The sequence below is a fragment of the Fringilla coelebs genome (genome assembly GCF_963513975.1).
Source record: "Fringilla coelebs genome assembly, chromosome: 16".
Lineage (NCBI taxonomy): Eukaryota > Metazoa > Chordata > Aves > Passeriformes > Fringillidae > Fringilla > Fringilla coelebs.
The window spans coordinates 2,920,358-2,990,518 of record NC_140042.1 but is presented as its reverse complement, the minus strand read 5'-3'; the positions used below and the strand labels follow the sequence as shown (position 1 = coordinate 2,990,518).

Below are 70,161 nucleotides of genomic sequence, written 5' to 3'. Positions count from 1 at the left end.
CCGTCAGAGCTGAGGAATGTGGTGTTTTGCAATATAAGTATCTCATATGCTGAAGGCCCCATAAAAGCACCCCAGCAGTGCCGTGTTCTCATTCCTGCAGCATCCCAACAGCTGGGACCTGGAGATCTTCTGAGTGTTCTTGTGGCCGTGGCCTTTCAAGGGGCATTTGGTAGATGAAACCACATGAAAATTCCTGTAATACCTTTTTGTTATTTGCGGGTTTAATGCAAATACTGGTGTCCTGACACAAGGGTGAAGTGAGTCTCACAATGCTAAATCTGTCCTGAATTTCAGCAGTGCCTGAGCAAAGTTCATCTCAGGTGTGTTGTGATCTCTTCCCTACAGCTGCTTCTGCCTCTGATCAGCGTGTGTCTGCAGGTCAAAGATTTAGATTAATTTTGCAGCCCAGGGAAGCTGTGGCTGCCCCATGCTTGGAAGTGTTCAAGGCCAGGTTGGATGGGGCTTGGAGCAACCTGGGATAGTGGAAGGTGTCCCTGCCCATGGCAGGGGGTGGAATGAGGTGAGCAGAAGATCCCTCCCAGCCCAAAGCCATTCCACAGTTCTGTGGAACAGTGACATCAGCAGAGAACACAGACTGGAACCACGGCTTGCAGGAGTGTGTACACTGGTAGATCTTTTCTTGGCAGGGTGTTGCTTTCTGGATTCAGCAGAATCAGCAGGTTTAGTCTTTGCACAGGGTCACAGCAGTACTGAAAAAGCCCTGCCTGTCTTTTCTCCAGCACCTTTTGCTCAGGGACTCCTCTCGGAAGACACTGGGGGTGTGTGTGTGGTCTGAAGGTCACTCTTTCTCGGGAAGAGGCTCTTCTTTCCTGCCTGAATGAGAAGGGGAGGCTGTTGGCAGTTCAGCCTTGTAAGCAGTTTCCCTTCTCTTTTGTGCAGGCAATACTGATGAACTTGGTCTCTAAGTGAAGATCATTTATCTTGTTGTTAACCCTCTGCAGGAGAGGAACTCAGTTGTGTTTGTCCTGTAAAACCAGACACTTCTCCCGCCCTTCTTTTTATAAAATATTCATCCTATCCTCCCATCTACAGGAAAAGTCATTATCTCTGGACAGTTTCTTGAAACCCAATTGCCTTTATATTCTGGTCATAAGCAGAGCATTGTTCAAAGCGTGAGTGAATCGTGGCTGCTTTTATCACAACGAGAGCCCATTACTGGCACTTTTCCCTTTTTACTGCTTCACTAGAGAAAGGCAGGCAAAAATGGGACAGAAATCTAGGAAATGAAGGGTAATTTACAGTTCACAAAGGAGCAGTAAAAATTAATTAGCTGTCTGAGGATCCGTTCTGACCTGGGCTGTGGAGTTTGTGCCAGCTCTTTGTGTTGCATAAACTGGCTGTGCTGTGCTAGGCTGCTGAGATCAGGCTTGTGCTGTGAAATTAAGGCTGTTGCTGAGGTAGAAGTCCTTCAGGGCATGCAGAATGTGTATGCACACCTAATTTGGTGTGCCAAAGAGACATGATGGTGCATATGACTCAGGTCATTACATGCTCAACTGGCTACTTAAGTTGTTCACTATTAGTTGTCACAGTAACTGCTCATGTAAATTACTGATGCAGTTATTCACATAATTTAGCACTGAGCTCCTTTGGAAATCCAGGCCTAATTCCTCCTCTTTTTCCAAGATAGTGTCTCCATGAATGAAACACACTTCACACACCATATCCATATGATCCAAGTCCAAAAAGGGACAGAGCCCCAGAGGGATCAGAGAAGTGACAAGACACTATCCCAGCTGGGCTCTGGGCCAGTTTGGTCCTGCTGTGGGATGCAGGAACTGAGCAATTCCAGCATCTTGCCAATCATGTTGCCAGCCCTCCAGTCAAGCCTGAGATCCCCACCTGGAGAAAGAACTTCACAAATCAGAAATGTCCTAATTTGGATCCTTTTTTGGTACATAATTTTCAAAACTGTAATTTCCATTTGAGAACTATTTGTCCTGATCCTGAGCGTCAGCTGAACTCTTTTTTTTTTTTTTTTCCCTGTAGTTTAATTTAGGCAGCAGATGCCATCAGAATGTTAATGCCTTCTTAATTCTCACCTACATGCTTTTATTCTTATTAATTTGTTATCTGGGGCTTTAATATTCTATTTTTTTCCTGATTTGATCAGTTGAAATAATTTGATGGCAGCATTTCAACAGGGCTTGCACTGGGGAAGTGTGTAATGGTGCATCACCAATGTGTGTTGCTGTGTATCCTGCAGCGTGCTCAGCTGTTGTACTGCCAGAGCAGGAATCATGTGATGGTTTTAGGTGATTATAGATGAGGCCTTGCTTATCCCTGCTGTGAACAACTAGAGAGGGAACAAGCTTTAAGGGCAGTTTCCCTGCTTTAGGATTTTGCCCACTGCAATCAAGGGTTGGCGATCCAGGAGCGTGATCCCTGTGGAAGCACAAGGGAGCTCGGATCCAGCGTGCTTGGATGGCTGCCCAGCCACAGCGGATGCTTTCAGTCAGCACCCTTAAACCACTGCTCTGGGGAGGCCACGGAGCTGTCCCCACAGCATTCCCTGCTCCCAGCTCAGGGGCTCAGGGATGGCACTTCCTGACTGAGAGCCATGGGGAGTGAGGCAGGGATCATTCCCAGCTGGAGGATGGCACCTCCCAGAACCAGAGGGCAGAGAAATGGAGGTGGGTGGGTTCTTTGGTGCTCCCCAGGCGATGCCACATCCAACTGCAGGGGAGTGTCTCTGTCACTTGGGTGCAGGGAGGCAGCAGGTTTGGCTTCTGAGACAGATTTAGTGAACGTTACCTAGGAAAGGGTGTTCCGAGCTGTCTAGAAGTAACAAAAATAAAGTTAAGGAGTGATAGAGAGAATGAATGGTTTTACTAGTTTAATCAAAACACTTCTGAAAGAAAAAGGAAGGGAAGTGCCCAAGTCCCAGACAGTTTCTCAGTCAGTGTGGTTCCCTCCCTCCTGGCAGCAGAGAGAGGGGAGGCCTCAAAAACCTTTACTGCTACTTTAATACAACCTCAATAGCCAAAGAAGCCCTTGTGCCCATTAGAGGTTGGGAATGACCCAAATTTGCCTACCATGGGGTAAATGAGTAGAGAGGAAGTATTTGACCCTTTACCTTATGACAAAACCGCTCTTAAAGCACTCAGACATGGGTTTGGGCTGGGCATCAGGAAGGTTCTTTAATCACAACTGAAAGATCCAGTGAGGTTTTTCTAGAGAGACTGTTCCCATCAAGAGAGAAAAGACAGAAGAGGAGGAAAGGGGTGAGGATGATTCAACATTTAACTATGTGGCTTCTCAAGCCCTGTTTGTACAGCATCTTCCCATATGTGCATACTTAGTGCTCCCAGTTGGCATTTTTACCCTTTTAACTCTTCAGTGAATCCTAGCAAATCTAATTCTGGGGGTTTGCAAATGCACCTTCTCCTAATGCCTCTGCCTCAGTTTTGGGAGACAGTAATAAGGATGTGTCTTTGTGTTCTTGTTATTGGTTGTTATTTGGGGAATGAAATACAGAATGATAGAATCATGGAACGGTGTGGACTGGAAGGTGCCTTTAAGCTCATCTTGTTCCAATCCCTGCCTTGGACACCTTCCACTGTCCCAGGCTTCTCCAAGCCCTGTCCAACCTGATCTTGAGCACTTCCAGGGATGGAGCAGCCACAGCTTCTCTGGGCAGCCTGTGCCAGGGCCTCACTTATGTCTTAGGTTTTCCCTTTTCTGGGAAAAAGATGGGACCAGGTTCCATGTTATCCCTTCAATATTTGCAGATACCAGGGGGTCAGAGCAAACATGTCTTATCACTGAGTATTACCTAGAGCATGGGGGGGTGCATAAAGTTGCCAAAATCGCATGGTTGGCTTTTAAAAGGGTTTTAAGGAAGCTTTTAAAGGTGATGTTTGTGTTCAAGCAAGCAGTGGCTGCTTTTGCACTCCCAGATATGTGTGAGTTGAGTCCCACTCCAGATGTGCCTTGTATAGACTGCTATGACTAACTGGCTGCTCTGTGTGGAGTTTTACACTGGATCTGTGCTCCAAGCCAGGCAGATTCCAGCCAGTGCTGTGTGCTGGGTGGTGCTGATGGAGTTTTTTGGAGCACAGAGCTCGCTCATGTCCAGGCAGCCTGATGGGAAACTGAAATGGTAACAATCTTCTGAAGGAAAACCTCTGCATGCAGACCGAGGGCTGCATAAGGCAGGGGTCTGGGTAACAGCTGCATCCAGCAGTTTGGTGGGAAAATCTGAGCAGGGTGAAACTGTAGCTTTCATTTGGGCAGATGGAGTCCATCTGTTGGTGGGATCAGGGATGGGACAGCATCCCCTGGAAAGCTGGGATTAAGATGCACAAGCGTTGCATGCAAATTAGGCATCAGATTATGCACATGAGAAGCACAACGATCTTCTGGTATTTTGGTTGGCTTCCAGGTTCGGATTTGGAGCCCTTTATTTCTGGTGCATGAAGGCAGCAGCTGATGTGCTGAGCCTCAAAAGATGCCTCTGCCAGCAATGTCCGGATTCCAGCAGGACCCGATGGAATGGCACCACACACCCTGCTCAGGCTGTTCCCCAACTCTGTACTCCTTCCATGGGACAGTGGATCCTTCTGCAAACCATTCTGAGCTTGGATAGAGGTGCCAAAGCACCTTGTGTGGGCTTTGCCCTGCCCATCACACAGGCAAGGCAGGCCCATTAAGAGGTGACAGCTTTCTGGCTGCTGTGAGGTGCTGCATGACACATCGGGTATTGTGTGCAGGACTTGAAGAGGTCGGTGAGAGCTATCTGAGTCATTTATTACCCACCAAAGTAGGTGAGTGACCACTGTTGTCCTTATCCTTTTAGAGAAGGATGCTCAAGCACAAACAGGTCAGGATATTTGGTGAAAGTGTGGAAGAAGGAAGTGTCACATCTTAGAAACAGTGCTTGGTCCCATGCTCAGACAATTATTCTTCACTTGCTTCTCTCTGAAATCATGCACCAAGCATTAGTGTTATTAAGGCTGGTCAGCTTATGCTGCATAAACGCCATAATGTGAATTTAGTGTTTTCCGCTGTTTTTCGGTTGTCCATGAATCAATCCCAGTTCACCAAACACCTCCCACTGTGTCTGCATGATGAGCTTCCTCTCTTGGTGTTCTGTATGCTTGGTTCATCCAATTCACATGGGGGTTTTTTTCTGATTCTTGTTCAGAGGAACAAGCCTTGTTTTAAAAAAAAAGAAACCCAAAATATTTGCTGCTAGCATTCCCTGGGGCTGCATGGAAGGATTTGTTCTTTAGGCTTCCTGAATGGTTTCTTTGGTTTGCAGGAGCTCTCACACTGGTCCTGAACAATGTTGTTATTTGTATCATTATTGCATCCAGACACTGGCTTGGGCACCAGTGGTGCAGGTGCTGGACAAACACTGAGCAGCTGGGTGGTCTTTGTCCCAAGGAACTCAGGAAATCAAGGTTTGCAGTGTGCTGCAAGTTGGATCTGTCTTCATCCTTCCGGCTCCAGTGCCTTGTGAGAGGTGAATATTAGAAAGAACAGAGTGAGAAGGTCTTAGATGTGTATTTGAGGTAATCCCAAGACAATGGGGAATAGAGGTATTCATATACATACACTGGTACTGTGTATAAATGAAAGATTTGAAGATACCTTCTGTCTGTTTGGGAGCAACTAGAATTCCTGCTGAATAAGACTCAGCAATTCGTGTGACAACTAGGGTGGTCTTGATTTTGAACTGATGAAAGAACCAGCCTCTTGATCCTCAGCTTTTCTGCAGTATGTTTCTTTTTCTCCTTTCTTTTCCCAGCCAAATCCTCCAACATACCCAGAAAAGCCTGTTCTTTTCCCAGCTGGCTGCATCTCAGCGGGCAGAATCTGTGGCCCTCTCCCATTTCAGGCCCGTTTGACCTTGCCTTGTAACCAGATGTTTCACTGGAGAACGTGCACTTGGGAGAGCCTGGGTTGCACTCAGCTGCTGGTGACCTCTCTGCCTCGGTCAAGCAGCTGTAAACAAAACCAGCCCAAGAAAAACAAAACCTTTTCTAAACTGAGTTGGCCAAGGACAGAGCTGAATCCAAAGATGCAGATGGCCATTAGTATGTTGATGATGTTGCAGAGAAAAGCTCATCTGCCATCCTTGTTCCTCCACCATGGGTTTCACTCAGCTAAGGAATTCTTTTTTTTGGAGATTACAAGTATTGTTCTCCTGATTGCCAGGAGTTTGGAGATACCTGACACACAGACCCTTTCCAATGCTGCCCAAAGCATGTCATACTGTCTGCAGCTGTCCATTCATTTGAGTGAATTTTTGACCAAGAATATTTAGAAGGTGGTGGCTTGGTGGCCTGAAAGTCTCAGAAGGACTCACAAGAACATCGTAGCAAAATGATGCATTGGGGACATCCTTTCTTTTAGAGGTGTGTTGGGATTATTCCCCTGCATTTTTAGACAGGTTCTCTGCAAAAATGGTTCTGTCTTCTTCACTTGATCAGGAGAAGACTTGAGGAATGTCTTTTGGGGTTAGAGCAGGAGTTTAGATTGTCAGAATGTTGTTCTTCAAAACTGGGAACCGGCCAACATTTGGAGCTCCCATTTTGCTCAAGATAGAGTGGGATGCTCATTAGCTGAGATGTGGGGAGAGCCTCACTTGCAAGGGGCCTCTAGAACAGCATGGGGTCCCCTCATCCTGTAGTGAGAAGTTACAGGAGTTGGGGGCAGCTTGACTTGGACCTGGGGTTCAGATCTGAGAAAGCTTTTTCCATTTGAGTTGTGCTCGGCCAGGTTAGAGGATGGAGGCAAGATTTGCCTCATATCTCTGAACAGAATTGTTCCTGAGCCAGAGCCATTCTCCAGGAAAAGGGTGCATTATCCTGAGCTGAGATCTCTGGGAGAGGGATTGCTTGGCACACAGATCCCTGCTGTACCAGGGGGATGGATGCCTGGGACTGAGCACTGTACACACAGAATTCTGTTGATATCCACATCAGTGATTTCTCCTCCACAAGGGTCAGGCTTGCCTGTCCCTGAACATCTGCTACCACTCAGCAGACATCCACCACTGTGTTATTTATCCAATATTCAGTCTTTTTTCAGAGGAAAATTTGCCATCTCCTGCTCCTATTTGTATACTACTCCGCTTTCAACAGCCAAGTACCAGCTTGCTGTAGGAAATGTCAAGGTTATGTGGCTACAGCCCATGGACAGTTTCTCCTCTGATCCATGTCTGGCACCACAAATCATTTTTAATAACCAGAGTGCTCTTAATCTACTCTAAAGTGGGCTAGATCTGTTTAACCTAATCTGAGTATTAAAACTGGTCACAGTGATATCTGAGCACCTGTGACTTCCTCAGACCAGCTAGAATTCAGGACTGAGAAGCCAGTGGCTTTTCCTGTCCATGCTGTACTGACACATCCCTTCTGGGGTGATTGATACCTTCCAGAGATGGCATTAGGGTCAGTTACACCAAGGTAAGAAGTGATGGATGGGGCCACAGGGCGGATATTCCTTTCAGATTCCCAAACAAAAGGGTTTTCAGACTCTCCAGACCTCGGCTTCAGCGTCTCAGGGAGCCATTCTTCTTTTATAAGAGGCTCTGGGAGTTGCATTGCTCAGCCAGCTGGGCACAAGGAGAGAGCTGGGAAGAGGAAGGGATCTGCTAACACTATTTTGCCCTCTGTGCTTAGATCGACACTTCGCTATGTTTTAAACATCCGCTTCATCATTCCTGCCGTCCAATATCCCACTATGGCCCCAGCAAGAGCTATTTTAATCCCCCATCATTCATCAGGAGGCCCCTTCCTGTTCCCTTTCTATCTGCTCCTGCATGCATGCGTGTGCATCTCTCCACCAAGAAATCCCCCGGGGTGGCTGTTGTCGGAAAGGTCACTCTGGGATATTCACAAACAGCAGGTGTAAAATTAACAACTGGTGCAATTCCAATCATCTGGCAGGAAGGAAAACATTGGACAATAGGTAGAGCCAGGGTAGAGTTTCCAGCTGAGGGGTCATTGCCTGATATAGGATGGCAGATTGGTGGGCTGGGAACTCTCCTAGGAATGTGAAACCGATAGGGTATTAGCAGCCCCCCTGCCCCTCCAACACAATTGTTTTCAGCTTGCTCAAAAATATTTGGAAATGTTACTGAGCGGGACGTGTGGGCGAGAAGGCATCCTCCAGCCAATCAGCCGGGGAGATTCCAGCCCTCCCCTTGAATTTCAAGCTTTTGTTTTCCCTGATGGAAGGGAAGGTGAATCCTCCATGATTAATTTAGGGATCTTAAAGCATTTTGGATGAGTTCCTGCAGCGCACTAACAAGTGGTGCTCTCAAGGATTGCGGAAATTGCAGAGAGATGGCAAGAGAGATGGGTGGATATGTGATCGATACGGATTCTGACACCTTAATAATTTTTGTTAGTGGAACTGATTTTAGCTGTATGAAACAATGGGAGTTTCGCTCAGTAAGGGCATCTGGATGGCACAAATCTTCTGGAGGCGTGAATGGAATAGTAGATCCTGTTAGACCTTGACTAATTTCAGCAACCAGAACGGTGGCTTGAGTCGAGGAGCAGAGGAGGAAGATTTACTGTGCTGTGGATGTGTCCAAGGAAAGCTGGCAGCCCTGAACACAGGGAAGACAATGGGGAATGGCAAAAGCTGTTGAGAAGTTTGATTTAAACCATGGTGAGCCGAGCTGCTCTGCAAGTCTTGAAGCGAGTGCTGTAGCCATTCCCTGCATGGAGAAAGTTTGGATAGAGGTTTCACCGAACACACGGCCTTTCCTCTGCTGGAGTTCTCCATGGAGCTCTGGCCAATATGGAGTAAAAGTGAATGTATGAGTCGCTGCACTTCACAAGCTCATCAGTGCCTACAGCTCTGTGGCTTCTTCATTCTCCTCTGCCCCTCTCCTTCCCCACCCTAAACGCTCTCAGCATGATGTGACACCAGGAATCCTTTGGCAAAATACTACCACACCACAACCAGAACTTTTAGGCTCCTGTCCAGCTCACACAGTGTCCATCCTCTGTGTAAACCGTTTGGTACAAGCTCTGTCCACCACAACACAATCAGTGCTGGAAAAGGTCTCTGGCGGGTCTCTGAGCCTACGTGGGGATCCCATTGCTCACGCTTGGCTGGGATGGCGCACGTGGGCTGTGCTGACGAAGGGTGCTGGGCTGAGAGGGGCCTGATAAGGCAGTGTGACCCTGACATACGTTGTCAGCAGCGCTGCCATGGCCAGCGGGAGCAGGGGGAGGACTGAAATTCTCCCGTTCAATTGGGCGAATTTGATACCTTCTCGTTCTTGTGTCCTCGTGGCTCGGCCACTTGACATTTCTAAACATTCTCAAGCAAGTTCACTGGAAAACTATCCCATGTCAGGAGCTGGTGATGTCAAGGCTAATAACAGTCCTGGGGTCAAATCCTTCTGATCCTTCAGGCAAGGACCTCAAGATTTGGCTCCAAGTCAACAACAAGGTCTGTCACGTCAATGATGGCTTATTATGAATCCCAGCGCAAGCCTTTCCCAAACAAAGTGCTTTCCTTTGGTTTCCCATGCAGGAAAAGGTTAGCAGTTTCCAAAGGCAGGTTCTCACTTCCTTGTGTGGAGTGGAGAGCAAAGCCAGTGAGCTTGGAACGGGCAACAGCACTTTGCCTTAGAGCAGGAGACAGGTAAATCTTTATCTGGGAAATTCTCTTCCCATTTGAAATGGTACAGGATTATTGTTTTCATTTCTAGAGGTACTGGGAGTTTTTTCTCTGTCTCCATCCATCAATTGGATGTAACAATATCACTGGGCTGCCTTTGTTAATGTTACAATGGACCTCAGAAAGCTGAACGAGCAGTACTGGGAAATGCACGGCTGGATGTCGGGGAAGGAGATAGCAGGGATCGGACTGGCTCACACTCTGCTGCACTGAAAAAAGGAATTGTAAACTGACATTCCCTCAGCTATTACTTTATAATCCCAGCACTGTGTTGAGAATGATGCCCCTGGAATGGTGTCCAAAATGGTAATTATAACCACTTCCTATTTTAAATTTCCTCTTTATAAGGGACACGGTGGTCATCATCTGAACAATAACGATTCTGCTCTGCCCTTCCAGATGTCAGAACATTATAAAGCACGGATTAACAAACACTGATGTCTCTCTACAGACCTTCCTTGTGAACTGAAAACTCTGGTGCTCCCCAGCTGACACACACACCCCACCAGGTACAAACCTGAGCGCTCTGGGAAGTGCTGGACCTGCTTTGCTGTTGGCCTCATTTTGCAAGGGGGTATTTGAATCATGGAAAAATAAAGTGATTTGCTCCATGTCCCTTGGTGAGTCAGTGACACAGAACAGATCCAGCTGTTTACCTCTCCCCATTTTTCTCTGTCAAATGGCCTTTTTTCTCCCTGTATTTTAGGATGCATTTGACATGATGTTCCTAAATATGTAAGCTGGTGTTCAGAATTGCTGAGTCCTCACTATTTGCCCTCCAGGCAGTACCCAAACAAGATATCCATGGGGAAAGCTGTCTTGTCTTGAATATCAGCAACTACTAATAGTTATTTCTCTTTATAGACTCATCTGTGTTTTTCAGGTGGACTCCAGCTCTGCACACTCATCCAAGGCGATGCACACAGGATAAGCACAAGGCAATGAGCACAGCAGATAGACCAAATTTCCTAAAGGTGACTCTTTCCCAGCTATTTCCCTCCTAAAAACCTATCTGGTGGTAAGAAGTGCTTTGGCTGGGAGGGTTGTGAAAATTCTTAGCTGAGGGAAAACTGGTCCATGTGGTTGGCTGAGTGACCCTGTGCTTCCAAAAAACTCCTGTCTCCAAAAAAGTGGATTGCTCATTTTGCAAAGCACTTATCAAGTGCTGGCTGGCTTCTAGGAAGTTTAAGTAGGATCTTTCTCCACTGAAGGTCAGATTTCACATATCTCCGGAGATCTTAGAACCAGGGTGCTTCTGAAGGAGAAGCAGAAAGGAGAAGACTATCTGGGGTTAGGAACATCTGAGCAAAACTGCATTTTATGGCTCAGTGAGCAATTCCAATTATCCAGCACTTAGGCATTGGGAAGATTGAGATAAGAGGTCTCAGATTTAGCTCCTTTCTTCTCTTTGCAAGTTAATGTGCCACTTTTCTTCTTTTTAAACAGACAATCAAATCTATGATAGCAAATTTCAAGTTAAAAGGAAAAAATTGTCTCTGCAGAGAATGGAAAGAACCATTTTGGTTCTAGGGTGAGTTTTGTGATTCACCTGAAGTACGGGTAGCTGTCATTGCACACACATGAAACAGAAGCTGGTGAGCTTCTTGCAGGAGTAGCTGGATAGAATTCTGTGGGATTTTTTATGAAATTATTTGAGTGCATGATACATACCAAACTGAGCTGCTGTTATGCTTCCATCAGGCTATTTATACACTGTGACAGTGCAGGAGCCACGTTTTTGACTTCTGCCTTAAATTTGAAGAGAGTCAGTCGAAAACCATGTAGTTCCTTCAATCCTATGAAAACCTTCACAAAAGCTCTGCTCCAGAGCCCCATCCATCTCTTCTCCATTGCCAGGGGCCAGATTTCCAAAGAAAGAGGTGCCATCACCAAGCTGATAGGAGCTGTCTCCCTTCCTTCCCTGGAGTATTTGTACAGGTCAGTCCCTCTCATCTCCTGACACATTCCTCAAAGGAGAACTTCCCAATTTTCCACCTCTCCTCACTGTACAGCCGCCCACAAACAGCTTCTCAGTTGTCTGAGTGCTCGTAGATCAGTAGCATATAGCAAAGATTTATGGAGCATGTGCAACCTATACACTAATCCAACAGCACTGTGTGGAGGCTTGTATTTATTTTCTGGGATGGATAATCATCATCTTTTGAAGAGCTTCCTCCTGAACACCTTGCTCCTAAAAGGCCATCAGTCCAATCCTGAGTCTACCAAGAACTATGGCTCAGAAGCCTGTTATCCTTCTGTGTGCTGTTTGTGTCTTTCTCAGCCCTTCTGGCTACTTCTGGTCACCTGGATATGTCAGCAGAATCAGCAAAGCTGCAGAGACAGCTGGTGTGAGGGTTAGACAGCAGAAAAGCTCTGCTTCTCAGAGCCTTTTCTATCTACCCCAGAGCTGATTGAATCTCTCCCCCTGCTTGCCCTTTGTGTTACACTATGGAGTGGAAAGGAGCAATCCTCTGGATCCAGCACTCTCCCTTACCCTTCTTTTCCTGCACAAGTTAACTCCCAGCCCTTGCTGCTTCTGCTCCAGCCCCCTTCTGAGCGTGCTCTCATTAAGACCCCAGAGGGAGGAGGTGATGCTCTGAAATTGTCTTAATTGCTCTTGTTTATGCTGGTTACGATGGCAATAAGTTGCCATGCAGAGGAGGCTTTATTCAGATGTGCAGGTTCTCCATTGTTCCATACTTTGAAGGATTGTCTGTAGGCAGCTCCAAGTCATTTACAACAATAGATTAATATGAAGATCAGTAATCCTGGGTGACTCACAGTCACACACATGCGAGACCCGCCAATCGCTGTGACCTGCCACTGGATTTCAGGGGAGGTTGAATGTTGCTGGCATGTTCTTGCAGGATGCTGAGGAGATAATGCTCTGCACTTGCACAGCTTCTGCTCTCCAGGAGCCTCCCAAACATGAATGGAGAATGCTCTCTTTCTAGAGCAGACAATGACTCTTACACTTGCTGGGAAGCAGGGAACTGGGGCAGAGTGTGTCTTTTGTCCAGTGTAAGTTAACATGTGCTAAAGTTTAATCATGGGTCAGGAATCCTGACTTTTAGTCCCTGAGCTATCTTCCAGGCACTCTGTCACCCAGGCCCTGAGGAGCTTCTTTCATGCACGTTGTGTACTGCTTGTTCTGTGTCCCATTTATCACCCTTGGACACCTCTGTCTCACAGGTTCCTCTCCAGACCTCTGCAGTTCAATGTTGGGATCTTCATTTGGCAGAAACCCCCTGGAGACAATGTTGGGACACCTCAGCTGTGGGTTTGTCCCTTCTGTCACACTGTTCACACTAAGATCCTGTGCTGGGACCAACTGCATTGCACTAGGAGCACTTTGCTTTTCATTCTTACTTTTCTGGATAATCCCAGCCTGCATCCCACTCTACCTCACTGATCCACCCTTGACTCAAGAGATGTGTGTGCCGATTTCCCCCTAAATCCTTGTCTCAGGGGTATATGTCCCCTGTGTTCTGTCCTTCACCCTGGAGCCACCATTCTCCAGGCACCTCTCCTGTCTCCCTCATCCATCACTCTCCCTGCTGTCAGGGGCACATCACTCCCCCATCTTTCCTTTCCCCCATGCCGGGTGAAACAGGAGATGCCAGCTCCTATTTTTCCCCTGTTTGGGAGATAGATTATTTAACAGCAGGGAGCACAGGCAGAGCTGTGAGGGAGGGTTGTGCTAGAAGGGATTAACAACTGTCATCAACCTGCTCTTGACTCTAAAGTCCATTACAGAGCCGGGTCAAGCTGTTGAAACTCCTCACCAGATTCCTATTTCCTGCCTATTTTCAGTCCTTGGATGCTGACAACAGCCCCATAATTTCCAGTGTCAGGTTTGGTTCTCTGTTACCATATTGCACGATCTCCAGCAGACAGACAAGTGCAGAAATTCTTTCCAGCTGAGTGTGAAAAATTGCCTCGCTCAGTCCATCAGTAATGTGCCTTGTTGAGTTGAGCTAATTTTCCTCCCTGTACAAAACAGTGAGGTTTCTGCATAATTTTGTGCATTACAAAAACACCAGATCTCAAGGGCTCCATGGTGGGCCAGGCCCCAAGTGTGTTACTGAGCAATTACTGAGTCTTCACCTGCCTCAAGCTGAATAAAACCTTGAGGGAACAGCTGAGGACCTGACCCCTGCTTTTCCATATTCATACAAACAGGAGTGAGTTATACTGGGTCAGCAAAGGGCTGATTCAGGATCATGTCCTATGATCCCAAAAGAAGGTACCTCGAATAGACTAGGAAGCCTTTTCTTCCATAAATATGTATTTAATGTAGAAATATAACTTATATAAATGGCTAGAAGTTCTGTGTAATTAGTAACCCTCACTGGATTTCTCTTCCACAAACTTTTCCAGGTTCTTAAGTTCATATATATTTTTAGCCTTTACAGCATCCTGTGGCAAGAAGTTCCTCAGCTTAACCACATCTCCTTCCTTTTGAACCTGAGATCCCCCCTTTTCCTGGGAGGTTTTGAACCACCCACCTTTCACAGTGGTACACATTCACAAAGATCCTGAATTAGTCATATATTTAGTGTTAATTTGTTTTCTAATATCTCCTTCCCTTTGAAGCCACCATCTGCTGTAAACCTGCCCTGCAGTGTAGGGAAGGAGGGAGGTTTCTCCTACCACTCTGGAAGGAAAAACACAAGGAACTTGAAGCTCTTGGGGTGAAATAGTGCAAGGCACCTGCACGAGGTCCCAGTGGTCACCTGTGAAACAGCTCCCCTGGAGTCACCACGTGTCACCATCACTGGACGGTGACATCTCCCATCTTTGGAGCAGGCTTGGCTGTGGATCCAGAAGAGGGCAATGGTGACACATCCTCACCGAGGCTCTGAGCACCAAACCCACTGAGGGCAGCCACTGCAGGAACGGAGCCAACAGCCAGACCACCTTGGCTAGTGGATCTGCCTGTTCCTGGCTGTTTCGTGGCAAGCAGATTGAAGTGGGAGGCAGCTTTCAGCTACTGTCTCAGGTCAGATGGGACTGTCAGTCAATTGTTAATTATGACTCTTCTTCTTACTAATTTCTCTAACTTCTATCACCATGGCAGCTAACTGCCATGGAAAGACTCAGACAGAAAAAGGAGAAGACAACCAAACTTTTCATAGCAAGGGAACAGGAATGAGCTACAGAGGAAAGGGGGTGGAGGAAGAGATCTGTAAATTGTTTTCCAGGAGAGTCTAACACAATGTTCTGAATCCTAAAATGGCTTTTGTTGAAGGAACCTTAAAGATCATCCTGTTCCAGCCTCCCTTTCACAGGCAGGTACACCTCCCACTAGACCAGGTGGCTCCAAGCCCTGTCCAAACTGGCTGTGGGCACTTCCAGGGATGGGGCAGCCACAGCTTCTCTGGGCAAACTGTGCCAAGGCCTCACCACCCTCACAGGGAATAATTTCTTCGCAATATCCCATCTAACCCTGCCCTCTGACAGTTTGAAGTCATTCACTTTTTTTCCTATTATCACATCTGCTCTGCCCTGACCTGGTCAGTCAATCAGTTTTAATCTTTGGTGATGGCTGTGTGTCCAGAAAGGGCAAGGGTAGGAAAAATTTGACAGCACTTTGAGCTGTGATTAATTTTTAAACTTCCTCCCTTTCTGCTTATTTTGTAGCTTTTGTCCTGGTGCTGAATGTGTTCTTTTCCCCACGTGTCACTTCCAGAGGAATACTGTGGAGATGAAATGCCACTTGGTCATCACAGGGCATTTCACCTGTGGGGGCTGGGTGGAAACTCACAGGCGGGGGCCATACAGGGCCCAGGGACAAGTGGTGACTTCTGTCACTGCAGCAGCTCTCAGGAGCACGGTGACACAGTGCCTGAGGCATCAGTACCATGGGCAGAGCAGGTTGTGTGGGATCAATAAAACAATGGCCATTTTGTTGTTGTTTTGCAGCAGCACCACGTAATACTTGCTGAAATCACTGGCTGGTCCATTCAGCAACTTTCATTTCTGATTAAGCTCTCCAGCCTGTAGGTATCTTCTCTCACACCTGTCTTACCATTTCCATTTACAAGGGCTTAATTTAGAAACCCATTGTACTTGGGCCTGCACAGACCAAGCTAATTTATTTTACATAATGCCTCAGCACTTTAGGAATCAGTCTTGAGTCCATCCTGAAGGGAAGGGTGGACTTCTGCTTCAGGTTTTGGATTGAGTTTTAAGAGAAACAGACCCTGTTCTGACAGGGTTCACAGATTTACCAAGACCTTTCCCAAATCATTTGCCCTGCTTTGAACCTAACCTTTGAGTCTGGAAAATAATCAATATAACACTTCCCTTAGCCCTGGTTTTAGAATAAACAGAATATCTAGATGGCATCAAAGTCCTTGTGTTCTGTGCTTTAGAAGCAGAATAAAAAGCTGATTTCTGTGCTGAGGGACGTTGGTGCATAAGTGCAAGACGAGGACAGCAGGCAGGTGCAAGTCTGCTGAGAAGGAACGAAACAAGGCAGAGCTGACAGGCAAACAGACCCTGGCGTTGCTGCTGTCAGGTTTTCCATCACGGCTCGTCGGGGACGCGCAGGGAGAGCGCGAATCGCTCCGTGGGCGTTGGCAGGAAGCGGCCCCCGAGCGCGAGGGAGGCACGGGACCAGGGCGGCTTGAGCATCCTCGTGGGTGATCTTCCCCGCAAACCTGGGCCACAGGAGACACCCTGCAGGAGGCACAAACAGCCCCCTCCTCCTTGGCAGAGGAGTCAGCTGGCGAGATCTGATCTTTCTGTTCACTTGAGGCTTTTGTTTGTTCACTAAATGCCCCCAGACTTTGCTTTTCACGTCTCTTCCTTCTCTGTCGTCGTCACTGCCACAGCAACAGGTGAGTTTGAGAAGTTACACGTGGGGAAGATGAGTTGCACTGAGGAAATTACTCAAATCCTTTGCAGGGCCCACTGGAGCCAGTAGATCTGAAGACAGATGCCCTCCATCCCAGAGCTGTGAGCATGGATGAACCATCCAGTGGCTCCGTGCCCTCCCGAGCTCTCATCACCACCAGTCGAGCTCTTCCCCACAGAACAGCAGTGGAGGAAGCTCCAGAAGTGTCGCTTCTTTATTTCAGTGCTGCCACACTCACTGACGTCCTCGCTGAGCCTCTTGCAGCAGCAGGCTGCTAATCAGAAACTCTGCTGCTGCTGCTGCTCATCAAAACCTCTCTGCTCGCCACTTTGGCATCACTCTGGGAAGCCAGCAGAGCGCAGAGATGCTCAATTCCTCCCCCTCCACACACCTTCCATTGTCTTCAGGACTGACAGCTCTGATGTGGAGCAGTGATAGAAGCCAGCTGATGCTGTCAGGGCCTGGTACAATTGCACTGCAGGGAAAAAGGCGACTGGCTCTGAGTCATCGTAGCCGCCCGGAGCTCAGGATGCCTCGCACACGTGCTGTCTCCTGGCACGGCTCATCACACAGCACTGCACCTCTGGATGCTCTCCTCTGAGCAGGGGCTGACCAGAGGGCTTGAAAAGGGCCAGGGCTGGTGGCCAAATGCATGGCCAGCCATCCTTTGAGGTGCTAGGGAAATTTACAGGGGTTAAAAAAAGAGTTTTTGTAGAATCGTAGAATATGCTGAGTTGGAAGGGACTCACAAGGATCATCAGTCCAGCTCCTGGCCCTGCACAGACACTCCAACAATCCCACCCTGTCCTTGAGAGCATTGTCCAAACATTCCTGGAGCTCTGGCAGCCTTGGGGCTGGACCCCTTCCCTGGGGAGCCTGGGCAGTGCCCCAGCACCCTCTGGGGAAGAACCTTTTCCTCATCTCCAGCCTGAACTTTGGGAGGAGCTGTACCTCCTGATGAGGTCTGACCTCTGCTGAAGCCTTTGGTGTGTAAGGAGCAATAAAGAAGGTTGGTTGGCTGTTCCTGTGCTTGACCTGTGTTCCGGGGTGTTTAGCAAAGCATTTATGCAACTCCTGAGTTGCAGTCTAGGAAGTAACACCTCTCCTTCAGCTCCTCACATTCCCATCCACATGGAATGGGCTGAATTGCAGTTGAATTTCTGAAAGACTCCAAAATGAGAGGGATCCAGACTTGAAAATGGAGTGCCAGGCCAAGCCAGGAAGGACATTCAAATAGGGGAAATTGGACTGTGATCTGAACTTCTCAGTGACCTTGAGTAAACTGGCTCAGTGCTGCCCAACCTGCCCAGGTCAGCAGCTGAAATTTCCATTACTGAAAGTAGAAGCTCAGGGGTCATTTCTGTTTCATTTCTCACTTTTTCCCAAACATGACATTGAATGAGAGGCATTAGGAGTTCCTCCTATAAATAGGATCACCCCTGTCAAAGCTGGTTAAGTCATACCCAGTGTCAGGCCCATAAACAAGGTGCCTCTCATGCACTGTCTGGAGGGAGCAGAGGGGGTAAAGGGAAGTTTGACAGCTCCCTGTTTGACCACTTTGCACAGGGACATTGCTGTTTGCAAGGCAACAAACGTAATCATCCCCAGCTCCCATCTGCAGGACTTTTGGAAGTGGTGCAGAGGCAGAGGAGTTGAGGACCACTGCTCTGCCAACCTCACAGGCACTCCATGGTTGCTGTCATGGCAGGGGTCAAACACCCTGATTTCATCTCTTCCTTCAAGATCTTTCCTCAGTTCTGCCCTAGAAGTCTGGAATGACCTGGAAACCTTTCACTTGTCTCTGTTTCCCGTGGAGGGAGCTGCAGTTTCCTCCTCATTTGGAGCTTCCCAGTTCCACTTTAGCTCCACGAGAAGCAGCAGTTCCAGTGACATCTGTGACAAAGCGGCTTTGCCACTTTGCGGGCAGTCAGCTGGGGCATGGCAGTGCAAGCCAGAGACACAAAGCAAAGAAGCATCTTTGAAACAAGGGGGTTGTGAGTGTCCCCCCGTGCCAGCTGCAGGGACATCTGCATGGAGCTGCCTTGGCAGAGCTGCAGGGTCACCAGGGTTGTGCATGGCTGTGGTGGATCTAGAGCAGAGCACCTCAGGATAGCAGGAGCTGATGGAGGCACCTGAGGTTCCTTTGCTTTCCTCCTCCCCCTCCCCTCCCCAGGAGCTTCTTTCCACCTCTTCACCGAACTTTGTGTTGCTCTGAGATTGGGGCTGCTCTGCTGAAGTGATGCAAGTGAATATGTCTTAAAAAAAAAACAATTTAAAAAAATAATTTCTGTGGTCTCATTTCCCCATAGATCCACAAGCAGTTGCATCAGTACAGCTGAGGGGGTGGAAAACTGAAGTGGGGGCAGAAAAAGAGAACAAAAACTTTCCAAGTCAGCTTTGAAAATGTTCAGTGACTGTATGGAGACCTAGAGCCTCTCGTCCCCTCCAGACGTGAAGAGCTGTCTGGTGCTCGTGTGTGGAGACACAGCCAGGGAGCAGAGATGATTTGTTTGAAGCTGAACTGAGAGCAGCTTAGCAGGGGAGGAATCACTACTTGTTCTGAGATAGGCTAATTATATTCTGTGTCCTTGGAAGCCAACCCTTTCCTACTCTGCTTGCATAATAGGGATCCTATAGCTTTGTACAGAAGCACCAGGGTTCCCTCCCATCTCTGCTGCACACAGCAGCCTGTCCCACTGCCAGTCTCCACCCCAGAAGGATCTGGATGTCAGTCCTGCATTCCCTGGAGGGCTGCTGAAGCACTTTGGATTCCTGGGAGATGGAAACCCTTCTAAAAACGCAGGGTAGAGTTACTCTAATTCCTTGCTGTTGGGGATCAAGCTGAAGCCTGCTGCTTAATGGGGGATAAGTGGATGTAATGCAGTCAGTCAATAACTTTATGCACACATGCAGAGCCCTTTGGATTACTGATTTCCAAAAGGCAGAGTCTCCCTCACAAACCCTGCACCACACTGAGTCAGCCCTGAGCCTTTTGACTTTGTATTTCCTTCTTCACCTGCACTTTTATTCTTCCTCCCCTTATTCATTTTTTTCCCCACTTATTCATTTTCCCCCCTCAGAGAAGTTTTCAGCTTGTCAAACGACTCTCCCTCTCCCTGTCTCTTTTCTCTTTGCCTTTTGCAGTGGGAGGAAAGATAATAATAAAAGGAGCAGTTTTCAAATAAGAAGCCCCACGTGTTACCTGGGAACTGTCTCTCAGCATCCCAATACCTGCTGGGGCAGAGAGCAATGAGTCCCTGCTGCTGTTTTGTACCCACCAGACACTGTTTGTGTTTTGTCACAGGTTCCTGTCAGGTCTGTCACTTGGTACAAGCAGGACTGACTGGGCCCTTGTAAAGTAGGATTTCCCTTTACACCTCCCTGCTAAGCACTCCTTCCCTTCCTCATGGGGATAATTGCTGCCCCAGCTGCTGCTGTGGTACTTCCCAGGCTGGAGGAATGGGTTTGGGAGTGTTTTGTGCTCTCTAAAATCCTCCTCAACTATGTCTCTGTGGGGATGCAAGGCTGAGATGAAGGAGTCACTGAACTTCTCTGTCTTGTGTCCCTGCTCAGCTTCAGGCTGAGCCCTTCACAAGTCCAGCACTTTTTATGGAACTGCTCCTAAAAGGAAAAATTTGCAAGGGAAGGAGCTCCAGACCAAGGAATTCCTGTAAGACCAAAGGACCTGAAGTGGCTCCCTTGGGCCCCCCAGATGGGGAGGTACAGGAGGGAATGGCTCACTCTGCTGCACTTATCCCAGGCCTCTCTGTTCCTCCCCAGGCTCCTGCCTAAAAGGCTCATCTGACTTTTATGGGGCTGGAGAGACCAAGCAAACAAAGCCTCAGGGTTTAGTCAGCGCCGGCGGGTACAGCACATGCCCTTCCCTTCTCTCCCCCCCTTCTTTCCTGCTGACAGCTTTCCTGAACACATGTGGAGCCTCTCCTCAGGAATCAGCCTCAGGACTGGGGCAGGAGGGCATTTCTCACCATCCTGAGTGGAGGCTGCTTTCTCTTTTACCTCCAGGACTTCTCAATACCTTCTGGACCCCGAGGAAGCTGAGAAAGGAAGGGGAGGGGTGCTGGAAGTGTCTTGGAGCATGAAGATGCTCTGTTGGATGGAGAAGTGACTCAAGCATGAGCCCAAAGGGTTACAGGCAGAAGGACCTGAGACTTCCCTCCCTGCTCTTTCCCAGAGCTCTGACTTACAGCCACAGCCTGTTCCTTCCACACCACCTGCACTGGGGGTCAGAGGAATTCACATACCTCCACTCGTGGTCCCCACACCCTCAGGGTCCCCTGAGCTGAGGGTCTGCTGAGGAGCTGCAGCAGAAAATCTCCTTTCCCTGCCCACTGCTGGGTTTTGTTGACTCTAGCAAACCTCTCCCTTTGCTGCTGGGACTGTGCTCTGGGGCTGGGAATGAAGCATTGCTCATCCTGCTCATTCCCTCCTTGCAGGAGTTTTGGGAATCTTTGTAAATAAGCCAAGAACACGAGAAAGAGGAATTCCTCCCGTTCCAAGCCCTGCCTGACACTGCACAGATCCTTTGTTCTTGGCTCCTTTCTCCCTCCCAAGGCCTCAGAGAAGTTCTCCCAACAGCACAGCCCCCCTGCTCAGCCTCTTCAGTTAGCAGCTGACCAGGAATAATTCCATCAATTTGCCCATTCCTTGAGGATATCTTTCCCCAGGTGCTGGCAATGCCACTGAAGCACCAACAGGAAAGGAGCATTCAAGAGCTATAAATATACAGAGATGTTTGCATAGGACCTCTTTGTTCTTCATAACTTTGTGGTACTCCTGGTTTCAGCTGGTCCACAGAGAGCTCAGGATCAGCCCTTATTCAGCTTATTCCTTGGAGCCCTGCATTCTGGGCTGTGCTCCCAGAGTGGAATCAGACCTTTCTGGCATCAGTTTTCTCACTTTTTTTTTTTTTTTTGAGGGATGCCCGGAAGGTTTTGAGGCCACCCATGGCACCCTGTGATCAGGCAAGGCACGATGCATCCAGGATGGTAAGAAATAGGCTGCATGTGTTGCAAAGGAGAGACTGTTCAGTAAAATAAACATCCTCAAAGGAGAAGGAAAGTAGCAGGAACAAGCAGAAGAAAGGATGTTTTCAACCCTTGAAGGGGAATCTGGAGAAAGAGAGATTTTTTTTTTAAGGTGTAAAATGGTGTCAGTAGGAACACAGTAGTGTTACTCCTTTGAAGAGAGCAGTTAGCTGAAAATGGGAGGATGTGCAGGTTTTCCCAGTGGTGCAGAGGGAGGTTCCTTTGAAGTTTTCTGATCCTACAAAGGAAGAACACACTCCTGCCCACCTGAGCCCAGCAGGAATCAAGCATAGAATCCTAGAATGGCTTGGGCTGGAAATGACCTTAAAGCTCATCTGGTTCCAACCCCTGCCATGAGCAGGGCCACCTTCCATTGGAACAGGTCACAGGGAATGTCACCATGCTCTGCCCCATCTCTTATCTGGGTCCTGTTCTCAGAGACCTGCCCAGCTGAGCTTTGCTGCAGGGAAAATGGGGGAAAATTGAATATTAGGGATACCCAGGTGGAGGACAGTGAAGGGAAAAGGATGTGATATTCTACTGACATTGACATTTTATGTTGTGGTACCAGGGACAGAAAGCTGGAGGGTTCAGGCTGTGCAGCACCAGGTGGTCTAAGGGGAGCTGCTTCCATCAGCCAGGAAAGGGGTGATGCAGATTTGACACAGAGCCCAGGGACCTTTTGAAAGCTTCTCTGCCCTTTCCCTCTTCACATGGCCAGTTATTTCCTCATTCCCTAAGGGAAATGCTGAAGAGAGACCCCAGATCTGGTGAGGGAGCTGCTGGCTCAGTGATGCTGTGCTGGGTTCTGCTCAGGTAGCACAGTAGCTGCAAATTAATTACTGTTAACGATGCCACCTTCCTGCAGAGAACAGCAATTTCTGCAGCGGGCACAAGGCTTGGTTTTGTCGAGTGTCCAGCCTGCAAGGAGGCCTTCTGGCATCCCTGCACTGCCCATGAGCCCATCTGTTCCCAGTGGGAGCCACGGGGCCATCAGGCAGTGCCGGATGGAAGCTTGTTTTGAGTCATGGGTCAGAGAAGTCTATCGTTCCCAGTCGCTTCTTTAATTGACACAGTGAAAGAAGCCACATCTTCCTGCCTGATTCTGACCAGGTCTGTAATTGAATTCAGCTCAACATCTCCGCTTCAGCCCCCCAGGGACCTGTCAATTAATGATGGATTTTTTTCTCGCCTTGGGAATGTCTCCTTGCTCCCATTCTTTTTAGTTAATAGGATCTAGTGCTAAACCCAGCGACAGTAAATCTCCCACCCCCCGTTTCCTACCTTTCCCAAAGGTGCCTCAAGAAGAAAAGGACTTGGGCATGAAAAGAGAGATGAGTGAACTTCAGGGACTGAAAACACGTGCAGCTTTCCTGTCTTTTGTTCATTCATCCTTCCTCTCGCTCCTCTCAGGTCTTTTGTTTCTCCTTGCCAAAACTGCTTGCGCACACTTCACTCAGGATCTCATGAGACTGTTTTAGAAACTGCAAAGCTGAATTGGATCCTTCTTTTTCCCCCCTTGGAGCACAATGTCTGTTTAACCTTTCTCCCTTGGCATCTGTCTCTCCCAGCAACCTATTTCCAACCCATGGTTGCAGAGGAATCCCAGTGCTGACTGGGTTTGAAGTGGGGGCTGCTGGGGTGTGGGCAGGAGTGTGTGATACTGTAGAGTACAATTTCAGGCTGGCTGCAGGAGGCACTTATTCCATGGATCTGCCTTAGCCTTGTCTCTCCGAGCCTTGCCAAGACGTAGCGCTTTTTCATTGCTCTTAGAAAGGCAAATTTGATTTGCGCGTCCAACAGCGAGAAAGGACCGGGGTCCTCACTCCTCCAGCTTATTTATCCTCTCCTCATCCCCCTGCCTCTCCCACACCCCCTCCAGCCTTCCTCTGGCATCCCCAAGGCGTGACTGCTGCCTTTACACACCCAGTCACCACGGCACAGATCCCGGGGCTCCTGGAGCTGCTGGATCCCGCGGAAGATCCTGGTTAAGCCGGGCCCTTGCTGCAGCGTGCGGGAGCTGCCCACGCGGAGCAGAGTTCGGTCCCCAGCCCACCGGCTCTCCCCCACAGGCGCTGACGTACCAGGCTCGCAGCAGGCGTTGAGGGAGGCAGGCAGGCAGCGGGGAGAACGTGTCTTGGAGCTCTGACTGCTTGCTGAGTGTGCACACACACACACACATACACACGAGTGGGCTTGGCGGGACACCAGGGAGAGCACAGCGTGTCCCCGCTCTCAGGGGAAGCCCACTGACCCTGCTGCTCAGGGGATGGGTGGGAGGAAGGAGTGGAGGGGGAAATCCCTCCCTGACCCTCCCCTTGGGTGGACTTCTTGTGCTGCTGTTCCTGCGTGGGAAGGGATGGAGTTGCCCGGGATTTAGAGGAGATCTGGGTCTGTTGGGCTTGAGGCCTGCCTGAAGAACAAGAGGGCAAAGAGCTTTTTCCTCTCCTTCTCATCACTCTGTGATTCTTTCCCAGTTTCCAAAAGCTTTTCTGGTTTGTTGTTGGGCTTGTTCCTTTTCGTTCTTTGATGTTTTTGCTTCACGTGTGGGTCAGACCACACTTCTCTGTGGGGATCCACATTCACTGCCTGGATCTTCTGGAGTGGGAGGACGAGGAAGATGCTGATACACAGCTGGGAAGAGTGTATGAACCTTGGGATGTTGCTTCCAGCTAGCTGCTCCTGAGACCATCAGGATGGTACGTTGGCCTGATGCTGATGCTGGTTACACCAAGAACTCAGGACAATTCAGCTCTGCAGAGATACCAGTGCCTGCCATGGCTGGCCAGAGGAACAGAAGCACAAAGCGGTTTGGGTTGGAAGGGACCTTAAAGCTCATCTCATTCCAACCCCCTGCCATGGGCAGGGACACCTTCCACCATCTGATACCCTCCTCTCTGTGTGCTGAAAACAACAGTCCTGCACGCAGGGACAGTCATCCCACCATGTGCTTGTGTCCTGCCACCACCAGCTGTGAGGAGGAGGAGGAGGAGGAGGAGATCCTCGTTGTTGGGGTGTGCTGGGACATCACTGGGATCACTGGCTTAGGGACATTTAAGCCTTTGTTTTCTATTCACAGTGTCTCACTTTGCCAGGCCTGGCAGAGAGCAGGGAAGAGTCATCTGCAGCCCGAGCTGAGATCAGTGGGAGCAGGGCTGTCATGCTGCTCGTGTGCAGGGCTGTTCTCACGCCCCATTTCCTTTGTGGACACAAAGAGGAGTTATCAGGAGCCTGCACCTGCTTCCAGCTGAGGAGAGGAAACACTTCTGGAGGGAGCAGAGGATGGTGGTGGTATCTCAGGAATCCAGGAGGGATCAGGGCTCTGTTGGGCTCAGCACAGCGGAGGTTGATGCTGTGAGCTTGTGTTTGATACTGGAAAAATCATTGCTGTGTGCAGGAGAGGACTCAGAATTAAAGTCATCACCCTGATGTTTGTAAAACCGAGCTGCTGGTGGCAGTGAGAGCTGCCCCAGGCCACAGAGGACACGTGCCCCAGCCCATGGGTCAGTGGGGGCTCTGCCTTCCTTTCTTGCCCTCCCTGTGCCTGGCTGCTCACAGGTGAGGAGCACCTCGGATGGTGCTCAGCTGCCCCATCACCCTCCTGACTGCCTTTGGGCTCTCTGCTCCATCCCACAGCAGTGCTTTAGTCCTGGGGACATCCAGTTCTGTCCTGGCTGTGTCCCAAAGGCCCTGGGGAGCCAAAGATGTCCAGGCAGCTAAACTGCATGGCCTGAGGGAAGGGAGGGCAAATGCATCCCAGTTAAGGAGTGATCATGTTAATGTGGTGCATTAATGAGGAAATTGGAATAAAGGACTTCATCAGAGATGTAAAGTGAACTGGTGGCAGGCTGGAAGTCTCCTAATGAGTGCTCTCCCCTGAGTTTTCTACCCTTTTGTGAAGCCAGAACAAGCTGTTTTGAAACAGTGCATTAACTCGAGGCACTAAGAGGCTTCCAAGAGACGGGAGGGGAGGAAGGAGCCAGGAGATGGGAAGGAAGGAGCCAGGAGATGGAGGGAAGCCCTAGAGACAGCAATGCTGAGAGCTGCAGCTCAGAGCTCATCTGGTTTCTGAGCTCCCCTGTGACTTTGGGCAGGACCAGGAGCCTGGGCATCCCAGCACAACGAGATGTTGACTCAATTCTAGACACCACCCCAGCCCTTCCCTAGCACCAACATGTCCTTGGAGACACCTTTCCCCACGAGGAGCTGGGGAACAACACCACCAGCTGCCCTCTGGCCCAGGGCACCCAGCAGCTCCACTTACCTTTGTGTAATGAGGTTAAATCCCTGCCTCATTAGAGCCCTCAAATGAAGTCCCCACCTTGGTGGGTCGATGGCATTTTCCATGATGCACTTGTGACACCAAGCCTGGCAGATGGATTGATGCTGGGAGCCTGGAGCGCTGCACAGTCAGACCCAGCGTGGGCAGGGCTGGTTGTCAGGGGGAAAAAGGGCAAATTTCCATGGAGAGCAGCAGCTGAGGGCAGGAACAGGAGCTGTGGGGGAGTGGGGGCACGGGGACAGTGTCTGCTGTGGGGCTTGGTGCTGGTTCCCAGTTCAGAGTTCAGGGCTGTTACAGGAGAGGGGTCCCTGTGTGTGAGCAGCCTGTGGCAGAAAGGGTCTCCTCCAGGTGTGTCTGCCCTGGGATGAGGGTCTGAAATGGGCTGTTCTTCCTACTGCCCCATTCTCCTTCCCTCTGAGCATGGTCTGGGAGAGGAAAGGCTGAAGGAGCAACCTCCATGGGGTGATGGCAGCGACATGAGGGTGCCTGGGTCTGCCCTGTGCCATGCTGGCCCCTCTGCACAGGGGCACAGCCTTCCCACCCCAGCAGCCCCATCACACCGCTGTCCCCAGGAGCTGCCACCATGCCCTGGCTGGGATGGCACCAAAAGGACCCTCCAGCTGCCTTGAGCCTTCTGGAAAGGTCTTCACAGGCGTGTCCCAGGGGCTCATCTGGGGGCTGGATCCAAGAGAGGAGTGCCCAGGGCTGTGTGAGGTGAGTTGGGGGCCCCTGGTGCCAGATCTCTTCTCTCTGAGCTGCAACCAGGCCAGGAACATCCGTGGCCAAAGTGAATCCTGGCAATCCCAAATCCCAGCTCTGGGATGCTTGTACCTCTGCCAGCTCCCCACGCATGGAGGCTTAGAAGAGACGTCTCTGATGAGGACCAGAGACCACCCACCTCATCCCAGCCACCTGCCCCGCTCCAGGTGCCAGGGCTGAGGTCACCTCTTCATCTTTGCTCCCCATCTCCCTCACCCAGTGCCTTTCCCACCTCCCTCACCCCCCCTTGCCCCTCAGGACCACGAAGCCCAGGATCCCCCAGTGCTGGGTGCTTGTTCAGCTGGCTGGAGGAGCAGGCAGGGCAGCTGGTGGGTGGTCAGAGCAGGGGCTACAACCCCTTCTTCCTGCTCTGCAGCTGGACCCCACAGGGCTGGGCGATGGGGAGGGGAATGGGACCAATCTGCTGCATGAGCTGGGTGAATTTAACACTTCCAGGTCAAGCCTGGCTCTCTTGAACAGCTCTATGCAAAATCAGAGCCTTCTGTAGAGCCAGCCTTTCCCAGCCCCCTCCCTGGGAGCAGGGAGAGGAGCAGTCATAGCCCTAAAACCATTCCTCACCCTCCAAACCCAAACACCTCCTGCCTTCAGAGTGCCCAACCAGAACTCCTGGGTGCTGGCTGTATTTCCTTCCTAAATCTGTAACAGCACAATTTATTCGTTATACTTGGCATTTTAAAACATGGGATTTCTCCTGTTAATCCCTCTGCAGAGGTGACCTGGGGGCTGTCACAGCAGGGAGAGGTGGAGGAGTGGGCTCCAGGCAGAGGCTGCTGCCCACCCCAAGGCGTGTGGGGGGAGTGGGTGCCTTGGAATAAAGCACAAAAGCAGCAGGAGGAGGGCAAAGCTGATAAAGATGCCCAGAGCAGCCGTGGCAGTGTGGGCAAGGCAGTGACACCACAATTGGCTGTCACTTATTTTGAGGCTTAGCATCCCTGGCTTGTTGAAGAAACCTTGTTTTTCTGTCCCAAGAGCCCTCTGAGGAGCTGAAGCATTTGTGCTGACCTGCTGCCAGCAGGGATGCAGGAGGAAGCCCAGGGAGCAGGAGAGACCCTTTGAGAGGAGTGGGGGCTGCTGGGCCCACCTTTGGGCTGAAAAAGGTCTGATTTAAAGGGAGAGTGAGGAAGAGAGTGTCCTGTGCCTCTGGCTCCTGCAGGGAGCAGTTCATGGGTTGATCCCCACTCTTGGGGGCTCATCCCTGGCCTGGAGAGCAGGGAGAGGAGAGGGCACTCTGGTGTGGGTGCTGCCAGGGCAGTGGGGCTGTCTCTGTGCAGGCAGAGAGCTGAGCTCTCTGTTCATCCCTGCTTCGAAGCAGGAGAAAAACACTCCTGCCAAGTGCATCCAGAAATAACCCAGGCCTCCAGCAGCCAAAAAGCTTCCAAGGGGGAATTTTAAAGTGCTGGGAATTTGGCCTCTCAGCCTGTGCTTGGGGCTCCTCTGCTGTTACAATGTCCCAGGCAGGGAAAGGCAGACCCTGAACACGGCCCTGCTCCTGAGGTCCAGGAACCCTCATCTCAACAGGGAACAGGGAACAGGGAACAGGGAACAGGGAACTGGGAACAGGGAACAGGGAACAGTTCACTCCTGGGTCACCCCAAGGCCCTCTCAAGGTTCTCTTTTCACTCCAGCATTTTCCAGCACCGCCACCACAGCTCCTGCCTGGAAAGGACACTGGTGATGGGCGCTTTCCATGTGGGATGTGCTTCAGGGTCATGGTGCCCCAAAATACCTCAAGGGTGCCCCAAAATACCTCAAGGGTGCCCCAAAATACCTCACTTGGCTGTACCCCTGAAATGAGGGCTCCTTGCAGGGCCAGCCCTGTTGCTGGTGTGGCCAGGATTTGGGAATCTGGAAGGGGAAGGCAATAAGGATGAGAGGTTCCATTGCCTGCAGAAGGGAGGAAGTGGGGTCATTTAAAAACAGGCTTTCTCTGTCTCTGGGAAGGACAGCAGATTCCTGCACTGTCCATATGGGATTTGAGTCACACCGTGAAGAGAACGATCCTTCCCCTGACACGTGTCAGAGGCTGCAGGGAAGATAATGTTGCTCCATTGCTCTGGCCCCAGGGTTTGTTCACCCACAGGGATCTCCTGGCCAGCTTTCCCGTGTGTCAGCATCTCCTCAGCCCCCCAGAGCAAGGGCATCGTGTGGCAGATGTTCCACGGAGGGACAGACACCTTGTCAGGGAGCAGCAGCTCTGCTCCAGCTCCATCCCTTTGCCTGGGGCTCTAACCCAGCACATCCCTCAGCCTGCAGCACCCACAGGCAGGCTGCACTTCGGGAACCTCCTGTGCCCTGATCTGATCCTGCGTGCCCCAAAGTGCCCCTCTGGGGCAGGACACCCGCAGGGATGACCCGAGCGCTCCGGGCACACGCGGGAGCTCGCTGGAGATGCTTGGCAGGGCAGATCCCCCGGTGGATACGGGATCATCTGTTTATTTTAGGTTTTACAGGGGGCATTTTCCCTTGCCAGGAGTTGGAGAATAGAGGGCCCGGGTACCATCTGCCCAGGGGACTGGTGAATCATCCTATTTTCCAGTTAACAGCACTTGTTTGCTTTGGGAGATCTCCAAGTTAAGGGGGAAGAAAAAGAAAACCCAGCCCATGGATCTTTTCCCACACAATAAGAAAAATGCCTTGTTTTCTTTTTTTTTCCCTTGTTTTTTTTTTTTTTTTTTTTCCAAAAGCCAGTGTCAACTCTGCTTTTACTTAGCAGTGGGCTGGATAAAAATAGACAGTGAAGTCATGACGCCTTCGGAAGAACCAGGTATGGCGTGGGGAGAGGGGGTGAGAGGAGACAGGCTTTGGGGACAGGGACAAAATCCAGCATGATGCAGGCAGGGTCTGTCCCTGGAGAGCTGCTGGTTAGCCCAGGGTCTTGTGACTTCCCTGGCACGTTGCTGAGAGGGGCAGGAGCCTCTCTGGTGGATGCTCCAGAGTTCAAGCTGCTGGGATGGGGCTGCAGCCCAGAGAACACCAGGAGATCAGCTCTGTGCAAAGCCCAGGCACTGAGAGCTGGAGGCGCTCTGGGAAGCGAGAGGAAGCAGCAGGGAATGGAAGCCAAAGGGTTGTGCTCCTGCCTTCTCCAGGACCATACTGCTGCTGCCTTCTCCCTCAGTTTTCTGCTCAGATCTGTCTGTTCCTCCCCTTTGATCGCCTTGCCAGGCTGAGAGCACGCTGGGCTCCTTGGAAAGAGCCTGGTCCTTCCTCTGCCTAGCAGAGACTTTGATGTCTCCTGCTCAGGGCAGGGGCCCTGGAAGCCACTTGGACACCTGGAGCACGAGGAGATGCAGCTGGTGCCCAGTTTTTGGTTCTGCTGGTGGGGTCTCCTGTGGCAAAACCTTCCTGGGGCTGCTTATGCAGAGCTGGGGCACATCCTGAGCTCAGCCAGGGCTGGGGTGGCTGCAAGTAAAGATCCTCTGGGGCAGAGTCTCTGGTATTTCTGCACCACAGGACAAATCAGGGATGTGAAGGCAACTTTTCAGCTGCACAAATGCAAGTGAGAGCCCAGGGCTTACCACAGAAATGCTGAGTCCCTCTGTAGGCTGGTTTGTCTCAGGTGTGTCTCAGTTGAGTGCTGAAGAAAACCCCAGATCGTTGACTGTGGTGTCCCCTCTGTCACCACACAGCTCCTGTGCTGTCCTGCCAAAGCCACTGCCCCAGCCTTGGACCTTTCCAACCCAGCACCTGCTCAGGTCACGACTGAAATGAGTTTGGCTGGCCCCAGCACGCCCTTCCACAGGTATTTCTGCACATGCTTGGAAGCACCATGGAAGCTGCAAGGAGATGCCAATTTTACATAGCAAAAAGCTGCTGCCCAGCAGGAGCACTGGCCCCTGCCAGGACCAGGGGAGATGGAGCTTCAGGCTTTATATTTTCAGGATATAATGTGAGGGTTTTGGGTTTTTTTTACCCTTCTTCTTAAACAACTTCAAACTTTCAAGGAAAAAAATAATTCCTGTGGAAACTTTAGCCTCGCCCCACAAGCAAGCAACCTTCTATCAAGAAGAAAATTCACATGAAAGGAAAAAAACCACGTCCTTTTCTCTTCCACCTGCTCCTGAGCCATGGTTTGTGTGCAGCAGGAGGCTGGAGAGGCGCGAGGGGAATATCTGCATTTCTCTGGGATCAGTCACTGGAACCGGCATTAGCAGGGAACAATGGGCTCAGCCCGGGCCGGCCGTGCCAGGGCGGCTCCACCGCAGCGCTCCCGGGTTTATTTCGGTCCAGGCTCGGAGCGGGGGTGGCGGAGATCAGGTGACAGTGCCCGAGGAGCGCCTGGCATCGCCTGTCCTGCCACCGTGCGTGCGCATGGCGGTGGGAACGGGAGCAGGCAGGGAAGGGGAACGGGGATGGGGAACAGGGAGCAGGGAGGGATGGGGAACAGGGAGGGATGGGGAGCAGGGAGCAGGCAGGGATGGGGAACAGGGATGGGGAAGAGGGAACAGGGATGGGGAAGAGGGAACAGGGATGGGGAACAGGGAGCAGGGATGGGGAACAGGGAGCAGGGATGGGGAAGAGGGAACAGGGATGGGGAACAGGGAGCAGGGATGGGGAACGGGGAGCAGGGAGGGATGGGGAATAGGGAGCAGGCAGGGAAGGGGAACAGGGAGCAGGGATGGGGAACAGGGAGCAGGCAGGGATGGGGAACAGGGAGGGATGGGGAACAGGGAGCAGGGATGGGGAACAGGGAGCAGGGAGGGATGAGGGGCTGGGTGGGCAGGGTGGCTGCTCTTCCTCACCAGATTCTTTCTTTTGGATGAGCCTGCCCTGGAGACAGTGTAGGAACCACGGATGCTCCCATTTGAGCTGGCTTAGAGCTTTGCAGTCCAGTCTGGGGAGGGGAATCAAAACCGTGAATGCATTGTACTGGGCTTAGGAGCTGGAAAGCAGTTTGTGATGGAATTGAGTCATGGGCATACCAAGGAGACACAGACAGGACCATGGTGGAAGCCCAGCTCCCCAGGAACCGCTGCAATGCTTCCATCTCTGAGCTTGCCTCTTTTTCCAGGTGGTTTCCACACTGGGTTGTGTCTGAGCAGCACCAGAGAGCCCAGTTCATTCCTGGTGCTGTCCCAGAAGAGCAGCCAGCCTAGCAGATGTGGCTGTGATAAACTTTGACTAATTTGGCAAGCTAGTCAAATCTGCCAACACCCTTGGCCGCACAGGAGCAGCTTTCCAACAAGAATCCATCCTGGATCCCTCCCCAGCCTCAGCAGAGGTGAGTGTGGCACTGCCAGAGGGTTCAGCCCCTGCTGAACACCACCTGAAAACAATCTGCAGCACTGGAGAGTTTTATTTCCCAAGGGGCTGAGAAGAGAGAGGAGCCTGGAGCTAATCAAAGTCTGGGAAGTGTGAGGGAGCAGCTGTGACTGCAGGGAGCTCACAGGGTCTGTGCTGGAGGGGGAGCAGAGCTGCCCTGGGGTCTGGGGGCACGGGGTGCAGAGGGATGGGCTCTGTTCAGAGTGGGGCTCTGTGGGAACACAGGAACAGGACACGGATTTCTCAGGTATGGGGTGAGGGACCAGGGTGCTGTGCCCCAGCTGGGGGTGCAGGGATGGGTGGCATCACGTGTGTGATCACTGTTCAGAAGCCTGAGCAGCATCCCACAGCCCAGGGTGCTGTGACTCCACACACAAGCCCAGCCTGACCTCAACAGGAGCCAAGTGCTCTGTGGCAGAGCTGGGGCTCTCCCCGAGCCCGGGGCTGCTCCAGCCATGGTCTGGGAGCCACACGCTGCAAACACCCCTCTCCATGGCTCAGGCCATCCTGCAAAGAATCCCCTTTTATATAAACCCCAGCACATGATGCCAGAGTGGAGGAGCCTGCCCTGCCCCAGCAGGTCATTTCAGGCTTGGCTGAGCTCCTTTCCTCTCGAGGGGATGTTTGCCAGCATCTCGGAAATGGCCCTGGTGGGATCTGCAGCCCAGCACAGCACTGGCAGTCGAGGACCTGCAGCTCAGAGCAGCAAATCCCTCCTGCAGCAGGGTGAGGATGGATGGTGTGGGACCGTGTGGAGATCTGGCAAAGGATGCATTGAGCCTAACTCAGCTTCCAAAGGTCTGACCCTGCTGGTGCCTCCCAGCTGTGCCTCCCTGGATCCCTGGGAGTGTCTGGACATCTCTGATGTTGAGATCAAAGAGCCTGTGTTCATCCACAGGGCTGGAAACACACGGTGGAAGGGATGCAGGCACACAGCACCTCCCTCCTCTGCACCCTCAGCACAGCCCTTACCTTGCTGTGTGCACAGAGGACACACACACACACAAGGGCAGTAAAGCTGTGGGCATCACCTGTCTGTTTTCCTGGGGGGAAAAACCGTCAGACTGCTCTGCTGGGTGATATTCTGCAGACATTGAACAGGAGCTAAACCCAGCTGGGATTTAGCAAAGTCTGATGCATCCCCCACCCTCTGGACTGTCTCGGTCAAGGCAATGTGTCTTCCTGGGCTGATTAGGGAAAGTGTCAGGGACCTCACAGCCAAGACTGACAGGCCAGGGCTTCTCCTCTCACTCTGCTGTGTTTCACTAATTGCACCTCTCCCTAATTAAAAATCAGTGATGTGGCTTTGGCAGCTGCAGATCAGGTCCCCCAGGCAAGCCCGGGGCAGAGGTTGGGAGGTGGAGAAGGATGGAGCCATCCCTGGAGCCATCCCTGGAGCCTGGCACATCCCTGCCATGCCTGGGTGCTGCAGAGGAGCCAAACATCCAGGAGAGTCCTGGATGAGCCACAAACCAGAGCCCACCTTGCCAGGGCCGTGGGGCAGCCGGGGTGTCCTGGGCCCTGAGCTGCTGCTGAGCAGGAGGGAAATGCTCTGTGCCACTGCAAAGTCCCTTTCCAGGTGGCAGTGGTGGCTCCAGGGCCACGTGGAGCTGGGAGCTGGGGCTCTGCAGCAGAGGCAGCAAATCCAGGATGCTCTGGTGAGCTGGACGTGCTCTGCCTCTCCCAGGGACAGGAAGGGCCAACTCCCTGCCAGGCACTTAAAATCAGACAAAATAAAAGCTGGATGATCTATAGAAGTGCAGGTTCCTCGTGGCTTGCTGGTTGCTGATCTATCAGCTCTTTTTCCTTCCTTATTTCCACATGAGGAAAAAGTTTTGTTTCAGGTGTCTTCCCATGGGAGAATGATGTCTCCAAACAAACTCACCCTGGGTGGAAGCAGGAGGAGCAGCCAGCCAGCAGCACCAATGTTCAGTGTCAGCAGCTCCAGGGTGATTTCAGGAATGAGCTCTTGTGCTCTCCCTGCATCAGTGCAGGCTCACAGAATGAGATGATCTTTAAAGTCCCTTCCAACCAAAATCTCCCCAGGGAAACAGGGAGGCTCGTGCCCAGCTCCCCTCTCTGGCCCACAGCCAGGGAGGGCTTGCAGATGGAAAGCTGCTGGCTGGGGCTGGCTGCTCCTGATGGGCTAATAATACCCCTAGGAGAAGGTCAGGTGGGCAGCAGCACGGGCAGCTCCCCTTACAGGCTGCCACACACCACCCTCAGCTGCCAGAGCCTCCAGAAAATTTTGGGATGTCTCGGAGGAGAGCTGGCAGTGCCACCCCTCCTCCATGGGTGGATTTCCAGGGAGATGGCAGCAGGTGGCTGCCAGTGGTTATCTGCACCGTGGCACAGGGAATTTAACCCTCAGCACCATCCCTGCCCTGCATCCCCCAGGTCCCCACATCCTCCTCTGCTTCCCCATCCTAGCAGGACCTGGCTGCCACCAGGCAGGCCACCGTGCTGTCCCACGGCCACAAATGTCCCAGCAGGGAGGGTTTTTCTTGCTGAAAAGCTGCTTAGCAGCTTATGGAAACAATAAAAGTAGTATTATCTTCAATGGTGAGGCAGATGGTTTGGATGATTGGTTTGACTTTTAAGCTGGATTTGAGCTACGGATATTCTGATTTTTAACAATTTTTGGCTGGTCAGACCCTGGCGGCGTAATCCCCAGATTCCTGCTCCCATAAATCCACTCCTCCTGTGCTGGGGGCTCTGGGACCTGCCCTGGGAGGGGCCCTCAGACACCTGCATGTGAGGGGGCACCCAGAGCTCCCCAGCTGCCACCCCTGTCCCCCTGACCTTGGGGGGACAATCCCCCCCTCTGCTCCCATCCTGCGTGGGTGGCTCTGCAAATCCAGGGCTGGCAGGAGCCCAGGCCTGAGCTTCTCCCTGCACATTGTCTTCTGCAGAAGGATTTATTTCGTTTTTCTCCTAATTATCAGGAGCTGTGGACTTCCTGCCACCATCTGAGGGCTGGTAGCAGCCCTCAGTGCTCCTTCTCCTGACAGAGCCCGTTCCTGCTGTCACCCCTGCAGCCAGTGTCAGTGTGGAGCGCTCAGAGGTGACATCCTGCCCTCCAGGACATGGCCATTCTCCACTCCTCCTGCAGCAGGGACCCTCAGCCACTCAGGAATCCCCCCAGGGCTCAGGGATCTGCCTTGCTCCAGGACGCCCAAGCAGCCCCTGGGGTTGTCCTGTAGCCATGGGTTTGGGAAAAAAAGGGATTTGGGAATGAAATCAGCGTTCAGATTTGTTGAGGTTGGGGGAGGTTCCTGTTGGGGCAGCTCCAGACAAATAAAATCCACGTCTGGGGGCTCGTGGTTAACCCTTTGCTGAGGGATGTGCAGAAATGTCCCAGGTAAGGAATTACCTGCCCCAAACCCTGCAGCTGCCCCACCTGGGAAGAGCCATCACACCCACAGCATCCTGTGTATTAGAATGGTTTTTATTTAGCAAATCTCCAGAGCATTAAAATAAAACTCCCCTAAAACAAGGTTCATCTTTGTGTGTACATTGAAATTGTAAACTGAGATAAAGAGGAAGACTTCTACAGAGGTCAAAGGTCACCCAAAACATCCCTTCAAGAGAAATATCATCAGTTTTCTGCTCCCACTGTGAGCTCCAGAGCCGGTCAGCAGTCAGGGGTGAGGCAGAGGAGAGAGGGGGAAGGAGGGATGGGGACGAAGGCTCTGGGAAGGCTTTACTCAGCTTGCTTCAGCCCTGCAACCAAAACTGCGCTCGGATCACCAAACACCCGGGGGAAAAAACTGTGGTGAAAGAGCAGGGGTGATTTTCGGTCCGTTTGTGAGCGGTGACCCCGGCACGGGCGGGCTGCGGGGCCGGGCGGCTCCCGGGGATGGAGACGGGACCCGGTGCGAGCTCGGTGCCCGATCCCGGCAGCCTTTCCCCTGCCGGCTCCCGCGGGGCCCGGCAAAGCTCTGTCAGAGCTGCCAGGCTTATCTTTAGCTCTGTTCCCTCCCTCGCCCCCGCGCCCACCTCCTCGCCGCGCTCCGCGTCCCGGCCCCCGCCACAACACGCGTTATGTAAGCGCTGCGGAACCATCTGGGGCTGAGTCAGCCGCGAACCCGAACGGACAGCAAGGCCCCGGGGCGGGCATGCCGACCCACGGGGAACGGGGTTTTGGGGCCATCCCCCCCGCCGGTGCCACCCCGGAGCGGGGAAGGGGACAGCGAGGAACGCCCCAGCCGGGGGGACGGGAGTGATGCTGGGGGTCGTCAGGCAAGGAGGGGAAGGCTTAATTACATCCTAATGAGGTGTTTCCAAAATAAATGTGCCAGCTGCAGGGGAAGAGGAGAGGGAGTGTCGACTGGCTGGGGAAGGGATGCTGATCTGTCAGCTTGAACACATCCTCTCCGTCCTGACATCCCACGGGAAACCCTTCTCACTTCTCCCCTTAAATCAGCACGGCTGAGCCCAGTTTGATTCCAAATGTATTCATTTGGGGTTTCCCCCCAAAGCCCAGGGTCAAGACAGGAGATGTCCTTCACCTCCCTCGTAAAAATCACTGTTTTTCCCTGTGAGCAGCACCTCAGGAGCGTTTGTGACCTGAACTTTGCAGTGTTGTGCTGATTCACAATGGCTTGTCACAAAAACACTGCCTGAAAGTGACAGAAAAAGGGACGCTGACTCATGTGTTTGCCTTCCCCGAGTGAGGAGAAATGTGAAAGGTGAACAAAGTACTTAACGGGTGATAATTACATTCTGCGCTGAAAAAAGTCAATCCATATTAATAAGCTAGAGTGTTATTGCTAGTAGAGGCATTTTACAATTAAAAAAAAATTAAAGTATTTGAGGTTTTTAACCTTGACAGTGACCTGTTAACAACAAGTGTAAGGAAACCCCTAATTTTGTCCCACTCACAATTATAAATCTGTGTTAAGGAGAAACTCCAGCTGCTGCCTTCCTGGACTCCCTGCAGGATGCTGGAGGCTGCTTCCCTGGCTGGATCCTGCTTTTAGTGGGATGAAACTTGGTGTGGGACGGAGTGGAAGAGCTGGCCCCTCTGGCAGAGCTCTTGTATTGCCTTTATGGAGGGGAAGAAAGGAGTTGGAGAGGGTCCACCTTAATGTAGGATGAAAAAGCAAATTGCCAGCAGGAGAGCAGAGATGCTGCTCCGTTACTATGGTTACCCCCAGAGACAGCCCAGCATCCCTGGGTATCCGAGGTACCCGAGCTCCTCCCGGACACCTGGAATGGCACTGGGGCAACTCAGGTGGGCAAGGGACCAAATCTGAGGGGTCTGAGCCTCTTGGAGCAGCCTAGAGACAGGATGAATGCAGGATGGATGGAAAAGCAGCATCTCCAGTGGGACCAAGGCAAAGTTCCTTGCCTTCATCCCTCTGAGGTGAGGTGCTGGTGGGAATGCAGAGTTCCCAGCCTCTCTGCCCCCTCTCTGCCTCTCGAGGACAGACTGGCTCAGCCACATTTCAGTGGGTTTGAGCCAAAGCCATCCAAGCTGAGTAAAAGACATCCTGCTCTTTGGGAGGCCAAAAACCTCTGCAAGGGCACAGGGAGATGCTCTGATCCCCTGAATCCGAAGGGAGAGAGGCAGGAGGGCAGTCAGCGAGGGCTGGTGCAATGCTGAGTTCAGAGAGGGTTTTAGCCCTTAAAGACATCTTGAATATTAGAAGTGGAAGTTGCCAGCTAAGAAACAGCCCCAGACTCATTACACTGGTGCCCATCCCTGCTGAAAACTTCCCAGCCAGGCCTGTGAGGTGTGAGCAAGGTCATTCCCCTCAGAGCCACCTTCCCATCCCTGCTGCTCCCACCCTTCAGCTCAGCTCCCAAAGATGAGGATGGTTGGAAATAAAGCAAGGACCAAACACCCTGGCAGCACATTTCCCGTGGTGCCAGCATCAGCTCGACTCCCTGGGGATTTCTGTACAAGCAGCAGCCACTGAGGGAGGAATTCTGGAGGCAGTGGGAACCGTCCCCAGGGAGCTGCCGGCTCCTGAATCATTAAATGCTTCCACAAATGAAGCGCTGGGGTTTGTAGTGCAAACGGCTGGGAGAGGAGTCTCTGCTGTGAGAGGAGTCTGTGCTGTGAGAGGAGTCACTGCTGTGAGAGGAGTCACTGCCTCATGGCACAGCAAACCCCGGCAGCAGCGGAGGCACGGGAGGGAGCCGTGGGAAGCTGCCGCACGGGCCCGTGCGTGTCCCCGGGAGAGATGCTGGCAGGGCTCTGTCAGAGCATCCCCCACCTCCTCCCTGGCATTTTCCTTCCCGAGATCCAGCCCGTGGTTTGGAGTAGAGTTTTCCCCATCTCCTTTCCTCCCTGCCTCTAACAGGCCATTACTGAGAACCCCCGCTCCTCTCCCCAGCAAGAGAAAAGCTTCCAGAAAAGCATCTGGTCCAGATTTAAAGGCATTAAGAGACAGAGATTGGTGGCTTGTTCTAATAGCTAATCATTATTAAAAGATCGCTCCTTATTTCCAAGATAGATTTGTCTGGCTCCAGCTTCCAGGAAGAGGTGGTTATTATGCCTCTCCCTGCTAGATTAAGTTACCTCTTTGTACCAGCGTATCCTCCCCGTGACAAATGCTGTAATCAAGTCACCTCTCAGTCTCCCCCTTTGCTAAATTAAACAGGCTTTGCTCTTAAATCTTGCTTAGCCCCAGCCCCCTCTGTGATGATTAGAGTGAGTGGCTGGTGGGTTTGTTTTTTTTTTTTAAATGAGTAAAAAACTTCCTTAAGGCGAAAGGGATGGAGCTGATGGGACCCAACAGACCATCACTGGTGGGTGGCAATGATCAGCCAGCAATCACCTGACCTGGATTCAGCCCCTGCCCAGCCTGAGGAATGATGATGGATAATTTCCCTAGGTTATCTCAGCACACGAGCCCCGTTCCCTGTGGCAGCCAGGTGTGAAAGCCAGGAGGAAAATCCAGGATGGCAAATCCAGGGTCTCTGTGTCCAGCAGGCCATTAAGCTCCCTGTAAACAGCATCTCCGCTTTCCCCCAGCCGTGACCATTAAGGCCATTCCAGCTGTCACTTGGATGATGTCCCCTGAGGTCCCCACAGGAGGCAGTGCCTGTAGGAAGCAGATCCTCCAGGGCCCAAGGGGACCAAGGTCGCTCTGGGAAGATTTGTTGGGTCGGTTTTGGATGACTGGGCTCGTTCTGCCCGGCGCATTTTCCCATCTCCGGGCTCCCTGCATGGCTGCACTCTGTTCCTGCGGGCAGCCACTGGAGCCAGTGGTACCCAGGGAGGGGCTGTCTGGGGGGCCTCTGCAGAGTTTCCCCCAGTTCTGAGCATTCCTGCAGCAGGGAGGAAAATTATCCTCCCAAGAAAAATTCAGATGTGTGTTTTCTGCTCCTGCCTAAAGGCAGCAGGATGGATATTTGCTAAAAGGCTCTTAAAAATAATCTCTCTTTGTCGTGCTGGCCCCAGTCTCGCTCAAAGTTTGCTCCACATATCCTGTGTGTGTGACAACTGACAGACTTGGAAACACGTTGGAAGTTGGCTACAGGCAGACTCTTCACTATGATCTTTAAAATATACAGCATGACGCGAGATATTTTAAATAGATCAAAATACATTTATTACATATTTATATTATTTTCTCTAGTCTATTTATATCTTTCGGAGACTCTTATATATAATATATATAATATATTTAAAATAACATAAAATTGGCCAGTTTTGTCATCTGAAATACATTTTACAAATATATATACATTGTCACATATATCTCAAATATATGTGCAATGAGACAGAGAAACACCGGAGGTGGAAAAGGTACAGATACTTCATTGCATCCCTCAGCTTCTCTGCCACCACTGCCCCAGCGAACAGACTCAGCATTCCAGCCCTGGGAAACCAGTGCTCCCAGCTGCCCACCTGCCCTGTGAACTGGTGTCCCCAAACCCACCTGGGGGAGCACTGGGGTGTGTTTGGGGGGAGATGGAGGGGACAAGGCGCCCTGGGGGCGGGCAGCAGGACAGATGTGCACAGCTGGTGGGCGAGGGGATGGGTGGAATCGCGTTGGGCGCTGTCCCACGTCCTGTCCCCGCTCCTGATGCATCTGGATCCTGCCCTGTGCCAACCCCCCGTGGCAGGATTCCTGAACTGGGGGGTGGGAGAGCAGGATGTGGCCGCGGTGCTGGACACAGCCACAGCTGCCCCACGCTCGTTCCTGTGTGCAATAAATGACAGGGACACACACACACACACACAGGGGACTCTTTTGGTTGTCAGCACGAGAGGAAAGGGAAGAGCGGGAGGGTTTAAAAATAAACGTATCTGTTCTGCCTTATTAAAGATAGAAAAGGTGGCTCTGAAATCATCTCCTACAAAAGGTTTGAAGGTCAAGCAGGCACCGAATCGCGAGAGGTTGAGCGCTAAGTGATTGTCCCAGCCCTAAAAGACAAAGTGCACTAAATTCGGTGATGAGAAGCTAAGGCTCGTCCCGATGGCCCCCGCCCCCTACCCGGCCGAGTGAGGAGCCCCCAGGGCACAGGATGCCCTTCCCAGAGGTGGATTTGGGGTGTGGGGATGCTGCTGCTTTCTGCCCTCCCTGGGGAGTTGTTCAGGGTGAGGCCAAGCCGGAGCAGCAGCCCCGACCCTCGGCCTGGGGAGCTGCTGCTGCTGCCGGAGGCTGCTCCGGCCCGGGCAGTCCCTGCGGGATGCTGCCGGGGGGATTAGCTGCTCCCTCCTTCCTCGGACTCCTGCCATCCCCCAGGGATCAAGGAGTGAGCTCCGGGGATGGAGCTGGCTGCCTGGAGGAAATGGCCGGCGGCTGTTTTTTGTGGGGGGCACATTTCACCTTGCTCCTCTGCAAGCCCCTTCCCGCAGGGATTCCACTCCACAAAAACCCACAGCCCCAAAAACCCACACCCCCAGAGCATCCCTGGGCCTTCCCAGCCCCCTAAGGGAACCCAAGCGCCGAACTTGGGCTTTCCCCGCCTTGTTTTGTTGTCTTTTTTTTTCCTTTTTTACCCCTTTCTTTGACAATTGATGGGATTTAAGCTACGGCTGGGCAGCCTTCCCGATGCTCCCTGGTGGGAGGAAAAAAGACCAGTAGCTCTGAGCTCTCACAGGTGGGCAAAAATAATATTTATACACTATGTACCGGCGTGGTCCATGGTCAGGACAAGGACTATGCAGTAGATACAGGACATCTCACCAGAGCCAGACCCTCACTAGCAGGGCTGGGGGCAGGGGGTGTGTGAACAGGGGCCAGGGAAGGTCCAAAATCCCCTCACTGTGCCAGCCACAGGCGCTCCCTGTCCCAGTTCACATCCTCCTACACAGCAGTTTAAAAATACATCTGTATATATTATTCTATTCTCCCAGGTAACACTGTACAATCATAGGAGTTTCTTTAAAAGCAATAATTTACTTAAAGACATCTCTATTTCTCTTTTGTTTTTATACAAATATTTACTGTGATATATATATATATATATATTTATAAAGAAGTTAACCCTCTGAGAACTCTACAGCAGCAAGATGTGCACCTTTTATTTTTTTTTAATAATTATTATTTATTCAAAAGAACCTAAAACCACTTAAAAGCATTTGTTTTAAAAAAATAAATAAGTAGTGCTCACACAAAATCTCTCTGCCCCCCCCTCCATCCTTCCCACCCCCCAGATGCTGTGGTGCAAAAAGCAGGGGGTAAAAGCATCCCCCCAGGAGCAAAGGGATTGGAGATGGGATGGCATCCACCTTCACTGCCTCAGAAACATGAATGTCACGGCTGGAGCTCAATGGCACGTCCCTACGTGTCCCCACCTTTGGGGACAACACATTTGGGGCACTCAGTGCTGAAAGAGCTACCTCCCAGTGCTGCCCCTGGAGAAGGTTTTCTCCCAGTGGTTTTTGGAGGAAGCCAAGAACAGAGCAGCCCCTCGGTGGGCAGCGTGGGGTGATGGTGACAGACACAGGGGGGAGGAAGCTCTGCAGGGATGATGTCCTGGTCCCCAGCACGGTGCTCAGCGGCAGTGGGACACTCGGGGCAGCTGTTCCCCAGAGCCCCTGGCAAGGAAAAGATGGGGATGGGGACACAGGACAAATCCTGCTTCTGCCACCCGTGTTTGGACACGCCACAGCAAGTCCTGACCCCAAGACACGGCTTCCTTGGCGTGGGCTGTGGGGGGAAAAGCACCAGAGCCAAAATGCTGTGGAGCACCCCGCTGCTGAGCCCTCTCCCCAAGGGTCAGGTGAGGGATGCCCGTGGGTACAAAGCCTTTCCCATGGCCACAGGGAGCAGGGAGCCAAAGTTTGGCTCCCAGAGCACCAAGGAGCAGCACAGCCAGATGAAGGGACCCAGAAACCTGCACCTGCCTGACTCCTTCCCTCTATGGGAGCAGGGCAGGAGCAGAGGCTTCCCATGCAGGGGGTGCTCTGCCTTGTGCCAGAGCCAAAGCTAAAGCAGGTTGTGACCAAGGCCAGCCTGAAAGGCGGTGGAGGATGGGATGTGGGTGCTGCAGAGCAAGAGGGGGGATGCAGGATGGGGCTGGAGAAGGGCTGGGACACGGGATGAGTTTGCATCTCTAAGGCACAATCCACCTTGAGGCTGGGACACAGGGATGGGCTGAAGCGCGAGATGGGGTGATTTTCTCAACTGGCATCTGTAGTTTTGGGGAGAACATCTGCCTCTGAAGCAGGACTCTCTGGTGGGTTGGGAATTCATAAAGCCCAGCCTGGCACGGACACAGCTCCAGGACTAGAAGTGCAGCCCAACAAGATGACTTTCCCATTGATTTCCATGTTTGAAAATATTCTTCAAGGAAGAAAAATACCAAATTGGTCAGAAAAGTGGGGAAATACTCAATTTTGAGAGCTCTCCACTCTCATTTTTGTGCTTTTCACTGTCATGTCCCTGTTATGGTGAACCTTATGAATTCCTCATCAGAGATGTGTTGGGGGAGACCCAGCACTTCAGCAGCTGATGTTCCAGACCCCATTTCTACCCCAAAACCCAACATTTCCAGAAATTGGCTAGTTACCGTGTTTACAATGCTTTTTTCTCTCACAGCCCTGCTTATCCTTATTATCTCCCTTGTCAATAATTCCACTACTTTCTTTCACTGCCACGGACCTACAGTCACTTACATCTGCATATGAAGCCATGCCAGTGGTAAAAAAACACCCCAAAACTGGATGCAATCTTAACTTTTAGCTCTTGCATTTACCCAACAAGTCACCCCCCTCAAAGGACCCTGGTGGCTTCTTCGTTCCCTTGTTCATTTTTAAAAAATACTGACTGACTTCTTTCAGATTTAATATTATTATTATTGTTATAATAATAATAATAATTATTATTATTATTATTTTGGTAAACAGTCTCCCAAACGGTGCGGTGAAAATATTAAAAACCCTCTCACCTCCCTCCCCCATTTTTTCCCAAATTAAAAAGAAGTACATTAATGTTGCATGTTATTTCAAGTGTTGTTCTTGTGCAACTGAACCAGACCACCTGCCAAAGGAGCAATTGTTTTGTTGTTGCTGCTCAGTTAAACAATAAAAGGAAAAGAAAAGAAAAGAAAAGAAAGAGAGAAAGAGAGAGAGTAACACTTGTTTCCTGATATTTCCTCTTTTTGGATCTCGCAGTGCTCGGCTCCAGGGAAACGCTGGCGTTTTCCCCACGGGGAGAGCAAAGCCCCACGGGGCCGCGCGGGGCGAGCACCTGCCCACGCTCCACGGACCCTCCCCTCCTCATCCATCCATCCATCCATCCATCCATCCATCCATCCATCCATCCATCCATCCCCCAGAGCCGTGGGCCCTGCCGTGGGCGCGGGGGACGCGCCGTGGCCTGCCACCGTCCCCTCTGCAGACCGCTCAGTGGTTATTGCGATGAAACTGAAAACTATGAACGATACTAATTTCTCAAGCATTCCTATGGCACTTGCATTGTTCTGCATAATTTGAGCGGGTTGTAGGGGAAGAGATTAGAGGAGGAAAAAAAATACCCTTGGAAAAGTCAACGGAAGGACCAAGAGTCAAATTTCTGACTCCCTCCTGTACGACCGCTGATCCAACGCTATTGTGGCTTGAAGCCTGTCGAACTCGTGCCTGTTGTCCGGGCTGAGGTCCTCCAGACCCCGGCTGTCATCGTCTTCCTCTTCCTCATCGCGGCTCATGAAGGCCAGCTCGTTCTCGTAGCAGAAGGAGTTGGTGCTGGGCAGCAGGAATTTGTTCTCCACCAAGTCCTTGGCGCTGCAACGGGGCGTGGACGGGACCTCGTAGGTTTTGTGGAAGTGGGAATAGTCTACTTTGTACTGGTTTTTCTCCTCGAACAAGACGGGCTCGAAGCGGTGGCCCCACAGTATCTCGCTGGCCAGGTAGGAGCTCCGAGCTTGCGTCGTCATGGCTGTGGCCTCTACCATGCCCTCCAGGATGACGACGATCTCAAAGTCATCCGTCTCCAAGTCCTGGCGGCTGATCCCGAACAAGGGGCTGTCTTCGTTGATCTCGTGGAGAATGGTGATGGGAGACACCAAGAAAATACGGTCCAAGCCTTTGTCAAACCCCACGTCAATGTCTATTTGGTCGAGCGGGATGTACTCCCCTTCCTCTGTGATCCTGGGCTTAATTAGCTGAGCTCGAACGTGGGCTTCTACTATGTGGCTTTTCCGTAGGTTCCCAACTCTCCACATCAGGCAGAGTTTTCCATCTCTCATCGCCACTACTGCGTTATGGCTGAAAAGTAATGTCTGGGCCCGTTTTTTGGGCCTGGCCATTTTTGCCATTATTGCACCAATCATGAAAGAGTCGATTATGCAGCCCACGATGGACTGAACCACCACCATGAAGACGGCGAGCGGACACTCCTCGGTCACGCAGCGGAAGCCGTACCCAATCGTCGTTTGGGTCTCGATGGAGAACAGAAAAGCAGCCACAAAGCCATTGACCTGCAGAACGCAAGGCTTGAAAGTATCATCTCCACCCGGGTTTTCTAGGTCTCCATGAATGAGTGCAATTAGCCAGAAAATCAGCCCAAACAGTAACCAGGACACCAGAAATGCCAGGGAAAAGAGCAAGAGCATATACCTCCAGCGGATGTCAACGCACGTGGTGAACATGTCCGCAATGTACCTCTGTGGTTTGTCATCCATGTTGGTGAACTCCACGTTGCACTGACCGTTCTTCTTTACAAACCTGTTCCTGCATTTCCTCCTGGTGTGGATTTTCCCATTGCCAAAGCCGTTGATACCTGGCATGGTGGTCAACCTCAGCCCGTCTTCCTCGGAGGACACGATGCTGTAAGGGTTGACTCTGCCCGTTGTCATCCCTGAGCCAAGCCCACAGTGAAGGCGAAGGGTCTTGCGACTCCCAGCGTCCCCCTGACCCACCCCTGCCCACCCCCCAAATTCTGCTGCGGTGGAAGAGAAGTCCCAAACTTCCACGTCTTGGCTGCCACGTCACCACGTGGATCCTGTGAGAGGCTCTGCAATGAGAAAACAAAGACAGGGCCGTTACCACTCATGGCACAGGGACCCGAGGGGCTGCTTGGCCAATGGTTCTGATGGGCTGCATGTTGAGTGACAGCCTTCTACAGTGCTCTAATTCTCCTTTCCTTGGCTGGGCTGCTCTCAACAAACACACCAAGGAAAGGAGAAGGTGTTAGAGGTTCTTCTTTCGTGATACAAAGTGAGTGAACAAATCTTACTGCGTTTGTGGGACGCTCACAACTCCAGAAGATGAAAAACCTGGAGAGTTTCTCCACTTCACTTTTCCCACGAGCTCTGCCACCAGAGAGGAAAGCAGAGAGGCCGAGCTGCTCTCCGTGGGACACAGATACCAATAAAGGTACTCCTGGAAGCGGCTCCATCAGTTCACATTGCCCGTGCCAGATGGATCCGTGCCCAGCCCAGCGCCGACCTCAGAGCACCAGCTCTTCTGGGCTCGAGGGAAAGCACAGGGAGATGTGGATTTAACCTCTGCCCCCCTGCCCGGGGATGGGAGAGGACACAGCCAACGTGCATCTGGCTGGAGAAGGCCCCGGGAAGGTACTTGGTCAGGGCAGATGTCCTGAGGAGCAACTTTCCCAACGTATCCATTGGGACGTGGAGCCATCCACGGTCACAGATGGCTTTAGCTGGCCAAGTCTCATGAAGGAACAGCTGCCACTGGGGAATGGGGAGCTGTTTTGGTCCCTTCTAGAAGGCTCAGCTGCAGGGTCAAAGACCTACACTCAGCTTTGCTTGGGAGAGAAGTGACATGGACATGGGAGAGGTGGCCCAAGCCTGGTGGGCTCCCTGGTGGAGGTGAGCACGTGGTGGGGGAACCCACTCTGCCAGGCTGCTGGACCCCCCCCCAGCCCTCGTGGGGCTGCATCAGGGAATGGACAGGACTGTGAAGAAGCCATGTGGCTTCCTCATCCCAAGCACCTCAAAGAGATGGCACCACGGGAACTCTCCACACACCACCCCCGGGCACAGGTCACCCTATTATTTAGCGCCATGGGACGTGCCACTGAGGATGGAACCACCTTGCTGGTGGTGAGACCTGCACAGGGCACCAGGGGGGTGGTGGTGGGGGGGTGCAGAGCCCCCCGTGAGAGCCCAGCTGTGCCTGGAGCTGGACAGGCTGTGCCCGACCCGCCGGCCCGATCGATGCGCTCGATTCCTGCAATCAGCTCCAGAGCCCGGGGACACAGAGCTGGGACAAACACACCCTTTCCATTACACAGTGTCCAGGGCCAGCCAGAGCCAGGGAGCATTGCCAGGCACAGCCTGCCTGGGGCTGCATCAGCCCGGCTCGCAGTGATACCCTGCGCTGCCTTTCACTGAAACGCTCCCCAAACCCAGCCTGAGAATCAAGAAACCCTCCAGAAGCACTGCACCACTGCACCAAAGCCTGCCCAAACCTGCCAGCTGCTGGGCACAGACCCATGTGTGCCACCACCTCATACCAAACAACACATTTTGTCCTGCTGCAATACAAGCACAACCATTTTTATCCCCAAAGTTGATTTTTGGAGAGCCACAGTGGTTTGCTGGCATCTCAGCAGACCAAGGGATTGCTCACACACTGAATGAGAGCCTCTCCCTCCTTGGAGCCACAGGGGAGAGTAAAATAGGCACAAACAGTTAATATTAATAGTAAATATTTACAATCCCTGGAATTGAAACAGGACCAAAGCAGCCTTGAAGAGCTGATCTGTCACGCCAGCTGCCCAGCACCAACCTGGTCTCCCACCCCAAGTCTTCCTCCTGTCCACCCTGGCTGCATCCATTAACGTTTCTCCTCTTTTTTTAAAAATGAGATCTGAGCATTTTGGGCCAGAAAAGGCTGCTCCTCTATCACCTCTCGGGCTCGCCCCAGGGCAATACACTGAATGCTTTTGCCACAAGAGGAATTTAGAGTTGGGTTTTTTAAATTAATTCTAGATGCATTTGAGAAGTGAGCAAAATGCAATGAGCCCCCAGTGACCTGTGAGAGGATTAGCTGGGGTCTGGATTAACTGTTCTGGAAGGGGAGCTGTGCCCGAGTGACTGCAGAGGCAGCAGAGCTGCCCTCACCTGCAGAGGAGTTTCCAGGGACCCTCAGGCTCCTCGTCCCCATCCCTGCTCCCCCCTGCCTGCACCCCTTTCCCCATCCCTCCTTCCTTCTCTTCACTCCTTCCTTCCTTCCTTCCTTCCTTCCTTCCTTCCTTCCTTCCTTCCTTCCTTCCTTCCTTCCTTCCTTCCTTCCTTCCTTCCTTCCTTCCTTCCTTCCTTCCTTCCTTCCTTCCTTCCTTCCTTCCTTCCTTCCTTCCTTCCTTCCTTCCTTCCTTCCTTCCTTCCTTCCTTCCTTCCTTCCTTCCTTCCTTCCTTCCTTCCTTCCTTCCTTCCTTCCTTCCTTCCTTCCTTCCTTCCTTCCTTCCTTCCTTCCTTCCTTCCTTCCTTCCTTCCTTCCTTCCTTCCTTCCTTCCTTCCTTCCTTCCTTCCTTCCTTCCTTCCTTCCTTCCTTCCTTCCTTCCTTCCTTCCTTCCTTCCTTCCTTCCTTCCTTCCTTCCTTCCTTCCTTCCTTCCTTCCTTCCTTCCTTCCTTCCTTCCTTCCTTCCTTCCTTCCTTTTCCTTCCTTTTCCTTCCTTTTCCTTCCTTTTCCTTCTTTTCCCTTTTTCCTTCTCTTCCCTTTCCATGTCACACAGAGTTTCAGGGACCCCTCTGCCACGGGGTGATGCCAGGACAGACCCCAGGAGCCGACTCTGGTTTGGGTACAGGGACGTTCTTGTGGCACGGCCCTTTCCCATCTGGGACCCCACATTCCCGGACCGAGCCCTTCCCGGAGCTCCTGGGGGGACAGAACCCCCCCGTCCCAGGCCGGCAGCGGCAGCCTGGGGAGACAAATAAAGCAGCTAAATAAAGGCAGCAAAGTGGATGTGCCGGAGCGGGCGGCCGCCTGCGGCTCGTCCTTTATTTAGCACAGTTTTGTTTGGAAATACACTTTCTCGACTTCGCTGAAAGCTGAATTTCTGGTTTGGTTTAAATTTGAAGGCTGGAGCCCCACGCTGCCGCTGCGGGAGGCTCAGGCTGGGAGAGGGCTGATGCAAACACACGGAAAGCCGTGGCTGGACGGCTCTGACAGGGGATCAGCCGGGGACAACATCCCCGTGGTCACTCTGCATCTCCTTGGCTCCGGAGTGCATCCTCCAGCACCTCCCCACAGCCAGAACTGCCCCAGGGGCTGCCAGAGGTGATCCTGCAGCTACATCCCCCTTCCCGCCTGCTTCCCAGGAGCTCCACAAACCTGCCTATCACAATTTTCCCGCACAGGAACAAAATCAAAACTTCCCAGACGATCCCTGCCCGTGAATCCCGGGCAAACCCCGCTGGGTGCGGGGCAGGAGCGGGACCATCCCCCGCTGTCGGTGCCACGCGTCCCGGGCAGAGCTCACAGCGTTAACGGGCAGGAAACAAAACCGGCTCATAACGCGAGTTTCGGGAAGGAGCGGCCCCGGCTCCCCGCGGCTCGGAAGGCAGGACTGCCCCAGCTAATGAGCTGACAAGAGAGGCAACAACTCCTGCCACGAAACTGCAGCGGATCCCCGCCGAGAATCCCAGTGTCTCCAGCGCTCTGCCAACCGCGCGGTTAATTTTATTTATTTTACTTTTTTTCTTAAAAGGGGATGTTAAACGTTACAACAATATTCGGCACAGCCAGCACGCTGGGAAAATGCGCTGGGTGCCGGGGAAGTCATTAGTTAGAGCCGGCTGGATGTGTCAAAGCGATTTATCATCACACCTTTCCTCTAGAGAGGACGCGTTTCGGCTGGCACCCACCTCTCGCACCCTCCCAGCGCGGATTTTCCCATGGGAGCGCGCACACAGCCGGGCTGTGCTCAGGTGGGGCTCGGAGGAGCCGAGTTTGGGGCTGGTGAGTTTGCAGGTCCCCCGTTCGAGGAGCAGGAGAGGTGACCGGCAGGGAGGGGACGGCGGGAGCGGGTCACACCGGGCGCTGCTGCCTGCCCCGAGCGGAGATAAGGCTGCCCCGCGCCGGGAGATAACGCCGCTATCTCCCGCGGCGATGCCCTTCATGGCCCAGCAGCAGGACAGCAATGTCAGCGGCGAGGAGGGAGCTGTGTGTGCGGCACGGCCGGGAGAGCTCAGATATCCCCTGCTCACCCCGTCCCGACAAAGCCAGCCCTCAGCGGGCACCCACAAACCGAGGGCAGGCGGCCCAGGGGCTGGAGGCTCCCCCAGCCCTGCCGAGGCAGCAGCAACGCCTGAATAACTCCCTCCTCCAATGCCCTGTCTTTGAGCACTGCCAAAAAATTAAGGGTCAGCACAAGGCAGGCCGGGTCAGGACATATAAAGAATAAATGAGAATAAATGGCTCCCTGTTTCCCCTCCGCTGCCAGGGAGGACAGCAAAGAGGTTCCCACCACAGTGCATCCCTAATGAGAAAAAACTGCTCCATTTTGGCAAGGACACAAGAGGAAAACAGCCACGGGCACACACCCCTCCCCAGAACACCCACAAACTCCCTATTTCCAACAAGTTGAGAAATCGTTGTCTGCAAGCCTTGGTGGCACATACAGAAGGGAAACTGAGGCACGTGGGACAAGGAAGGCCCTTGGTGGCAGGACTGGGGTGCCTGGAGAGATGCTGGCTCGTCCCTGTCCCCCTGAGCCACGTGTGGATGCCAAGGGCACGGGAGCAGAAAAAAGGGCCACGTGCAGCCTTCGTCACCACTGGGGCCAGGTGGCCTCTGTGGGGTGATGGGCTTGTGCTTAAGCACCCTAAAACTCCTGCTAGATGTGCCCTGGATCAGAGAGACCCTGGGAAAGAGCCTTTCAGAGGCTGCACTGAGCATTCATTTGGCCCCAAACTCCTTGGTGTGATGTGAGGGCTGAGCACCCTGATGCAGCTGTGTCTGTGCCAGCTCAGCACCCATCCCTGCTCCAGCACCCATCCCTGCACTGACAGGGCCCCAGGGCTCTACAGCCACCCCTGCTGCCTCCCCGACAGTGCCAGAGGGATTTGGGAATGCCCCAGCACCCACAGTCACCCCAAGCCCCAGCCAGCCCTGCCGCCCCCACCCCAGGTCTTGAAATCTCATCTCGTTCTCCTGGAAAGCTCAGGCTGGTTTTCCATCCCCTCACACCCGGACAGGGGGATGTGGCTGGGGGGAAGGATGAGGGCAAGGGGGTGGCAGGCCTTGGCAGGGACCACCTGCACCAGGGGCTGCCAAAGGATGCCCCAAAACCCAGCCAGACTGCTGTCCACATGACACCCACCCAAAGCTCTGGGGTACCCCCCTACCCCTCCCCACAGCCCCCTGCAGACCCCCCCAGCCCCCCCCCCAGCTGCCCTGGCTCAGAGGGTGGGTTTAAATATCCCAGGCAATCAGCCTGGGAAGGGGCAGAGCCCCAGCTACTCCCCAGGCAGGGGGGGCTCAGTCAGATCCCGGGGATCCCAGCCCTTACCTGGTGTGTGCCCGGGGGGACCCCAGCTCTCCCCAGCCATGGCTGCAGGGCACAGGGTGCCCCGGGGCCCTGCTGCAGCCCGGGCAGGAGACAGAGAGTTTTAATTGAATTTCTAGATTATCCTGGGGGAGAAATTGTAATCTCCTTAAATCCAACCTCTGGTCGAGTCCCGTAACCTACTGTCCTGCGCCTGGGAAGGGATTTAGCGAGGGGGAGGGGAGGTTTCCCAGCCTGCTGATGCTCCAGACCCTGCACCCAGCAGAATCTGACCCACAGGACGTCATAGAGCTGCTCCCAACAGCCCCTGGGCCCTGCAAATTAAAGTTCTGCAAGAGCAATGCCCTGTCCCCTGTACCCATGTCCTGCCATGGTGACAGCGTCCCAGGAGCCTCAGGAGCTGGTGGGGTTGGGACTCTGGTGATGGAGATGGCTGGGGCTGGGTCAGCGGGGCCTTTGGAGGGTGAAGAGGAGCCCCCGTGGGTGGGACTCATGGCTGGGAGATTTTCAGGGCTTAGAACTGAAATCACCCAGCCCAGCCGTGCCCAAGGAGGATTGTACAAGTCCCCAAGCAAGTCCTGCCCAGGTGGGCACCTCCCTCCCCAAAAAAACCATCCCTGGATCGTGTGGGCCAGAGGATGTTCTTGGATGGGTCAGCGACCTTGGCGTGTCTCCATCACGTGGCCCTGATCCCTCCTGCACGCTCCCAAATCCAGACACGTGCTGGGCTCCAGCTCCAGCCCCACACCTCCCAGGAATGGGGCTGAGGCAGATGATGGCAGGGCTGGAATCGGTCGGCCACGCTCCTGCCTGCCGTAGCTGGGGCCTCTGCAGGGACACGGATTCCCGTTGGGAATGGCAGGTTCCCATCCAGCACATGCCAAGAGGCTCAGGGGAGAGGCAACACCCCTGCCCCAGCCCTGGCCCTGACCAAGGGGGGAGCATCCAGCTGCTAAAAAACACCGTGGGAAGAAAGGGAAAAGCGAGGCAGGAAGGGCCAATGTCTGCAAGTGGATTTTGTCACCAACCAGATGGAAACGAGCTGAGGGCCGCAGTGCTGAGGGCTTCCTATCCTGAAAGTGACAGCAGTGGTTGGAAGCATCCCTGGGATATCACAGGCACAGATTATTTCGAGAGCCCTCTCACACCTCTGGGTCAGAGGCAGGAGATGACGGATCTGGATCCATTCATCCTCATCCAGCACGACTAGCCCTGTACCTCCCGCTTGCCCGATTCCAGTGGAGGCCTCTTTCCCAAATCCCATTACTCCCAAGGCAGGTTTCACTTGTTCTCACCTAACTCAACCCCCCCACTCCAGGAGCTGTGTCTCCTGCTCCAGGGAAACCACGAGTGTGGGCAGAGCCTGCACCCAGGAAATGTTTATCCTGAAGGCACAAACACAGGCAGGTTGGGAGCCATGGAGGTGCCAGCCAGAGCCAGGGAGTGGGAAGAGCCATGGCATCTCCCTGCAGTGACATTCCAGCTGGGAATCTGCACAGAAAGGAGCGGGATGACCATGAGAACCAGCTCAGGACACACACATCCCTTCCAGCCAGGAGAGATGGGCTGTAAGCAAGGCTGAGCCACCAACTGCTCATCAGCACCCTCCACGCTTTTTAGGACCTTAAACCCACTATCCTTCCTGCTCCATCAAAACATTGACTGCTCAACTCTCGGTGAGAAACTCTGCTCGTGTCCCACCATCCCAGGCAGTTTTCCCGGCTCCATGACAGTGCCCGGGTGAAGTTGTCATTTCTGAAGTGCTGTGTTTCCAGCGCTCTTTGGCACTGCCTGGGTTAAGGTGTCAGCAGAGCCCTAAACGTGACTGTTGACCCCAGGAGGAAGGAAGCGGGGAGGAAGGACATGCCAGGCTCGGGGACAGCCGCCCTCCTGGCTCTACTTACCCCGCGGTCGCAGCGAGAGCCGCAGATGCCGAGCCCGGTGCCGGCGGCCGAGGGAGCGGGCGGGCGGCGGGGACTTTGCCGATGTCCTGCCTAATTGCTCCCGAGCTCAGATTACAGCCTCGCTTCTTCCCTACATGTACAGGAGATGGCACCTCGGCCGCGGCCCCGGGGAGCCACCGCCAGCGAGGGGGATGTGCACCTTCAGTGGCATTTCCAAGGGGCAGGGAGGGGAATCGCCGTGCGACAGTGGTGGGGACCCCACGATGCCTTAGCGGTCCCAGGTGTGTTGGAAGAGAAGCAGCTTGGAGAAGATTTCAGAGATTTTTGGGAAGTGAAGGACCAGCCAGAAGGATGAGACACATTCCAAACTGGTGGATCAGACAGCGGTGTCGGGCAGTCGGTGTTCCAAGGCGAGACCACTTTGTTCTTGCTGTTTAATGATGGCCGTGACACAACCCCATCTTCTCAGGAGAGGATGAAAAATCACCCTCCTTTTCTGCTGGGGATGTCCAGCTCCCCTGGCACACTCGTGATGCTGTCCAGCATCTTCGAGACAAAAAAGGCCCTTGCACTGTGTTTGCAGCTATTAGTTTCCCTCCTGCTCATGGCTCTGCCCACAGCAGTTCATGAGTTTCAGTGTCTTCGAAATCCTGTAAGGGCTCCCTTTAAAGCTCTCATTCCTCAAGCAAAGCCTGTTGGGAGGAAATCATCTTCCCAGGGGGTAACAGGTTTCTGTCCCAATGTTTCTGCCTTTTCAACGCTTCTTTGCTGTCACTGGAGAGCTGGACAACCCTAAACTTCAGGCATGACCCCAAACCCAAGTAGCTGAAGGGCAGCAAAGGCAGGGCAGGGTATTTTGGGGACCGTCTTTATCTGCTGCACGAAGATTTAGCACAGGCGTTGCGTAACGCTGGGGGGGTCACTGCTCTCGTCCCCTCTCGCCGTCAGAGATCAGAGACTCAATTAATCCTCCCTCATTCCCTGCCCACGGGGACCAGCCATGGGTGCCCTCTCAGCCTGGCCCTGGCAGCAAGAAGTCAAATCTCTGCCCGACGTCAGCACCCGCTGATGTTGGTAGCCCACAGCCTGGGGGTGACGTGCTGTGGGATGCTCCACTGCCACATCCTAGGGCTCCCACTGCCACCACCCAGGGCTCCCACTGCTCCTCCCAGGCCGTCCACCTTGCTCGGAGAGCCCTGTTCAAATTGAGGTGGCCATGAAGGAACCAGACACACATCCCTAAAAGGATTCATTATTTCTGGGCCCCTACCCTGGGTTATGTTGTTAAGGGGTTCAGCAGACACAGAGCCTGTGGCAAAGATCTGGGCATTGAAGGCATTCAAAAGGCCATATTTAAACCATCAAGGTTTGGCGCACATCTGCCCGTGTTCCCCCTCTGCTCCTTTGCACAGAGCAGGTCACTGGTGGGTGGCTCGCTCAGGCACGCACTGCAGATCACAACAGCAATGAAGGGATCCCTATTTTTTTTTTTGGCCAGCCCTAAAATAACAACCCCCACGTGTGTCCTTGTGCAACCCTACAATGAACAAGGCGAGTGCAAAGCCCGGCGTTGGCGAGCCCGGGCACTGCTGTGTGCACACATGGGCTGATAAGGAGAAGGGCACCAGCAGGCAAACCCAAAACGCTGTCACAGGAAGGTTTGGGGAGGTAACAGTGGTGTCATGCTGCTGCCACCCACAACAGCCTGCAGAACCCCTGGGGTCGTGGTCCTGCCCACCAGCATCCCTTGAGCACTAAAAGCGGACGTCACACAGCATCCTGGCATGGCTGGGTGGCCGTGATGGCAATGGGAGGGCACGGAGCAAAAGGACCCCGTGGCTGGGGCAGGGGCCAAGTCTGCTGGCACTGGGGAGGATGACAAGTCTGGTGGCATTGGGACAGGGTGACATGCCCCTGGTGAAGAGCCTCACGGAGAGTTACACAACGCTGCCCTTGGCTGTGTGTGCCGTGCGCGCTCCTATCGACACGGCCCCGGCCGCCCTCCGACATCCCCGCGGGCACAGAACTCTGCAAGTGGCAGAAATGAGAGTGCACGTGAGCAGGGGTCCTGCTCCAGCCCCCCCTCAAAGCCTGGAGCTCTTGCAGTGGTCAGCAGCCGTGCACCAGCAGCCCACTGTCCCCTGGCTCGGCTGTGCTGGGGCAGGGGGTCAGGGCAGGCACCCACCCCCAGCATCCTGCTGGGAAAACACGGTGGATAAGGCACTGCATGACCCCCACCCAGGGACTTTTAGGACATCAAAGAGCAGCAAGAAGGGTGCAACAAATTCAAACCTGGGGGATGTGATACCAGATTAGGGCAAGGCAGTAAGTAACCAGGCAAGACCTTTGGTCTTGCCACTTAAGGAGGTCTTGCCACTTAAGGAGGTCTGCAACCCAAAACCACCCTCAAGGCTATTTCAGGAGAGGAAGAAAAATCCCCCTTATTCTCCTTTGGAGGGGAAAAAGACTTCCTGCTCCCATAGGCAGCAAGGAGCCTTCCCCTCAGCACAGCAGCGGGAGAAGCAGGGATGCTTTTGTCCATAGAGGTGGGGAAACTGAGGCACGGTGGCTGGAGAGGCCTGAGCGTGGGGACTGGCAGCAGCCCTTGTCATCACCTTTCCCCCTGGCTGGCCTGGCCCCAGGTTGAGATATTTATAAAGCCGATAAGGGAGCAGAAAGAATTTTCCAAGCGCTGAAGTTACGTAACCTCTCCTCGCCCTGCACGGACATCGCCTTTAATTATAGGCTTGGTTTGGGGGGAGCCCTCCGTGCTGGGGCTGGTGGGGGCCGCCACTGCACGGTCACCCCAAAGGGTCTCGTCCTCCTCTCCCTCACTGCAGAGAGTCCCCAGGGCCAGGCACCAGCCTGTGCCACCGGGTCACCCTGTGGAACCCCATCCCTGAGGGACCCTGATGGTTTTGTGGCCGGTCTCCCCATCCTGTGTAGGGGGAACCCCAGGTTTTTGTCTGGGTTCTGGGTGGCTGAGCCCCCCCATGGTGTGCACACCCCTGCAGCCTGCCCCAGCGTGTGCTGGATGTCACGACAGATGACAAGCTGGCATTGCCATGGTGACAATCAATGGCTGCTGCTGGGAGGACTCGTGTGGAAGTGCTGCATCAGCACCTGCCCCCCAAAGTGCTGACCCCCACCCCAGAGACTGCAGGCACCCCCTGCCCTCCAGCAGCCCCATTTCCATCACTCTTTACCCCATTACACCTCATAGGCAACTTCCAAACCCTTCTCCATCACCTCACAGCTGCCTCCAAATCCACCAGCTGTCCCTCAGTGTCCCCAACTCTGCCCTTGCTACCCCAGGGTGGACAGAGTCCCTTCCCTGGGGTGTTTTCCTCTCGCCCAACTTTGGCCAAGGCTGCGGAGTTGGAGGGATGCTGAGCGAAGGCTCCGTCGCTGTGGCAACCCGCGGCGGCCATCTCCAGGCGACCGCCCAGGGATGCTGCAGAGATGCTCTGGAGGCAGAGCAAGAGGGACCAGGGCGGTGGGGGATGTATCCATAGGGATGCCACCCCCCTACTCCCCTTCCCTACGCAAACCACAGCCTGGGTCTTTGTCACAGGGTGTTGAAACACCCTGAAAACAGCCACTGATTTGACTCAGGCAGCTGGCTGAGCACTGACAAGCTCATGGCAGCACAGGCTGGCTGGTGGGAGCACCAGCAGGATGCTCCCGGGTGGGAGCAGGGCCACTCCACTTCCAGGGATACCTGCAGAGCTGTGGAAACCATTGCTGGAAATAAGCCCGTTAGCTTCTTAACCCTCATTAAGCAGCTTAAGGGGGACACGCGCCCTCCTACGCAAACCCGCAGGCGGAGAAGGGCCTTGCCAGGGAGAAGGGGTGACGGGATCTCGGGGGGTGCTGTGCGGGTGGCACGGGGGGCACGGCCTCGTCCCTCCCCTCGGCGAGCTGCGCTCCTGCATCCAGCCCCCCTGTTGCTCCTCGCCAGCCGGGCCCATCGGCAGCTCCCGGCGGCGCAGAGCAACGGGCAGGGATGGTGACGATGGGATGGCAGCGCTGAGCAGCGGGCAGGGATGGTGATGATGGGATGTCACACCCGTGTGACGAGTGTGGGAGGTCTCAGCCGCAGCCCCGCCGGCGGGGGGAGCGGGGTGGCGGTGACAGCGCGGGGCGGCGGCCCGGCCAGCCCCGACACCGCGGCTGCGGGACGGAGCGGGACGCTCCTAATCACTCCACTTGGAAACCGTCCCGTTTTTACATTTGTCAAATTAAAGGATGTCAGCGTCTGATGCCGAGCCCAGGCTCCCTCGGAAATTTAAACTAATGACAGCGAGGAAAATGAGCTGAATCCAGAGCACAGGCGCTCCCGCGTTATCCAGCCGCACCAGCCATCTCTGGGGCGGGGGTTACACGGCAGCTTGCAGAGCGCCAACCACCACACAGATCTCAACTTTCTGCCCCAAAATCCGACCTTGCCCACTCTGCTCGACCAGAAGGTGCATTCATGACACCTCGGCAAGCCACGCTGCTGCGCTGGGGGCCCCAGAGACCCCCATCCTCCTCCAACCTCTCAAAGGGCGAGCATCTCCCTCCTGCCAGGGTGCCGCTGCCCTGGGCAGTGGGGTTTATCGGCACCGGGGGGAGGTGGGAGGGCAGGTTAGCGAGTGCGATGTCCGGATTTCTCCAGCTCTGACGATTCCTACAGCCGGCTCCATCCTGCCTGGCCCTGTGCCAGCAGGCAGCGGGGTCCTGGCAGGGCGCGGGGGCTGCCGCCGTCGCACGGCCCCTCGCTGCCCCTCTTCCCCACGGAAATACCTGGGCTCAGGCGAGGGCTTCGCTCCCGGCGCTCTCCAGGCTCCGCTGGGGTGGTTTTGTGCTGCAGCTGAGTAAAACCACAGAGTGGTGGTTGTATGGGTTTTTGTGTTGTTTTTTTTTTTTTTTTCCTTTTATAATTTTCTCGGCGAGATAAAATTAAACAAACAAGCCCTTCTGGGAGCAGCGCGAGGAAGGGAGCCTGCTTCCCTACAGATGTGCGTGTCCTCAGCTATTACAAGCACCGAATTAAGCTTTCCCTGTGGCTGGGACATTTGCACAATCCCACTCGTTCGCCTCCTGCGGTTTCACTGGTAGGAGACTGGCTCACTCTGCAGCCTCCCTCCCCATGAGGTCATTACCCAAACACCTATTTTTCACAAAAACATTGAGAATGTTGGGGTTTTTTATCCTGACCTCACCATCTTGCCATCAAATTAGAGTGGTTTGGAGTGCAAGGCTGGGAGAGCTCAGGGAAGCAGAACACGCTGAGGAGAATGGAATGGAATGGAATGGAATGGAATGGAATGGAATGGAATGGAATGGAATGGAATGGAATAGAATAGAATAGAATAGAATAGAATAGAATAGAATAGAATAGAATAGAATAGAATAGAATAGAATAGAATAGAATAGAGATGCAGCCAGGCATTCCCCAGGGCATGGGGCTGCAGAGGAGGGGGAAAGCTGTCGGTCAGGAGCGGAGTGGGTTCTCCCAGCTGCACTCCAAGCCCCATCTGCATCCCCCAAGCGCAAAAAGGAACAATGATGGCATAAGACTTGCAAACACACCTAAACTTCCCAGCTTCATCTGCCTCAGGAGCCAGCACAGAAGCGTTGCCATAGCTTTGAGGACCACCGGTGGGTTTTGCAGCACAATCTGGACCAGGGTTCTATGCAAATCCCCAAGGCAGAAGAAGTCTTTATGGAGGCATATGACAACCGAAAAAGAATAGCGCTCAGTGCTCTACTCCCACACGCCACCCCCCAACTTCACCATCATTTAAATCAGTCTTAAGTTGGAAGAATTCAAATCAACACTGTCGTCACAGAGCCAAGCAGAGAGGTGACACAACTTGGATGCTGCCAGGGAAATTGCCCCCCTGAGACTCCAAACTCATCAGCCCATCACTTTTTTTTGAAACCCCATCGAGGAAAACAAATGAACTGGCAACTTGCTGCCCCCAGCCCTCCATTGCCTCTTGCCTGGGCTGCTGGAGAGGTTTCCAACCAGCCTTCCCCTAGGATCAACAGGAGGGGGACCAGTGGGAGAAAAAAATATCCAAGACATGCTGTTGAGGTTAGAGAGCTGGAAAAGAAATCAAAGCTTCTAAAGAGAGAGATGCCAAGGAGATATGTTGTTCCCAAGAGAAACAGGACATTCCTCTCCCAGGGGGAGAAAATGAGGAGGAAGGCTCGTGCCACCTCTTTCAGCTCCCTGGCATAGGTGCTCAGCAGCCTGGGCACAGCTTGTCCCTGCTGTGCCACACTGCAGACACAGATGGCATCACAGCTACTGATTTTTTTTTTTTTAATGTGTTTTGTTGGGGTTTTTTTACCCCAAAAGCACATTTTCCATTTGGGGAAAGGTTGCTGGGTTCTGACGGACCCAAGGCAAATGTGGATCCACCCTTTGGTTCCTGGAGGCCTCCCTGCCTTTCTGCACCACACAGAATCATTAGGGTTGTAAAGGCCTCTAAAATCATCCAGTTAACCCAGCACTGCCATGGCCACCACTAATCCTTGTCCCCAAGTGTCTCATCTGCATCTTTAACCATGTGCCCAGACCTGCTGCTGTCTCAGGGCATCAGCAGAATCCTCAGGGCTCTTATGGGAGTCACAAAGAGAAGAAGCTGTGGGGAAAAATTTATATTTTGCTATTGCCAGAAACACCAAAGTCAGATCCTGGCTTAGTCCATAGGGGGAAGGATCATCAGGTTAGATTTTCCTTACAAAACATGTTTGAGTTACACAAGCAACGGGATCAGGCTGGTGAGATCATCTCAGCGCAGTCCTGGTTGATCCCCTGAAACCACCCAGTTTGGCTGGTTCAGCACAATTCCTGCAGCAAATTGTTCCTGCAGGAAGTTTTATACCTGTGCCCTTGGGCTAAGCCTTGACAGCATCTTTCACTGGGAACAAGCCACCTGCCTCCTCAAGGCAACACCTGGGGATGTCAGAGGGAGAGGAGGGTGGGAGCAGAGTTGGCCTGGCTATAAATAATCCCATGGAAAGGAAATGGGAGAAAAAGCAGCAAACAGAAACCAATAAATCCAGAGAGATGTGTTCAGCTACAGGCACTCAGTGTGAACAGCTCCTTGTGCCCCATGTGATCCCATGGAATCAGGCACAAGAGAAAATGGGATCCATTGCAGCTCAACAGAGCAGAATCCAGCCCAGACATCACCTTTCCATGAGAAACACATGGAGACCAACCCAGAGCCCAGTGTGCAGGATGCAACACATGGCTCGTGGCAAGACCTCATCCACTCTGCTCCATTAGAAAAGATGAAGTTGAGAAAGGGGAGAGTTAAATAAAGGAGAGGTAAATTACAGAGAGTAAAATTAAGATGCTTGTTGGACCATGTTAACACAGAGCTGGCCTGGCTCCTGGTGCCACCGGCACTGAACACCCAGCAATCCCATCCCCAGCAAGCTGGGAAATAGCCTGTGTTTAAGGCAATCATTATTTGCAATCTGTGATCCCAGAGAAAAGGGCAGAAAAAGCAACTTCTCATTTTCACCAATAAAAGAGAAATTGCAGAAGCTCAGCAAGCACAGTGGCCAGCAGGTCACAACCAGCAGTGCTAGAGTGATTCATCCTAAACGAGCCAGATTTAGTCAAACTAGCCTAGAATAAGGCAGGGAAAGAGCCCAGAGATTTCCCTGCTGGTACCTGCCAGTTATTCACCCATGGGAGCAACAGGGCCAGCGAAGAGGAGAAATCATCTCCACCACTGCTGTCCCCCCCAGCTCCAGGACAATCAATGAAAAGCTTCAATCCCAGCTCCCACACCTGCATACTGCACAAAAGCCCATTAAAGAGGGATTTTTTTTCCTCTTTTCCCGGCCTGTCTTCCCAGAGCACATCAATTCCCAAAGGTGCTGGAGGACCAAAGACCCAGGCACTGCTCCGCAGCATCCAGCGGGCTGGCTTTCCCCATAAAACCATCTGAGCAGCTTCAGTCTGGCTTGTGTGTTACTTATTATTAAAGCTGAGCAAATAATTCAGGGCAAGAGCTCCAGGAGCAACGTTTTGCCTTTTCATTTTCCGCTCTGGAGCTGTCTGCAGTTTTCCCAGAGCTCGGGGATGATTTAAAGACCTGTCTCCGGACGGGAGCGTCTCGCTGCGACGCCGGCTCCGAGTGTTTGATGGCCCGGATTTCACGTGCGTGTTTGAGGACACGCTGGACACATAAGGATGGATGAGCCTTTCCTGGTACCCTAATTAGATGAGCAGCATTTGCAAGTGGGTTCTGGGGATTTTTTTTTTTTCTGTGTTGGAGACCTGCAAACACTTCAGCGCAGAGTTAATGACCGCCTGTTCGTTAGGCAGGGCTCGGCTTTGCTTTGTGGTGCACCATTTTTCCAGTCAATGGTGCCATCCCAGACATGAGATTTCCTTGGAGCATCCTCCTCTTTACACCCCAAACGGCCAAGGATGTGGGAAAGGAGGATGGGACGATGGGCAGAGCCATGGGGCTGCCAGGCTGTGATGGCTCTGACCTTCCAGCACTGCAGCCATCCCAGGAATTTGCCTCCTCATTAGTGGAAAGGTTAGGGAGAGGGGATCGGCTCTGTGCAAACTCCCCGTGGTGCTCATGTGACACAGGCTGGCAAAGACAGCTCGGCCCAGTGCTCAGGCAAGTGCCAGCCGAGAAAGAAAGCAGGGAAGAAAAGGAGAGCCACATTCCCAGGCTGCAGAACCCAAATCAGAGGTCCCCATACTTGGAGTAGAGCCTGTCCCCCCCACACTCTCTGCCTGTCCCTGGGAAGCCCATCTGTCCTCAAGGCCGTATGAAATGCTGACTCCAACTGCCTCCACCCTTTTCCTGGAGGAAAGGGCTGTTGTCAGCTGCTGCTGTGACCCCAGACTATCATCAGAGAAGATGAAGGGGATGAGAAAGGGACACCCCTCCTGAAGCTGCAGTGGGAGAGGTGACATCGAGGACAACCCTGTCTCCTTTAGGGATTTGGCCCTGGAGAAAGGTTTGGGCTCCCAGGATTGGGCCAGGCAGCCACTGTCACCGAGTTTGTTGCTTTGAGGATGGAGCAAACCAATGCCACTGACCTCCCACTGTAAAACCCCTCAGAGCAGCTCATGTGCTGGACAGAAGGAGCCATTTAATGCCCCCCCCCCCCCAGCACCTGAATATTTTGGGGCCATCCCAGGTGACCAAGCCTGGGGCTCCATTAGTCCTGGTTGGAAACCCCTCTCCAGGCCCGAACAGCTTTCTCCTCCCATTGCGTAATTGCACTTTGTTGAGCAGACCCAGCCTCTGGCAATACATTTTCTCCAGCCTTGCTGCTTTCCTGCAACATTTCCCTTATTCCTTTTGCTCTCTCTGGACAGTTGTTGAAACACGTGGAGAGCGAGAGGAGAGAAAAACCCAATGCTTGTCCCGCATGTAAAACAAAACCCAGGATGGGAAAAGGGGGGAAAAAGCAGGGAGTGGTGTCAGATGCCTCTTCCCAATCCATCCCCTCCCAGTTTGCCTGTGGGGGTTTGACAAAAGTGCTTTTTGGCTGACAAAATGATTACAGGGTGCCGAGACAGTAAGTTGCACATGGGTTTCTTTCCTGCATTTCAAACAGGGCGAGGACATGGCTGCATTTCTGGAGGGGTCACAGTGATGGGGTTGAGGAAGGGGGAATTTGGGAAGGGGAGGAAGGAGGGGAGGAGGGATATTTTCTGCTTGGGAAAAAAGCAAGGACGGAGCAGGTGGGAACGTGTGTGATGAAGCCAAAGGCAAGTGAGGCTGAAGATCCATGATGGGGTTGGGTTTGGGAGGATGCTTGCTGGTGGAGGTGTCTGGACCAGCCCAAAGTGGGGAAGGGAAAAGTTGCAGCCGCTGGTCCCTGAGCAGGGTCGGACCCTGTGGCCTTGCTACGAGGTGGGGCAGCGGCACCACTGGCAGAGGGAGCGGGGAGCGCTCGCTCCGGACGGGAGCGCGGAGTGCGCGGAGCAGAGCGCGGTGCTCGGACCCGCCGTGCCTGCAGGCAGTGGGTGCTGGGCAGCGGGGAGGAGGAGAGGAGGATTTCAGCTCCCAACTCAATCTGTTGGAGAACTTGGCCTGCTCCCCGTCAAGCTGAAAATAGCACACATGTAAGGACGCGCACGCAGTGCTGGCTGTGTCCTCGCCGAGCGCTTCCTTCCTGCTGCGCTCCACGCAGCGCCCCGGCCTCCGCCCGCGCCTCGGACCCCCGCAGCCCCCTGAGCCCCCCACGGGGACAGGGCCGGGGCACGATGCTCCTCAGAGCATCCTCATGCCACAAATCACAGATGCAAGAGCCTTTCACCTTCAGCTGCTTTTCACGCGTACCACGAGGTCGGACCGGCGGCGGCTTCCCCGCCGTTATCATCTGGAGCGGGCGAGGCTGAGCGCGGCTCACGGCGGGAGCCGAGCTTTATTAGAAACAGGCATCTGGCTTCAGCCCTCCCTGCAGCCCCCGGCTCCGGCCTGGCATCGGGATGGGGCAGAGAGCACGCACGAGTGCCCAGGCGGCAGGCACGGAACTTCCACAAGTCCTCAGTGTTTCTCCTGATTTTATCTCCGAGCTCGTTATTGGCGATGGGAGAATAAAGCCCTGGAGCTCTGCTGCAGGAGCCCGTGCTGCCCGGCCGGGGTCGAGCCCCAGCCCTCGGAGGGACGGGGAACCAGCAGAGCGTGCTGCAAGCTGGAGGATGGAGATAACCCTGGCAGCAGCCAGAGCTGATTCCTGCTGCAGAGAAGGAAGAAAAGAGGCTGAGCTCCCCATGGACATCAGGCACAGGAATAATGGGAGAGCTTTGTCGGGACGTCGCTGCAGCTCTGAGCACAGCTTGTGCAAAGTGCTGCTCCTCTCCCATCCCTGCTGGGAATACCTCTAAAGAAATGTTCCTCCAAAGGGCAAATACCCCGGGATGGAGGAAATACAGGAAGGAGCCTTATGGGGCAGTGATGGAGGGATCTAGGAAGCGCAAAAAGCAAATAACACCAGGGCTGGGGAGGGATCTACAGGGACATCCACGGATGTACAGGTGATCTTTCAAGCTTGGTGCTTGAAAGAGGGAGTTGTTAGAAACACACAGGTGGTTCTGTGCTCAGGGTAGTCAGGGTGAACTGTACCCAGACTGTGGGGGGATCCCCTGTGCAGCAGGAGCCAGCAGCCCTCCAGATTCCAGGCTGTCCCATGTCCCAGGGCATGGCTCCACAGCAGCACCCAGCAGGACAGGCACTGCCCTGTGAGAACACATTTCTTCCCCCAAATCTCCACTCTGCCAGGGTTCTGCTTTATGCCAACGGCGGCCTCATGGTGCAGCACTTGGCTGGGGACAGCAGCAGGACACCAGGGAATATCAGTGGCTGGGCAGGGACCAAGACCACACTCACAGCACTCCAGATCTGCACCTGGGCATGGCCAAAACCTCTCTGCTTCCCAAAACCCTCTGAGGAGCAGCGTTAGCCAGCGTGTGGTATCAGCTCTCCTGAAACAAAGCCATTGTGGTTGAGGCAGGATCCTTATTAATCCTTTCCTCTCTTTAATTTCCATTTTTTCTCAGTTCCCTTCCCCATTGCTCAAGCAGGGCTTGGGCAGGGCCCTGCTGCTGCCAGGCTGTGTGCCTGTGGCACGGTGCCAGCGGTGCTACTGCTCTGTGGCACAGGGATGTGATGGGGGGCTGCATTTGGCGTGGATGGTGAGATCAGAGGCATGCAAAGGGAAGGGAGCCATGGACAGAGAAGAGAGCCCCAGATGGAGGGGAAGGGGAAGGTGGGGAGCACCAAAATAATGCCCCATCAGCACCAGGCAGTGGACTGGGAGGGATGCACAGGTGGGTCCCAGCCCCATCCACCACCCAGCTGGGGGCTGGAGACAGGAAACTGCCACTTATTGCACCAGCTTTGGAGAAACATCCCAGCTTCTCCCCAGACACCATTCCTAGGGATGGGCCACAGGGAAAAGAGTGGGGCAGGACATCCTCAGCACCCACAAAACACAGAGATTGCCTTTCCCACCTCTGCCAGCAGCACCTTCCTCAGCCACCCATCACCAACACACCCTCCTCACCCTTGGGTCATCATCTGCCTCCTCCAGGACCCTGAAAAGCACCATTTCCCCATCACAGCCCACATCCAGCACTCCTGCAGCCCCCTCCTGCAACACCAACTGCCATTGATGCCACCAGCGTGTCCCCAGCTCCCGGGGGACCCCAGGCAGGGCCAGCACACAGAGCCTGGGTGGCTCCAGGCCCTCCCACCCTTACATAAACTGTTTTTTTGTTTGTGCTGCCTTCAGCGCTGCGCTCCTCAGCCCTATTCGCATAACTAATAATTAATAATAATTAATGACTGGGAGAACGGTGTGGGTTGCCAGATTGTGCTAATTAGTGAACAAACACCATTGCACCAGTGAAGGCAGGCATCACAGGGCCCCGTGTCCTCACCAAGTGTGGGATGGGGACACGATGGGGACAATGTCCTGTGTGACTCTTGGCCCTTCCAGGGTGGGGGAAGAGGAGGAGGAAGAAGAAGATGAGGAGGAGGCAGCACTCTGGGTGGTGGTGGGATGGGTCACTGGTGCTCCCAGGTGGGTGCTTTGGCACAGCCCAGCTCTGTGCCCACACCTGTGGCACCCCACTGCACCCCACTGCATCTCACAGCATCCCACTGCACCCCACAGCATCCCACAGCACCCCACAGCACCCCACAGCATCCAACAGGATCCCACAGCATCCCACAGCATCCCACAGCACCCACAGCACCCACAGCATCCCACAGCATCCCACAGCATCCCACAGCACCCCACAGCATCCCACAGCATCCCACTGCATCTCACTGCACCCCACTGCATCCCTCAGCATCCCACAGCATCCAACAGGATCCCACAGCATCCCACAGGATCCCACAGCATCCCACAGCACCCACAGCATCCCACAGCGCCCCACAGCATCCCACAGCACCCCACAGCATCCCACAGCATCCCACAGCATCCCACTGCACCCCACTGCATCCCTCAGCATCCCACAGCATCCCACAGGCCCGCTCCGTGCCCTCATTAGAGCCCAGGACAACACTCCTTAATTGTCTGGCGATGGCGCCGCTCCACATCATTAACGAGCAAACCAGCACCGGCTCATTAAGGCAAAGCCTTTGCTCCGGCAGCTCCGCAGCCAAATCGTGCTGGGGACACTCTGACCACAAGGTCCCTTGCAGGTGGCACCCCCTCCCTGGGGCAGGGGGGGGCTGAAAGCACCAAAAAAATTTCCCCTGTGCCCCCGGTGCTGGAATGAGGGGATGGAAGGGATGGGGTGGGGTGTTTGAGCACCTGGAGCAGCCTCTGCCTGCAGCTCACACACCTGCGGCTGCCCCGGGGCCGGGAACGCGGAGCAGGAAAGGGGAAAAGGAGAGAGAAAAGGAAAAGCAGGGAAAAAATCCTGAAGGGGAAAAGAGAGGAGTGAGACAGAAAAAAATGAAGGAAAGGAATGAAGATAGCAAAGAGGAAAGAAAAGGGAAAGAAAAGGGAAAGAAAAGGGAAAGAAAAGGGAAAGGGAAAGGGAAAGGGAAATCAGGTTCTCTTGTCTTAGATCTGCTCAAGCACTGACTGCTGGTCACACATGGGAGCACTGGGATGCTGGAGTGAGCCATGGCCAAAGCTTGTGGATCTGTGTGGCCAGAGGCAGACTGGGAGAGCAAGGGATGAAGCAGAGCACAGCCCTCTCTCACTCCCCTCCACGAAACTCTGCAGGTCCAACTCAATTTCCCCAGTCCCTGCAGCATCCCAGACAAGCTCTGGATGCCAGCAGAGCTCTGGGGCCTCTCAGCCCTGCTCTCACTGCAGCCCCTGCTCTACCCCCAGCAGAGCAGAGCTGGATGCAGTGATGCCTCACTGCCTCTCCTCTCTCACTGTAATTCCTTTGCTCTGCTGAATTGCTTCCCCTTCAGCACCACACATAATCCATTGCACTGTAATTACACGGGAATTTTAATATCTGATGTATTTATAAGATGCTCTTAATTCATCAGCCCCTGTAACCACGCTGTCAGTGCAGCCCTCGGCACGGTGGGAAGGATGACTCGCTGTCAGATGGAGATTAGCTGGCCCATGTGTGTAACGAGCTGCAGGGTGTTCTCAGCCCAGCTGAGAGCCTCCCTGCCAGATCCCAGCCTGGCTGGGGAGCAGGATCCCACCTTCCCAGGTGCCCCAGCCCTCCAGGGGATTGTGCCAGGGCTTCCCTGTGCTGCTGCAGGGACAAAGGGCAGCACGACCCAGAGGCTATTCTCGAACATTTGAATCATCCAACAGGTTGGAATTTGGCAGAAATGAAGGGCCTGTGTTGGGGTGAGTTTCATCCCCAAGTGGGGTGAGGGATCCACGTTCAGATCCCAAGAAGAAAGTAGCCACGACCGAAGCCTTATTTCTCCTGGCATTTGTTTTGGTGGCTCTTTTCCAGCCATGTCCTAAAAGGGAACCAAAGGCCTTTGAGCCTCTTGCAGGGAGCACAATGCAATGATTTTCCCAGCCCAGGCAGGAGGGATGAGCTCACTGGTGTCCTTGGTTCCCCTGACCCCCCTGGTGCGGGGTCCCTGTGCCGAGCACAGCGTGTGCCCTCCAGGAGGGCACAGGGGGCTCAGCAGGATGCTGGGGGTGCTGGGGCTCCATCCCACCCAGCCCTGGCAGAAATGCCAGCTGAGCCTGGGAACGAGGGCCAAAGGGGGAGAGAAAAGGGTGGTCTCACTGCCTCATCCCTGGGGCCACCCTGGCTGTCACTGATGGATGACACCTCGTATTTCACACTGGGATTTCCCACAGCCCTGCAGTGACACCCATGCTGCCCTGCAGGCAGCCCTGAGGGTGGGTAGCACTCACAGGTGGTGGCATTGCCCCATCTCAGCCTGGCCATGAGGCACCACAGGGGCACAGCCCAGCTGCTGGTGGCACTGGATGGCCCTGCACGAGCAGGATGGGCCAGGGACCCACCAGGTGACCCCTGGGACACAAACGCTCCTCCTGCTTCCAGGGAGCTGTGCTGGAGCAGAGCTGTGCCAGGGTGGGACTGTGATTTCAGCTGCAGAAGGACCTCCAGCAGGTACCACCCTGAGCCCCCGGGCTGCTGTCAGCACCCTGAGCCCCCCACAGCCCTGGGGCTGGCTCAGACCCCAGGTGCACGCTGGCACTAGGCAGTGGTCGGGCACGGTGACACACTGGTGACACTCTGGTCCCCCGCCAGACCACGGCCTTGGCACAAGCTGGCAGGGAGTTCTCTCCCCACAGCTCCCAGCTCTGCACCCTGTGGCTTCCTGGGAACCCAAGCTGGGGACAGGAAGGGTGCTGCAGCCAGCCTGGTGTCCCCCCACGGCCCTTGTCACGTCACACACGCCCAGAGCTGCAGCTCCTGTCAGGCTGCTCCGAGTGCCAGCACGTCCCTGTGCCCTGTGCCAGCCCTGAGTGGGGACACCAGCTCTGGGGGCACAGCTTGGGCTGAGCAGGGCCATCTCCAGCCCAGGGCTCTCCGAGGAGCTGCTAATTCCCCATCCCCTCCCCATCCAGAGGGTCCCTGGTACCGGCTTCCCACAGGATGGCACAGCCTCCTGCCTCAGTTTCCCTACCTGCACAGTGCCCTCCGAGAGGGGAGAGGCAGCACTGTGGGTGGCAGGGGGTGCAGCAGGGACTCCAAGCTCACCTCTGGCTTAGGACCAGGGCAGGGCCCTCTCTGCTGTCCCCATCCCCAACCCCTCCTCCCACCCAGGGGGAACTCTGACCCCCAAGGTCACTGCCAGAAGGGACGGGGAGCAGACACCTCAACCTCATGCCCAGCCAGCCCTACCGACCAACCCCTCCAGATCCCGGCCACTCCCTGAAGCTCAGCTCCCCTGCAGGTGTCCCCCTCCCTCCCCCTGTCCCCAAAAAGCAAATATCCAGGGAGCCGGGCTCGCGCTGCAGCTCCGCCGGTGGCACTGGCGCTGAGCAGAGCAGACACTGCAGCACGGCCGTTACGTAAGCCCGAGCCAGCTCTGGGGATGTAGGACACCGGGGTTGTCCCCCGGCCCCCCCCCGGGGCCGCCACCCCCACCCCGCCCCAGCCACGGGGCTTGGGAGTTTGGGGGAAACCCCCCCAGCCCAGCCCACACTGCAAGGGGGGCCGGGGTGGCCCTTGGGCTGCTGTGGCCCTGCCGTGGGGCACACGGGGGTGGCACGGGGGTGGCACGGGGGGGACAGGAGGGTCGGGCCGCTGTGGGGCAGGGAATGGGGCATGGGGTGGGGTGGGATGGGGATGGGAGGCAGCGGGTGCTGCACCCACATCCCACTGAGTCCCTCTGGGCTCTCCAGGGCCCACCCGGGCAGGTGAGAGCTCAGGGAAGGAGCCCGGTGGTCAGGCTGTGAGTCCCGGGCTGTGCCTCCCTCGGGGTGACTCACGGAGCAGGATGCAAAGGATCCAGCCCTGATCCCAGCCTGCTACCTCTGTATCCCCATCCTCACAAATCTGGAGGGTCGGCATCCCTAAGGACAGTGTTCCTGGGGCCAGCATCCCTGTGACAGCATCCCTGCCATCAACATCCTTGGGATCAGCGTCCCTGGAACAGCATTCCAGAGAGGATCATCCCTGGTGCCTCCAGCACAAGCTGGGGAGCCACGATCAGGATTTCCTGGAGCTGGAGGGAAGATCCTTCCCCTGCGGGACAGCCCCGGCCCCACCTGCCCCGCATCCCTGCGGGGAAACGGAGGTGAGGGGAGGCACGGCCGGCACCACCCGGCTCACCCAGCCCCAAAACTCCCATCCCAGCGGGCAGGCAGGGCTGGCAGCACCGGGGCTCCCCGGGAGCAGCCTTATCCCAGCTACCAGACCATCGGCATCCCAGCAGCATCCCCTGCCTTGGGGCGGGATGTGGACAGGGAGGGGGAGCCCAAAACCCCCACAGCCCCCCAGTTAGGTGATTTCTCCCTGGCTTTCTGTCAGGCACGGTCTGGATCTGGCCATTTCTGTTTGAGGATGTCGGTGGGGGGAGAAAAAAGCCCAGGCTAAAGGTCCCAGCAATGGGAGATACCAGAGCAGGAAATTAATGTTAATTAATTCATAATGACGCTGAGATAGTGATACCAGATGCTTCAAAAGTCCAACGGGGGAATCTGAGAGAGCTTTGCAAGAAATCCATCGCCCACCGGCAGCCCTGCCTCACTGCAAGCTGGGAACGAGGGAGTGAGCTGGGAACTGGGATCAAGCTGGGACTGCAGGACCAAGCTGGAACTAGGGAATAAGCTAGGAATGAGCCAAGAATGGTGAAAGAGAGCCACATCCCTGTGAGGTGACAAGCCCACAGTCACCCAGAGCTGTGCAGAGCAGCGCTGGGACCCTCCCTGCCACCACACTCCCACCTTTCTCCCTTGCACCCCAACTCAGAAGCTGGAGTGGAGCTGGAGTGATGAGGCACCCACTGAGCTCCGCTCCCTGGGGCGCAGGGGCTTCCCAAGACCCTCAGTGCTGATTTTT

The 70,161-nt window shown here is 53.7% G+C and overlaps 1 protein-coding gene and 1 long non-coding RNA gene across 8 annotated transcripts; one reads left to right on the top strand and one right to left on the bottom strand.

Annotated features, from left to right (window-relative positions):
- Positions 1 to 9,581: 9,581 nt before the first annotated feature.
- Positions 9,582 to 16,008, top strand: LOC311160083. Of its 7 annotated transcripts, none has more exons than XR_014616546.1 (6): positions 9,582 to 9,978; positions 10,124 to 10,292; positions 10,556 to 10,646; positions 11,530 to 11,610; positions 12,865 to 12,948; positions 13,486 to 16,008. It is a non-coding gene; the product is annotated as an uncharacterized lncRNA (long non-coding RNA). The 7 variants fall into 7 exon arrangements; XR_014616547.1 differs by having other exon boundaries at positions 12,865 to 14,674; positions 15,316 to 16,008; XR_014616549.1 differs by adding an exon at positions 11,119 to 11,203 and having other exon boundaries at positions 12,865 to 16,008.
- A 23,443-nt stretch (positions 16,009 to 39,451) lies between these two features.
- LOC311159930 (ATP-sensitive inward rectifier potassium channel 12) lies at positions 39,452 to 45,206 on the bottom strand. The gene has a single exon (XM_084216327.1). It carries the CDS (start codon positions 45,161 to 45,163, stop codon positions 43,874 to 43,876), a length of 1,290 nt encoding a protein of 429 aa, XP_084072453.1. The 5' UTR covers positions 45,164 to 45,206; the 3' UTR covers positions 39,452 to 43,873.
- Positions 45,207 to 70,161: the final 24,955 nt, after the last annotated feature.

What these genes read in the sequence shown, in the direction of transcription:
- LOC311159930 (XM_084216327.1), bottom strand. Translation starts at nt 45,163, where the DNA reads ATGACAACGGGCAGAGTCAACCCTTACAGCATCGTGTCCTCCGAGGAA.